Source organism: Cololabis saira, chromosome 8, assembly GCF_033807715.1.
Source record: "Cololabis saira isolate AMF1-May2022 chromosome 8, fColSai1.1, whole genome shotgun sequence".
In the NCBI taxonomy this organism is placed as follows: Eukaryota; Metazoa; Chordata; class Actinopteri; order Beloniformes; family Belonidae; genus Cololabis; species Cololabis saira.
In genome coordinates, this window is record NC_084594.1 from 6,570,810 (window position 1) to 6,642,898 (window position 72,089).

Here is a 72,089-nt window from a genome sequence, read left to right on the forward strand (position 1 = left end):
TTACTCAGCTGGCTTTTGGAGGCATTGAACTTGCAGAAAAGGTTCATCAAATGACCAGTAGGCAGACGTGGGTAGAGGAGCCAAAAATTGTACTCAAGTAAAAGTACTGTTACTTCAGAATAATATGACTCAAGTAGAAGTAAAAAGTAGTCATCCAAATAATTACTTGAGTAAAAGTAAAAAAGCACTTGGTGAAAAAACTACTCAAGTACTGAGTAACTGTTGAGTAACGTCTGATTTATTTTTTTAACACAACCATTCAAACAGATAAAAGTACAAAATAATCATCTTCAGGCAAATTAAATCAATAAAATAATAAAATAAATTAAAATGAATAAAAAATAAAAAAATAGCTTAAATTAAAATAATCTTAAAGTAAATTCAAGTACTGTAATAAATAATAAAATAAATAAAATAATAACAGAATAAAAAAATAAATTAAGCACAAGTAGCACAAAATTTCAAACCTTTGTACTTTTCTTTTTTAACCAGCAGAACTAGAACAAACATGAACTCATAGAAACTCTGTGTGTGTTTGAGTCTGTGTAAATGTGACAAAACATGCAAAAACAAACATTTTTCCCAAAGAATCACCAGTGATGTCATGAGATTGACGCGTACGTGGATAAAATGTATAATGTAGGGGAGTAAGAGAAACAGTTTCTTCTTCACAAATCTACTCAAGTAAAAGTACAAAGTATAGTGATTCAAAACTACTCCTAAAAGTACAACATTTCCCAAAACTTACTCAAGTAAATGTAACGGAGTAAATGTAAGTCGTTACTACCCAACTCTACCACTAGGGCTTCGAAAGCGAGTAAATCTTGGTGTATTACAGTGGTAGAATATCCAATATTACAGTCTACTGCACAAATTTGGTCTCTATAGTTCGACTTCACATCCATCTGATGACGACAAGAGATTCAGGTGATAATTTTTTTTCTTTTTTATATGTCCTGGTACAGACTTTGGAGGGTCTTCATGTTTGACAGCTCATGGCGCACGATGACATAATAATGAGCTCTCTAAAGTGGACATTTGGTTTAAAGTAAATAAACTCTCTCTTAATATTAAGAAAAAAAATTATATATTATTTTGTTTCAATAAAAAACGAATAAATATGGAAAATCTGGCCTTGCAGATCGTAATAAATGATGAAGAAATAAAGAGAGTAAACTCCTCATTGATGACTGTCTAAATTTTAAATGTCATATACTGTAGATCAACCTTGTGCAAAAACTATCTAAATGTGTCAGTCTGTTTTTCAAACTGAGACACCTGCTTCCACACTCTGCCCTTCTCACTCTATATAAAACCTTGTTTGAACCTCATTTAAATTACTGTAATATTATTTGGTGTAATACTTACCCCAGTCATCTAAAAAAATTAGAAGTTTTACAGAAAAAAATTATCCATGCCATCTCTTGGACTGAATTTAATTCACCTACTCGCCATCTGTTTGCCCACTATGGTATTCTTCGACTCAAAGAATATAACTACCTCCATAATGCGTGTACAATATAGCAGGTGGTCTCAGGTTTGAATCACAGATTAACTCAACTCATCCCAATCTCCGTTGGTCCCCAGCACACCCACAAAACTAGACATAAACACCTTATTATAGGGAAAAAACGTAAACTTGTGGGAACAAGTTTGAGTGTTGTGTGTCGGGGAAACACAGATTTGGAATGAGCTGAATGATGAGAATTAAAAAGTCACAGTCCATCTCCATATTCAAACGGCAGTTAATGAATCAATTGTTAAGCTCATATACCATATTTTCTGGACTATAAGCCGCTACTTTTTTCATAGGTTTTCAACCATGCGGCTTATACAAAGGTGCGGCTATTCTGTGGATTTTTCTTCCACCGCTCAGGGCGCTCTAACCAGAATTAAAATCAAAACTAAGACAAAATAAATGCAAAGAAGAATACGCTACTTCTTCTTTAGCAGATAGAAGTAGGTAGAAGCAGATTTCAGACAGATAAATAGATAAATAGAAATAAATACTGGTTATTTTCTCTTGGTTCTCTCCCATTTTAATCAGCAAAGTTGCTGCCGTGTCAAAAGACACTGTTAGGAAAGGATCTATTTAGGTACAAACATGTACATCATTTACAATTCAAAATCATGCTGTACATGTAGTAAATATCTAATCTAACAACATAAATATCTGCAGCTTGCATATCTTTTTTTTTTAAATAGAGCGGATGCGGCTTGTATGCAGGTGCGGCTTATATATATTTTTGTATTTTTTAAAAAAACAGAGTGGATGCGGCTTATATACAGGTGCAGCTTATAGTCCAGAAAATACGGTATATAAATGTACACTCCGAGAACACAAAATGTTTCATGTTAAGTGTTTGTAATGTGATATGTTGTATGTAAGTGGTAGTCTAGTATAATGTGCATGTTGTTTTGTTTTGTGTGTATTAAGTGCAAGTGTATGTATGTATTCCTGCCTACTGTATTTATGTTCATTGGCTCCGACCATAAGCTTTTGATTCTCCAGGAGACCAATTCACATGTGTGAGTGTGAATAAATCAAATCAAATCAAAAAAAAAAAAAAAACTTTGTCAGCCAATGCTCCGATCTTCCCAAGTTCACGGTCCAACCGTAAATAAGATAAGACTCACTGCACTTCTATGATTTTTATGGGTTTTTTTTACACTCTCAAACAGAACAGTATTTGAAACGCTGTAAATCAGGGTATTTGATATTATGTTTTATTTTTTGCGTGCATAAATGAACTTATTTTACCATCATGCATCAGAGCCCAGGCTGCAGGTAGTTTATGAAGCTCGGCTTTGAAAGTGTGACTGGTGAAAGATCTTTGAAATATCTTCTTTTTTTTTTAAACTGGGCTGTGGAGACAAAAAAAAATCCTTTTAACAAAGGCTTGAGAAGAGAGTGGTGGTAATGGACTCCTGCGAGAGAACAAACAACACACAGAGAACCGAAAAGCAACGCTGCGAATGAGCTGTAACGAGAAGTGAGCGGCGGCGGGTAATCTCAGGCTTTGATCCACATCACAAGGAACATTCACAGTCTTCAAACAAAGGACACTTAAATATTCAGCTAAAGTCACTTTCCCTTTTCAAAGAAACATTGAGAATAGTGTGTGTTTTACCCAAGATCTAAACATGACATCAGGGGCATCAATTGGGTATGAAGGTACGGCAGCCGCCACACATCGGCTTCAAGGGAAAATGTAAATGTTTGTTTTTTAAATACATTTATGGAATTACTTATTGTCTATTTGTATTGATTATTCTATTACTTAATACATATAGAATAACTACGAATGCAAATCAGAACAACATGATCGATTTCACTAGTTATTTTACACTGCAAAAACTCAAAATCTTAACAAGAATATTTGTCTCATTTGTAGTTAAAATGTCTAATTTTTAGTAAAAAAAAATCTCATTACATTTAAGACAAGACTCAAAAACAACCATTTTCACCTGTTTCAAGTAGATTTTCACTTAAAATAAGTGGAAAAATCTGCCAGTGGAACAAGATTTTTTTGCTTGTAATGAGAAGATAAATCTTGTTCCACTGGCAGATTTTTCTACTTATTTCAAGTGAAAATCTACTTGAAACAGGTGAAAATGGTCAAATAGCAAGTTATTTTTCTGGTGATGACTCTTGTTTTAAGTGTAATGAGATTTTTTGACTCAAAATGAGACATTTTAACTAGAAATAAGACAAATATTCCTGGTAAGATTTTGAGTTTTTGCAGTGAGCGAGACTGCATTTGAAAAAGTTCCAATTTTCTTGACCACACAGATAAGCTCCATAGCAGACTTCTGTGATGAGTATTTGCTGGACGTGTTGATTGATACTCTAGTTAAGTTCTGTGACTCGTAACCTAGCCATACCTTAGCTTCCACTGAATTGACGCCACTGCATGACATGTACACCAGAAGCATGAAACAAAGTTGAAGCAAGTTCAAACAAAATCTGTCCAGATAAAAACATCCATCCATGCATTTCAGTGCAGATCCAAACCCTTTCTGACCCCTCTGTTTCCATGTTTCACATGCGCGGTGATTCATGGGACGATGCCAACTTGGGGGAGATTCCCCCGGGGAGCAAAGTGAGCAGAAACTGCTAGTAATTACACAGAATCCAGGGAGAAGGCTGGTATTCTGACATCTCTGTGGTGCGGTTACTGCAGCTCGTTGGGGAGGAATGAAAGCAATTAAATCGGCCACCTGCTCTGTTTAGCTGCGCTCGATGCAATTAAAGCATCAAATGTCACGGACTTGGAGCACAGCAACGTTTGGCTGTGCTTTAAACCCGAGTGATTCATGCAGATAGATGTGAAAAGATCTCAGTGAAACTAAAAGTGAGTTGGCATCACGCCCTTGGAGTGTCTGTGTCTCACGCTGCCACGACGGCTGATCCACCAACCGTGATCTTCATGACAACTCGTTAGACGGTAATTACACAGCGCAGCGACCACGGCCTCTATTATGATGTTCTGAGACAATAGCTTCAGCTGTCACTTCTGATCACCGTGCCGTGGTGTTCTCCACGTCGCTGACTCCATAATTACAGAGATGTTCGCACCTTGGTTAATGCATAAATAATTTGGAAAGAAAACACTCGTGAATTAACCCTCGCAGAAGAAAAACCCTCCGAAACTTTTGTTTCCGGGGAACCAGCAAACAGCCGTCAAGCATACACGTCTGTCAGTTGCTCAAGCTGTTTGTGCACGGATATTAATCTCGTCTGCTGTTGTTTCAATAACTTAAACGTCTTCTTTGTACATATCTGCACCAAAATAACTGTTTAACTGTGGACTTGTTGGAAAAAGAAAATGAATGCACAACCGATCTAAACATCCCAACATCAATGTTCATTTGTGCTCTTTCTGAAATAAATGTGGAACCAGCAGCTGTCTTTCTGCACAGGGGAACAAAAATGAATGAAAAGATTCAAAGTCATGAAACGAATGCAAAGTTGAAGTGTCTCACGAGGACAAAAGCATCCAGCGGTTTCGTACACTGAAACCAGGGACGACAAACTCGCGTATGAAGGTAAGAAAAGAGTTTATTGATCCGGACGGCGAACAGGAATCCTCCGTATCGCTTCTCCTCACGCAGAGAGCCTGTAGAGCAGGGGTCTGAAACCCAAAATGTTGAAAGAGCCATATTGGACCAAAAACACAAAAAACAAATGTGTCTGGAGCCGCAAAAAATGAAAAGTCTTGTATAAGCATAAGAATGAAGGCAAATGGCGAAAGGTGAAATGTCGAGAAAAAAGTCGAAATGTTGAGAAAAAAGTCGACATGTCGAAAAAAACGTCAAAATTTAGAGAAAAAAGTTGAAATGTTGAGAAAAAAGTTGAAATGTTGAGAAAAAAGTCAAAATGTTAAGAAAAAAGTCGAAATGTAGAGGAAATAGTCAAAATTTTGAGATTAAAAAGGAAAGGAAAAAGGAAGAAAAAAAGGAAAAAAAGAGAAAAAAAGCAGAAAAAAAGGTCAAACATTTTTGAAAAAGCTCCAGGAGCCACTAGGGTGGCGCAAAACAGCCGCATGCGGCTCCGGAGCCGCGGGTTGCCGACCCCCGCTGTAGACTTTTACTTCAGTCCTCTTTCGCAGCCTGCAGGTCTTTATTCACAGCTCAGAAGTCACGTTCAGCACTCAGTAGCAAACCTGGTTGTTGTGAACATGAGCACTTTTTTGGAGCCAGAGCCCAGAGGCCAGAGAGGTCAACAACAAAATAATGGAACTGCCTTAGACGCTGCAACGACAACGCATCACAAATCCCCCTTACGGGCCCTTTCCAAGTTGTCACTAGTTAGTTAATAGTAGGGGGCCCCGACAGACGGCTGATATCGCTCCATATCAGCAACACAACTTTAAACCCCCATAAACGCTGCAATGACAGTCAGGAATACCCCTAATGGGGCCCTCTTACTAGCCGGCATCGACGTGCGGTAATAGTGATTAACGATTGGAAAAAATGAAGCGAACATTTCCCTATGAGCACACAAAAAGAAAAAAAACAAGAAGAGGATGAAAAGAACAAAGGTGACAGTGGTGGGAATGTGTGAGCTATGTTTGTTACATTATAAAAAGTTGTGCTGCTAGCCAGCCTGCAAGTTTACTGCACATTAAATTAGTGTAAAGGGAATTCAGCCATTTTCTTCTAGACCACGGGTCAGCAACCTGCGGCTCTAGAGCTGTTCTTTAGCGCCGCCCTAGTTGCTCCCTGGAAGTTTTTCAAAAAGGTTTGACCTTTTTTTTTTCCTTTTTTTCTTTTTTCCTTTTGTTCTTCTTTTTTCCCTTTTTTCTCTTTTTTTCTTCTTTTTTTCATTTTTTTCTCTTTTTTCTTCCTTTTTCCTTTCCTTTTTAATCTCAACATTTTGACTTTTTTCTCGAAATTTTGACTATTTCCTCGACATTTCGACTTTTGTCTCAAGATTGTACTTCAACATTAATCTTGACATTTTGACTTTTTTCTCGAAGTGCATAATGAAAAGAAAAATCTTCTCCCAGTTATAACTAATATAGATACAAGCAGCATGTGTTGTCTTCATTCTAAGGCTGATACAAGACTTTTCATTTTTTGCGGCTCCAGACATATTTGTTTTTTGCGTTTTTGGACGGTTTTTGGTTTTTGGCTCTTTCAACATTTTGGGTTAAGGACCCTGTTCTAGACACATTCACAGCCACATAATAAGTTGGTGTGAATGTAAAGTTTGCATTAAGATAGATATATTATTTATTATTTATTTTATACGTTAATTGTCTAATAAAGATTTAAATACTGATCTGTGGTCCTGGACTTCATTCACCAAGATTCTGGGGGGCCTCATGGTCTCTGCTGCCCAGGGCCCCCAGGGGTCTAGAAACACACCTGTCTGAAACTAAGAGTCGTTGTCCTGGACTGGCCACTAAGGGCTGGCTGCAAAAAACCAGTCCATCTCCCCTGACTCCCGTGTCAAAATGTCCAACTTCATAGCAGAAATAAACATATTTACAGCTTGGTACGTTTTGGTCTCAATCCTTTGATTTCACACCCATGGCAACTCTGAGGGACGTGAATGTTTTTGTACCACACCAGGAGTGTTCATATGAAGCAATAAATGTATTTCTAATAAGACTGATTGACAGTTGGCTCTAGCCGTGTTACCACCGGACTAGCCGTTCGTGTTAACCCAGCGACGGTGATCTGATCAACAAGTTTAAACTTTCTATTCTGCTGCAGATGTCTGACAGCAGCTCTGCAGATATTTCAGCAGGATTCGTGTGAAGCTGGGAGCCAAAGGAACTTTGATTGACACACTGTGGGCGTATTCCCGTCGGCCTCTCGACCAACATGGCGAAGAAAAACACGTTTCAAGTCCGCTCTTCAGAAATCAATGGGTCACGTCACCCATAGTGCATAATGTTGCCGCTAAATAATACTGAACAACTGTTGTTTTATTGACTTTAGAGCAATCTGTCGATCAAACTTGGAAATAATGAGTAGAACAGTTTATTTCAAACATTTGTTATTTATTGTGGCAACCAGTACTGGAGTTGAGGGGGGATGAGGGGGGATGGCATTTCCTCCTGAAATAAAAACGGTCCAAATCATCCCCCCTGTAAAACTGCCATCCCTCCTTTCCATCCCTTATGTCATTTCATCAATGAATGTGGTTTTACTGCTATTTCAACATTTAGAGTCATCACCAGAAAAATAACACCAGAAAAATAAATTATGACAATTTTCACCTGTTTCAAGTAAATTTTCACTTGAAATAAGTAGGAAAATCTGCCAGTGGAACAAGATTTATCTTCTTATTACAAGCAAAAAAATCTTGTTCCACTGACAGATTTTTCTACTTATTTCAAGTGAAAATCTACTTGAAACAGATGAAAATTGTTGTTTTTTCCAGTGATGAGTCTTGTTTTAAGTGTAATAAGATTTTTTTTTACTAAAATGAGACATTTTAACTAGAAATAAGACAAATATTCTTGTTAAGATTGTGAGTTTTTGCATTGATCCATTTAACTTATCCTGTGAAGGACAGAGTCATATTGATAAGTCCAGAAAAGTGTTTTTTATTGTTGTGTTTTGATGTATTTGATGTAAGCCCAGTGGATATTTAAAGCTTACAGAAGGCTGCATTTAACTGCTGCTATGTCATTCCTGCAGTATTTCTGCAGGTGTTTTGGTCAGTGCTACTATTTGTAATATATTATATTATTTGTAATCAGCACAAATTATCTGTCCCCATATGATAAAATCAACCATCCCCCCTGAATATTTTTTTTTACAACTCGAGTACTGGTGGCAACAGTAAGTTGGGTTTTAATACATTGTTGGAGCATAAAAGCTTTGATGTGAGGCCGTAGTGTTGTAGCTCCCCGATGAGAAGGCTTAAGCAGGGATGACAGGGGAGGACAGAGGCAGCTGTGGATGAATAGTTTATCACCTACCTGCTATTAACTTCCATCTGCAGGTCTCTCCCCGCCATCTGAAACGTTCAGGTTGAAATTCTGATGTTGGTGGACGCGATTAGTTCCATTAACACCCACCACTGTTTGCTTCACGCATAATCCTAACCAGAGGTGGGTAGTAACGAGTTACATTTACTCTGTTACATTTACTTGAGTAAGTTTTGGGAAATGTTGTACTTTTAGGAGTAGTTTTGAATCACTATACTTTTTACTTTTACTTGAGTAGATTTGTGAAGAAGAAACTGTTCCTCTTACTCCGCTACATTAGGCTACGTTGAGCTGTTACTTTTCTTTTATCCCTTTTATCCACGTACGCGTCAATCTCATGACATCACTGGGTGATTCTTTGGGAAAAATGTTTGTTTTTGCATGTTTTGTCACATTTACACAGACTCAAACACACACAGAGTTTCTATGAGTTCAGGGACTTGTTCTAGTTCTGCCTGGATAAAAAAGAAAAGTACAAAGGCTTGAAATTTTGTGCTACTTGTGCTTAATTTATTTTTTTATTCTGTTATTATTTTATTTATTTTATTATTTATTAAAGTACTTGAATTTACTTTAAGATTATTTTAATTTAAGCTATTTTTTACGTTTCATTAATTTTAATTTATTGTATTATTTTATTGATTTAATTTACCTGAAGATGATTATTTTGTACTTTTGTCTGTTTGAATGGTTGTATTAAAAAAATAAATCAGACGTTACTCAACAGTTACTCAGTACTTGAGTAGTTTTTTCACCAAGTACTTTTTTACTTTTACTCAAGTAATTATTTGGATGACTACTTTTTACTTCTACTTGAGTCATATTATTCTGAAGTAACAGTACTTTTACTTGAGTACAATTTTTGGCTACTCTACACAGCTCTGATCCTAACATCCCAGCTTTGGAGGGACGCTGCATGTGATAAATGGTTGAATTTATCAACCCTATGTGCTTGTCCTGCATCTTTTTATATTCATTTGAAATGTGAGCATCTCTTGTAAGCTTCATAACTAAAGATAATACATATAATGTGAATAATAAAACAGCAAAAGTAATTTTTCCTGTGTTTTGTGTTGGTTTGTTTGAACTTCTCAAAGTGAAGTCCAGCGTCCCATCAGTCTTGTCTTTGGATCTTGTTTTAGTTTTTTGAAACTCTGCTGCCCCCTGCTGCATGAAGCAGGTACTGTAAGAGCTCAGTGTAGGTTTGATTTCTGCACCAAGAAAGCTCATGTAATCCTATCCTGCATGCAAGGACTCCCGAATTAAAGATAGTTTTGAAGTCTTCCCTAAAATGCATATTCAACTGTAACAGCCTGTCGTGTTCATACTGTTCTGATTTCAGACATCAGTGCTAAACTGCTTTCATTTCATGACATTGGGACACAAAGCTTTGTGTTTTGACCTCTCAGCACATAATCAGTACAATGCAGTTTTCCTGCTCTTAAGTAAGAAATTATATCTTTTTTTTTAAAAAGGGTTTTGAAATACCTGCTCTCAACTGAAACATTAAAATATATGAAGGGGTGTCAGATGTAACAAAACTGCATCCCACAACATCTTTGTCATCTACAGTAGGTCAAACGCTATGAAGATTCAAGAAGCAACCTAAATTGACAAACCTCTTAAAAATCAATCTTTTCATTTTATATTTTTAATCAGTATCGGAACGGGGTCAAATTGTAGACATTTTACAATTGACTTCAGCGGTTATGTCACCTATAGACAAAATATATAAGTAAAAACAAGTAGAAAAAAAAAAAGGTTGTATAAAATTCCTTGTGTAAGAATCGCGTGAAGTTAACAAGAAGCAGCCGTGGTTTCTACTTCCGTGGACTTTCAAAATAAAGGTAGACGACTTTTCGGTGCGCCCACCGTCAATGCACATGAAAAATATATCTATTTTATTTACTGTGAGTTAAGACGAGATATGACAACAGAGAGGGAGCATTCAGGAGTTCAGTCAGACAAAATACACTATGATGAACATGTGGTTGAAAGTAAAAACAAGATTGAGTAATTAAGATATATTTAAATTGGACTTAATTTGGAGATGAAACCTGAATTTTAAATATTAAAGATACAATAATCAACTTGAAATTACATTATTTACCATTATAGTAATCAGATTACACTGTATATCAGCATCACTGAAATGGACCTGATGCTTAAACAATCACAACGTCGATATGCAAATATTATTTATATTTATTCAAACAAGGCCGTTATAAACACAAAACTGTAATTAAATACAGACACATGCAGATGCACCAAAACATTAAATCAAATGCAAAATACAAATAGTTTACAAAACTGTATGTTAACAACAAGAGGAAGAACAGCTGATCACCAGATTATGTCACCTTGGTGTGCAACGGCATCTCAGTTATCAGAGTCCAAGACCTGTAGAGACAGATGAATGAATGTTACCATGTCCGAAAAGGAGTAGAAAGAAGCATGTGCTTATTTAATCCTACCCTTTCTCCCTTCTCAGTAATAAACAATCATCAGTTAATTTCAATATCCTGTCTTAACACATATTCACAAACTACTGCATATATTGTGTACCTCATGAATATACATAGTTACACATTATAGTACATATTTACATTACACATGTACATATTTGATTGATTTAAATCTTTATTTCGAGCATACATTAAAAAAACAATTACACAAAACAACAAAAAAAGAATATAAATAAACAGTCATTAAACAAAATCAAAGGGAAATAAACCTTCATGCCCAAAAAGGAGTAGGAGGAAATAAAAAACTTATGAGGTCCTACCCCTTGTTTCTATTTCAATTTTGCTTGAAAATAAAAATAAGAAAAAAATATAACAGCAAGCTTTACTTTATCAAAAAAGATTATACCTGTTATTACCTTATGAAAATAGTACAGCACTTCATTGCAATATTATGCCTCAGCATTATAAATATAAATATACTTGAGCATTATAAATATTATACCTGAGCTTTATAAATAAATGATATACCAGAGCAATTATAAATAATATACATATATAATAATATACATATATACATATATATATATATATATATATATATATATATATATATATATATATATATATATATATATATATATATATATATATGTACATATATATATATATATATATATATATATATATATATATATATATATATATATATATATATGTACATATATATATATATATATATATATATATATATATATATATATATATATATATATATATATATATATATATATATATATATATATATATATAATAAGTAATCAAGTGACTAAAGACATCGGAGACAAGACCAAGACCAAGACCACAAAAAAGTGGTCTTGAGAAACTACAAGTCGTGTAATAATAATAATAATACATCTTTATTACAGACTCAGAATGTCCACACACAGCCAAAATACACAAACACACAACCATTACATACTTATATGCAACTCTAAGCTTCTGCAAACTTTTCACTCTGTAAGAAGACCAGAGATGAGCTGTATATAACGGGTGATATAAGCCCCAAACAGAGCACATTTAACATTTGTAGAACACATAAAAAATGTCCTCAACAAAGTATTGGCCTTTGCATATATTTTACAGTATTGACGGCGGATGTCACTGTCATCCATAAGATCATCTGAGAAGACATGTCCAAGATATTTCAATTCCTTAGTCATATCTAAAGAACCATCTGAGAGGTGGAAGGCAAGAAAAACAACTTCTTGTCCTCTCTAGATCTCACGACCATGACCTTACTTTTTTTTGGCGTTATAGTTAATATCAAATTTCCTTCCATACTGTGTGCATATTCTTAACAGTTGTTGTAACCAGTACTGGAGTTGAGGGGGGAATTAGGGGGGACGGCATCCCCGCTTGAAATAAAAACGGTCCAAATCATCCCCCCCTGTAAAACTGCCATCCCCCCTTTCCATCCCTTATGTCATTTCATCAATGAATGTGGTTTTACTGCTATTTCAACATTTAGAGACATCACCAGAAAAATAACTTATTTGACAATTTTCACCGATTTCAAGTAAATTTCCACTTGAAATAAGTAGAAACATTTATCTTCTTATTACAAGCAAAAAATCTTGTTCCACTGGCAGATTTTTCTACTTATTTCAAGTGAAAATCTACTTGAAACAGGTGAAAATTGTTGTTTTTTCCAGTGATGAGTCTTGTTTTAAGTGTAATGAGATTTTTTTACTAAAATGAGACATTTTAACTAGAAATAAGACAAATATTCTTGTTAAGATTTTAAGTTTTTGCAGTGATCCATTTTACTTATCCTGTGAAGGACAGAATCATATTGATAAGTTCAGAAAAGTGTTTTTTATTGTTGTGTTTTGATGTATTTGATGTAAGCCCAGTGGATATTTAAAGCTTACAGAAGGCTGCATTTAACTGCTGCTATGTCATTCCTGCAGTATTTCTGCAGGTGTTTTGGTCACTGCTATTATTTGTAATATATTATATTATTTGTAATCAGCCCAAATTATCAGTCCCCATATGATAAAATCCACCATCCCCCTGATTTTTTTTTTTTACAACTCGAGTACTGCTTGTAACTGAGCAGTATATAATGGACAGAGTACAACAAGGTCATCATCGTACAGTAGACGCTCAGTGGGTTTTATTTTGAAATCAAACGTGGCACAGGCGTGTTTTATTGTGAAGGGGCGTCCCGGAAGCGGCTGGTCTCCTTCACAGAAACAGCAAGATGGCGGCGCTCCGCGTTACGGTGCTCTCGGGCAGCGGCAAAGTCCTGCTCAGCCTGCCCAAAGCCCTCACCGCGCCCAAGGTAAGACTCCCCGGACTACCGTGGACCTCCTCCCGCCGCGGGGGGTGGTGTTTGTCCCGGTACTGGAGCAGAAAAGACGCTGCTCTTGCGTGTCCTGCCCGGGCTAACGTTAGCCTAGCGTGCTAGCGGAGGAGACAAGGTCACTAATGTTCACACCGAAACCACCGACTCCACGGAGCCGCTGATGACCTCATCCCGCTCTCCTGTTCACTCTTAACCAGTATAGGTCGGTTTCTGTCGGGAAACCCGGTCTGACCCGGTTTATTTCAGGTTAGCCGGTGGAGCTAACGCGCTAACATCAACCTAACGACACGTGTTTTTATGTTTAAATGTTTATTTAGTGATGAGTGGGGACACCTGTCTGTTTTTGAGAGTGTTTCGGGTCCTGTACTGGTCTGGTTGGTCTTAGGTAAGGAGCGGCGGTTGTCCTGGCAACGAGGTTATTCAACCAGCGACCTCCAGAGAGGAGACACTTCCGGTCCAGATTTAACAATAGACATTAAATCAGTTAATTTACCTTAAACCTAGTTTACTGTGAGTGTAGTTGAGAAGAAGAGGTCAGGCCTGTAGTGATGATGATAATTGTAAGTAATGTATAATGTGATTTTTGTATAAAAGGAATATCCATCTGTACAGACTAAAAGTTTGGACACCCTTCTCATTCAAACAAATGGGGAAGGGTGTCCAAACTTTTAGTCTGTACCCTGTGTGTGTGTGTGTGTGTGTGTGTGTGTGTATATATATATATATATATATATATATATATATATATACACACACACACACACACATATCAACTGTTAAGAATATGCACACAGTATGGCAGGAAATTTGATATTAACTATAATGCCAATAAAAGTAAGGTCATGGTCGTGAGATCTAGAGAGGACAAGAAGTCGTTTTTTCTTGCCTTCCACCTTTCAGATGGTTCTTTAGATATGACTAAGGAATTGAAATATCTTGGACATGTCTTCTCAGATGATCTTATGGATGACAGTGACATTCGCCGTCAATACTGTAAAATATATGCACAGGCCAATACTTTTTTGAGGAAATTTTTTGTGTTCTACAAATGTTAAATGTGCTCTGTTTGGGGCTTATATCACCCTGTTATATACAGCTCATCTCTGTATGTAGAAGCTTAGAGTGGCATATAAGTATGTAATGGTTGGGTGTTTGTGTATGTTGGAGGTGGATGAGTGTGTGTGTGTGTGTGTGTGTGTGTATATATATATATATATATATATATATATATATATATATATATATATATATATATATATATATATATATATATGGGTCAAGGACATGACATGCATATTTTTGTGTCCGGGTGCATTATTTCTATAAAATATTCATTTAAACCAATAAATTATAGGTTAAAGTGAACAAATGGACGATAACTATGATGTGAATAGCTATTGTATTAAATGCATTTATTTGTATAATTATTTTTCTGTCTTTAAATGTAAAATTGGACGCTAAAGATACTAAATAGCTGGCCACTGGAATGCAATAATCTTAAAATATTGTAGATACAAAACACAACCACAAAATAATAATGTGTTGGGCATCGTAGACACTCTAAGGGATGCTTGCCAAAGATTTCACTTAGAATAAATGGTAGGAAAGTACATATATTTTTACAAATATTTGGTTGCGCCAAGTATTTTATAGTACGCATGAAAAGAAGCGATGCAACAAAAAATTATCCTTCCCTTTTGTTTTTTTATTTCACTTTGAGGTGAATGAAATGTGGTACAGAATACAACACCAGAATAAACTGTCTTTCTTGCAAAATATAATTCTTTGATTATTTTAAGTTGCAACGAGTAACAAGATGGCAAATGTCAAAGTAACTAAGTAAAAGTATATTTTTTAACTTTTAAAGCAGCACAACGTAACTTTCAGCTTTTGTTGAGTTTGGCGGCTCCTTTGGACAAAAGCGGTAGTGCTTTACCAGTAGTGTGGCAGGGTTCCTACCATCCACCTCGAAGTTACATAGTGCCAGTGAAGGTGATACAGACCCCTCAGACCATGACAGAGGTTCATTAAACCTGTTGGAAGTTGATGTACCATCACAATGATTCTGGAAATATTAGATTAAGGTGGAAAAGTTACGTGGTGTCGTTTTAAATGTAGTAAAAGTCCTGATTAAAAAAAACGCAAGTAAAGTACAAATCCTCAAAAAAACTATTTAAGGGTGCGTCCCAATACTCCCCCTCGCCCTCCTTTTCTTCCCTAACCCTAACTTTTGCGCGTTCCCGTGAAGGTAGTGGTGTCCCAATTCCTCTTTTCACCTAGGGGGAGGGGGCATAACGAGGGCTAGGGGCTGAGAATAGCCCCTTCAAATCGAGGGATTTCAGATGCTGACTTGGCGAGCGAGGGGGTATGAAAAAAAGAGGCTCTGCGTCGATTTGACTCGCCGACCGAAGGCAAACAGGCAGACTGGTCTCAGAGAAATAGAGAGAAATAATCCTGTGACTCGTCAGATTTGTTTTGGATGTTTCTGATATAATAGTCTTCAGAAACCACAAAGTAATCCAGCTGTTATCTGGGTAATTTACACACTTTCAGATAAAGTTGCGGAAGATCACGCCAGAATAAAGGGATTTATGGTCCCGCGTTACACCAACGCAGATCCTACGGCGGAGGTTACGCAACCTCCGCCGTAGGCTCTGCGTCGATTTAACGCGGACCCAAGCTCCGGACCCGGCAGACAGAAATCTCTAAATTTCGGAGCAAATTTCTTAACAGGCGTAGCTACAACTGTTAGATTTAATCTATTAAACCAACATATTCCTAAATGATTTATTTCAGCCGGCGTGATTCTCAACAGAGCTGCGTCCCGGGAGAGAGTGTCTCTCCCGGGGCTGACGGAGCAGCCTGACCCGGCGATCACGTCTGTTCTCGGGCTGTGAGCTGAGGCTGCTCCCCGGGGGCGGCGGCTCTTCTCATCTCCGAAAACATCGGGTCAAATTTCTTAACAGGCGTTATTTGGATAAACTGAGCCCCGGTTGGGGATCTTAAGGTTACCATTATACCTGAAAAAATATTAAAACTTAATAAAGTGCCATATTAACAGCGCTACAGCTGAAATTAAAACAGCTTTTGGCTCTCAGCTTCCTGATCAGGTTAGGGATGAAAACGAGGGGTAGGGGGAGAATTGGGACAGGCACCTGGGCCAAGTGCCCTAGATCTCAAGTGCCCTAAAATCTCCCCCTTCTTTTTTAGGGCTTAGGGAAGAAAAGAAGTGCGAGTGGAGAAAAGAAGGGCGAGTGAAGGAGAATTGGGATTGGGCCTAAGTAGTGTAACGACGAAGTATTTGTAGATCTAACATTTTGCTATTACAAGTGCATGTTTTAAACTGAAGTTTTTGATCCGCTGCTGATGAAAGATACTAACATTTGTGAAAATAGATTCTGAGTCTATTTTCAGTCCTTTTTACTGGCGTGACCAGTTTTTGAGATTCATCTGCTCCCAATAGCTTTTGTAGGGATTGGATCTAAGGATTGAAGTTTGTAAAGGACATCTCTCCTGAGTGCTGTGTGATAGGTAGAGATAGCGGAGGCTTTAAGATACCGTTGAAGTGAAGGGATGTGGTCATGTGATGCCCCTGCCTGGTTATAAGAGCACCAGCGAAGGGCAGTTTCATAAGCTAGACCAGATCACACACCATACACAATCCTACTGGAATGAAGTAAACCTTGCTGTGTGTATTCTGAAGGGGAAATTGAGATTAGCCTGAATTTTGAATTGTGATTGTTGATCTTTCATCAGCAACGGATCAAAAACTTCAAAGTAAGTCATTCATTTTAACATTTTAGACTCGTGATTAATCAATCTCGTCAACATGCACAGAAATATGTAGGAAATTATTCTGATAACTTTTAATCTTACAGATATTTTCCAAGTGAAGTATTATTTATGGATAGATAGATTGATTTATTAATTGATCCTCCTAAACAGCAGTGACATTAGAGGTTGTTGTCAAGCTTACTGTTGCTGCAGTGTAATTAAACATCCTTTGGCATAAATAACTGAACAGCAAGTTTAAATAAAGTGATGTTTTCAACGGCTTCCTTGAGTTATTTTACATATTTCTCTTTTCAAATGTATTCATCGACTTGGCGCTTTATGCAAGAGTCTTTAACTTTATTGAAGCTGGATTGTTGTTCACTTTAGAGGCTGAAATGCGGAAGCTCAGGGGTCTCAAAAATGCACTTTGAAAGACACTAATACCGAGTCGGTATCTGTAAAACATAATACAGTTATATACAGGACTGTCTCAGAAAATTAGAATATTGTGATAAAGTTCTTTATTTTCTGTAATGCAATTTAAAAAAAAAAAAAAAAAGTCATACATTCTGGATTCATTACAAATCAACTGAAATATTGCAAGCCTTTTATTTTAATATTGCTGATTATGGCTTACAGTTTAAGATTAAGATTCCCAGAATATTCGAATTTTTTGAGATAGGATATTTGAGTTTTCTTAAGCTGTAAGCCATGATCAGCAATATTAAAATAATAAAAGGCTTGCAATATTTCAGTTGATTTGTAATGAATCTAGAATGTATGACATTTTTTTGTCAGCAGTTCATCAGACCGGTTTACCCACACCGGGACGTGGTGACCTTTGAGGGTGGATAGGAATTATACCGAGACATAATCTGTATACTTTACAACATGATGGAATGACGATACCAAGAATGTACCCTTTCTTTTATTGAATATTTAATACACATATAGACCACTTAAGAGACACTTTAGAGCTGCCCGACACTTATGCAAACATTGTGTTTGGGTCGCAGTTATTTTATTTATTTATTTATTTGCAGAGTTTGTCTTGTGCACAGTTGACATCAAGAAAACAAGGTTGGTATTCAATGAATAACGTTTATTAAGAGTCATGTAAAGCCTTAAAATGTAGCCGGAAAGACTCCACTTAGTCCTGCAGTGGCCAGTCGGCTTCAGAACGAAGAAGAGGTTAGATGTTCTTCAGCGTCTCATTTAGCACAAACCAACTCTGCTCATCTTTCTTCCCCTTTATAGGCCCATATGTCGTTTGCCAGTCTACCGAGTAAGAGGAGGGTTGCCCTGACAACACTAGGCGTGGTCGCCGCTGGTGGAGCCGGTCTCGCCTTGATGCTGCATCAGTCTGTGAAGGCCTCGGACCTGGAGCTGCACCCCCCCAACTACCCCTGGAGCCATGCTGGGCCCCTGTCCTCCCTGGACCATGGAAGGTGTGTTGGCTGGCCAAACATCGCACCGTCGTCGTTAGGGCTGGGGATCGATTCAAATGTCAAGAATCGATTCGATTCCTATTCTTAAGATTCAGAATCGATTATTTGATTCGATCCGATTCGATTCCGATATTGATTTGGGTTAGTGTTATTAAAACTGTTTTTTGAGCTGTTGCATGAATTATATGACTGTAGTTCTGCAACATATTAATACTGGTATTATATTGAGATTAAACAGCAAGTATTGCAGCTAATGATGCTGTAAGGACCAATCAGCTCCCAGAATGCTGATAGAACTGCTTTCAGAAACATCATGTGGGTCACAATTACCAAACAGATCCAGGGAGGAAACAGAGACGGATGAAATCGGTTTTATTTTTCCCACATTGCGTTTTTATTTTTTCCATTTTCGGTCTATTTCGGTTTTTAATTTTTGAGAATCTGGTTTTTATCATTTTTTGCAAATGTAACCCCAAGACAGTATATAAAGTAATGAAATATAGACAATTTATACCATTATAACCTAACACTTTAATGTTTTCATACCTTTAAACATATTTAAAGGCAAAAACATGACACCAGTTATTCTCGTGTCCAACAAAACATTACTTTTTTGGGGACAAACAAAAAAATACCCAAAAGTTGTAATGTAATGATGAAAAAAAAAAAATACATAAATAAATAAAATAAAATAAAATAAAAAAAATTGATCTTTAGACATATGAATCGATTTTTAGGAATTAATATGAGAATCGATTTAGAATTGGGAAATCAATTTTTTTCAACAGGCCTAGTCGTTATTTTTACCACCTCGTGGGGAGCTTTTTAGTGGCGCGGCAGGACAAAGATGGCCACATTTACCTGTTTACGTTGTCTTTCTTTGTCCACCCCTGCAGCATTCGCCGTGGTTACCAAGTGTACAAGCAGGTGTGTTCAGCCTGCCACAGTATGGAGTACCTGGCCTTCAGAAACCTGGTTGGAGTGTCCCACACAGAGGAGGAGGTGAAGACCATAGCGGAGGAGGTGAGCTGGTTTTAGGACTGCATGTGTAGTACCAGGTTCTGCCAGCAGAGGGCGACGTCTGCTCGTGTTTCCTGGTGCGTTTTGAAGCTTTTTGACCAGTTATCTTGTGTGATGTGTTGAGGTCGAGGTGGTGGACGGTCCTGATGAGAGTGGGGAGATGTTCACCCGGCCAGGAAAGCTGTCTGACTACTTCCCCAAGCCCTACCCGAACCCGGAGGCAGCACGCGTCGCCAACAACGGAGCCCTCCCTCCAGACCTCAGTTACATCATCAACGCCAGGTAATTTCTGTGAGATTTCAAACGTCCCAAAATCATTTCAAATGTTGATATTAGGGATGGGCGGTGTGGACTAAAAAATGTATCAAGATAATTTCTGGCATTTATCCCGATAACGATAAAAATGACAATTAAAAAAATACCAATTCAACTCCATCTTTTTAACTATAAATCTATCACCACATTCAGTCTTTGGAGCCCCAAGAACACTGCTCTAAAAGAATACTAAATGCTACTAAACTACACCAATTAAATTGAATTAATAAAAACCAATTAAATTAGTACACCTGTACTGCAAAACTGTAATGACTCAAATGAAACAAGTTTGAAATGTAAGAACAGATTCAACATTTATTCAAACTGTATGGCTTAAACAGTGGGATAACAGTGCAAACAGCAAAAGTCCCATTGTCCTTCAAGTTTTCCTAGCTTATAAAATCACAAAGTAGAGGAAAAAAAATACAACCTGATAAATAAACAGGACAAATAAATAAAAGTTGACTGAAAATAAATCCAATCAGTGATGACTTCTTCTAATATAAATAAAATGTGCAAATTAACCTGTGGTTGGAACATGCCACAAATTAGGTACTATTGCAATTTTTTTTCGTAATAGTCAAACGTTATATCAAAATGTAACAACCATTTCCCTCTGTTGAGTAACAAAATAGTGCAAAAGACAACATGATGAAGAACAAAAATATATAGCCATACTTTGCACTCACTGTTTTTTTGCAGACTCTGCATATAATATATGATGTTTGCTCCTCGTCACTCTTTTTAAATCCAAACCATCAGGCTTTACACAAAAACGTCAACGGGAATTTATCGTTTTTACCGCGAGATGACAAATTCTTACCGTGGGGAATTTCTTTGACGGTATATCGTGAACGGTAAAATATCGCCCATTCCTAGTTGATATAACTGGTTTTCCATCCCTCTTCCCCCTGCAGACATGGTGGAGAGGACTACGTGTTCAGCCTGCTGACGGGCTACTGCGAGCCGCCTGCAGGAGTGGCGGTTAGAGAAGGGCTCTACTACAACCCCTACTTCCCCGGCCAGGCCATCGGCATGGCGCCGCCCATCTACAACGAGGTGCTGGAGTTCGACGATGGTGAGGAAACTTTGTGTAACCTACAAAACCCTCAAGTTACACACGAGCACGGCACTGAAAGGTTTTCTCCTGTCGCTATAGGAACTCCTGCCACCATGAGTCAGGTTGCTAAGGATGTGTGCACCTTCCTGAGATGGGCCTCCGAGCCGGAGCACGATCAACGCAAACGCATGGGCCTGAAGGTACGGTGCACGTTGCTTTCATCAACGAAAATTATGAGTAAATATCGGCGTCAACGAACCTTTATCACCTGAGGAAAACGAGACGATACGCAGCGAAAAAATGCTGGTCATGTGACGATAGCGATAATTAAATGTCCTACGTTGACGTACGTCGACACGTACATCATCACGTTGTCAGCGTGTCGTCAAGTTGTATTTTTTTTTCCCGCCACTTCCTGCGAAAAGGGAGGTGACGTCATTCCCCCGGGAAACTAGTTGGTGTGAATTTGCGCTAATGTTCGTTCTTTTTATCAGAGATTTTCACTAAAGATTACACACACACATATTATGTTAACAGTTTACTGTGAGGGAAGCTGATTTCAGCGCCGGATGAAGACGCAATATCTAAACACGATTAAATAAAATGACACATCTCTAAGTATGAATTCATTCCAGATACATTTCATGTGGTCTGAAAGGCTTCTGTTACTTTTTTCCATTGACAGTTTTAAGGGATCTAGCTGTGGGATTTCTGTATTTAGAAAAATATGTGTAAAATTAAAAAAACGATTTACATTTTTTTGTTGGTAGATATTTTCACTTCTTAGCCATTTATTTAGTTAGTCTGGACTTGTAACATCCATATTATTAAAGATTGGCTTATATGGGTTGTTTTGATGCGTAGCAAATAAAAATATTCTAAAAATGGCAGTATAGCAGGCAGAAATGTAAAAACATGCTCAGGTGAACTTGTTCTATTGTAGGTCATAAAGGGTTATGGATTTTTTAAATATTTGATATATTATGATTTTTATTAATCGAACAGAAAAATAATCGGCCAATTACTCGTTAGATTAGTCAACTAATCAATAAAATAATCGTCAGATTACTTGTTTTAGAAATAATGGTTCAGCCCTATTTCAAGGGTGATATACAGGACTGACTCAGACCATTAGAATATTGTGATAAAGTTCTTTATTTTCTGTAATGCAATTTAAAAAAAAAAAAAAAAAATAATGTCATACATTCTGGATTCATTACAAATCAACTGAAATATTGCAAGCCTTTTATTATTTTAATATTGCTGATCATGGCTTACATCTTAAGATTCCCAGAATATTCACATTTTTTGAGATAGGATATTTGAGTTTTTTTAAGCTGTAAGCCACAATCAGCAATATTAAAATAATAAAAGGCTTGCAATATTTCAGTTGTTTTGTAATGAATCCAGAATGTATGACGTTGTTGTTTTTGTAATTGCATTACAGAAAATCACAATATTCTAATTTTCTGAGACAGTCCTGTAAATGAGGGGGGTGCACATTAGAGCGGTTTGTTATTCAGTAAAGGGCTGAACAGTTGCAGCCGACACCGTTGCTCTTTCGTGCTAAGGTATTAAGGACGTCCACCGTCTGCTTTGTTTGTCCTGCAGCTGCTGATGGGCGCCGGCATCATCATCCCGCTGCTCTACTACATGAAGAGACACCGGTGGTCTGTGCTGAAGAGCAGGAAGATCGCCTACAGGCCTCCCAAGTAAAGGGACAACCTTCCCCCCCGACCTGGGCCCAGAACCGGGAGGGCCGTGTTCAAGGACCCCACAACGCTCGCCTCCACCCATAAACACGACTCACAAACACACACATGCCTTTGAAGAGGGGTGCAGATATACAACTACACACTGTGCTGGTTTCAATTCAAAATGCCTTTTTTTTCTTTTAGTTATCGGCATGTAGAACTGCGTGTGGCGGGTTTCCCCGCCTCTGAAACGTTGTGGTGCAGGTCCGTCAGAGGTTTGTGGCGTTCTTGAACACACTCCTCTGGAAGAAGTCATCGGTGGTAGTTCACGGCTTAAGTCTCATTTCAAGTTTATTGGCTCGCTATCTTTGTAAGATACTCTAAAAACCCTGAATAAATGCTGGGAAATGGTCGGCCGTGAAGTCCGTAACATCTCGGGTGTCTGTACATTCATCCTTTTGTGTCCCCCTCAAGCATGGCCTGGACCCCTGTTTTACTGTACAAAATAAATTATCTTAACGGAAAGCTTTGGCCCGGAGGTCTTTGTTCTCGGTACAGCGGCTACGCGATGGCGTGATTTATCTACATCTCACATCCACACAGGCCCGGAGGAGAAGACGGGTTCAGATGTTTCCAGGTCCGCGACCTGATCAACCCATATAAAGCCAAAGTAGGGAAACATTTAACATCAGAAGGTTTATAAGAGATAAAGAGCCAGAAACCAGTCCATTTCCCAGGTTAAAGACGAGAATCCGGCCAGGTCTTCTCCCTTTTTTCGTTTTTTATTTAATCTTAAAGGGTGTGAATAAAAGAAAGCTACAAACATAAGAAGACGCCGGCTGCTTTGCTGGTTAAACTTGCTGGTGAACTAGAGTCGATCAATGAGCTGATCAGGTTCCCCCCCCAGGATCCATCAGCTTGTAAAAGTAGAGCCCTGTGGAATGGATAGATGGATAGATAGATAGATAGATAGATAGATAGATAGATAGATAGATAGATAGATAGATGGACATTATTTATTCCAAGCTGGGAAATTGTAGTGTATTACACACGTTGACGGTGGACAACATATAGGATAAGAATAAGTAACTATTAGAACAAAATGTACAAAATGAAATATCAAGATATAATAAAATGATAAAATGAGTGAAATGATTCCACGATCACAGAATCGTGGAATTGGAGATTAAAAACAGAATTCACTTTAAACGCGCAATATAACAGAACTGAATATGAATATGTGTGAAATCTTTTAGTTTTTTTTTCCTGGATTAAATGAACTTTTCTTTTGAGAACTTCTCCAAAAGGGGTCACTAAAAGCTGGGGCCACTGCGCTTCTCTGCCCCCTCCATGAATGCTAAATGTATTTCAAATAGATCAGATTTCTTTCTTTTTTTTTTTTTTTTTTTTTTAAGTTTGTTAAACATTTTTCTACATATTCAGCTTTTTTTCTTTGTCCGCGCTTGACTGGACATGAAAGGATACATGCGAAGATCATTTAGAGTGAAAAGAACACAGAGGCTGATCATGTACTTTAACAGCGACGTCTGTAATAGGTGGAACACCTAAAAGACAGACACACAACCGAGCACAACCAGTGCTCAGTGCTTTGGATATTTCAGCTTAAATTTGAAAATGTTATATTAGTTCAATAAAGTTCATATTATCTATATTTAATACAGCTTGTTCGGTTTCTTCTGTATCAGTTTGTCATGAAACCTGAAAAACGTCTGTTACGTCATGACAAACTATGTTTGATGACAGAAGAAATTAAACTTTTTTTTTTTATGTCCAAATAAGGAATGTTTTGATGCACATGAGAATAACTAGTGCCACGTTTTTGCCTTTAAATATGTTTAAAAGTATGAAAACATGAAAGTTGTCATTTATAATTGAACAAATTGTCTAAATGTCATTACTTAATTTGCATTAAAATGCTAAAAACCAAATTTAAAAAAATTAAAAACCGAAAACGGGAGCAACAGCAGATGTGTTCTGTGCGACATCATCAGCCTCTTGTGTTGTATTGCATCCTTTTTAATATGTTTTTGTTTATGAAGATCATTTATTGATCCAGAAGAAGCAACAAAAACTATATGGGCACTAAATATAAATAAGAAGTACGATATAAACATTGATGTAACGAAGAGGGTTTAGGAGCCTTTATCCTCCCAGGACATCAGCAGTGTTTCAGTCTGCTGCAGATCTGATGCTGTGATTGATCCTCGTCATTTTCCCTGATCAATGACGACGAGGAGGTCAGGTGCTGTGGCTGCAGCGTGAACCCAGACCATCACTCCTCCACCGCCGTGCACGACAGCTGCTGGAGCTTCTGCAGACGTCGTAGCGTCTCTAACCGCAGGAGACGATGTCCTCCAGACCGACTGGACCTCCGTTCATAACAATCGCTCTCATTGTTCAAGCAGAACGAGGAAAAGCTCTCGGCTCTCCGGCCAGACATGTTAGTTGGTCATGTTCAGGTCAAAATAAGATAGGATAGTCCTTTATTGATCCACAGAGGAGAAATCTGGGTGTTACAGCAGCTCAAAGTCGGATACATGTTCAGGACAACATGAACTCAGACTAAATAAACGATAAAGATAAGTTATAAGTATGAAAAATAAAAAAAATACAGTAAAAAGAAAAAAAATACAGTTTTTAGTCAATAACTCATTTCATTTCAATTCAATTCAATTCCTTTATTGTCAGTATAAGCAGTGCGAACAACGAAATTAGATTGCAACTCTGTGGTGTTACAACATAAAAAATAGGCCTGTATTGAAAAAATCGATTTCCCAATTCTAAATCGATTCATATGTCTAAAGATCAGTTTTTTTTTATAGTTATTTATTTATTTTTTTCTTTTATGTATTTATGTATTTTTTTTCATCATTACATTACAACTTTTGGTTATTTTTTTGTTTATCCCCAAAAAAGGAATGTTTTGTTGGACACGAGAATAACTGGTGCCATTTTTTTGCCTTTAAATATGTTTAAAGGTATGAAAACATTAAAGTGTTAAAGGTTATAATTGCATAAAATCTCTATATTTCATTACTTTATTTACTGTCTTGGGGTTACATTTGCAAAAAATGCTAAAACCCAAATGCTCAAAAATTAAAAACCAAAATAGACCGAAAATTGAACAAATAAAAACGGAATGTGGGAAAAACTAAAACCGATTTCATCCGTCTCTGTTTGATAATTCTGACCCACGATGTTTCTGTTTCAGTTCTATCAGCATTCTGGGAGCTGATTGGTCCTTACAGCATCATTAGCTGCAATACTTGCTGTTGAATCTCAATATAATACTAGTATTAATATGTTGCAGAACTACAGTCATATAATTCATGCAACAGCTCAAAAAACAGTTTTAATAACACTAACCCAAATCAATATCGGAATTGAATCGAATTGGGTCGAATCAAATCTTGATAATCGATTCTGAATCTTAAGAATCGGAATCGAATTGATTCTTGACATTTGAATCGATCCCCAGCCCTAATAAAAAACATAGCACAATGAAATAATAAAAATCATGTATCAACTAAGATCTGCTACTAAGCATGTAAAATAATAAATAATAAACAGTAAAACAGCTGTCTTGTACCAGGTTAAAGTGCAAGAGTAGCAACATAACATTTGGTTCAATATAACACCTCCACCGTTTTGTTTTACGTTTTTATTAAAATTTTTTGGGTGTTTAATTTCATTTTCTCAGTTTTGTGTCTCTTCTGATTATTTTTACACTCCATGTTTTATTTGATTTCAATTGTGAAGCAGTTTGTTTGACCCTGGTTAGTCAGAAGTGCAACAAATGTGAAGATTGATTGATTGATTGATTGATTTTGTACATCAGTAGGGTCAGATCAGTCTGGACTGATAGTTTTTCCTTGTCTGGTCACGTTTAAACCCGTTAATTCCAACAAACGCGTGCCTGACGTCTCCTCTGCGTCGGGCCGACCGAGGCCCGGCAGGATGCTCGGCGCCGTTCCAGCAGCTTTTCTCCTCTCATTGTGTCCAGGTTCAGCTGCACCTCCTCGCCGTCGTCTCATCCCTCCCCACCTCTCATTCAGGGATAAATAAACAAGCGTGCTGTTGGTTTAAAGCCGGCGTGGGCCTTTATTGGGAGCTAATCTGCCTCTGAAAGGGTTTCCCTTCCTGCTGCTCGGCGCTGCATTCAGGCATCGCGGGCCTCATCTGCATCACAACGCACTCAGATTAGGCTAATGGCATTACCGGATCTCCCCGGATCATTAGTATTATTGCCATCATTATCATTATTATTAGTTCAAACAATGTCAGCGACGAGTTGCAGGAGGTCGGGGGGGGGACGGACACTTTCAGGGGAGAGTGAGGAGTAAACTGATTTTCTACTTTGGTAAATCGGAAGAAAAGGAGCCGCTGTTGCTTTGTGTTTCTGTCACGGTGGCAGATCTTTCTTTCTCTCTCATCTAAATGTCACAAACACTCGTGCAGGATGTCACCTGGGGTAAAAAAAAGCACGTTCATGCAGGAATACACTCAAACTAGCAAGGAAGAGCTGCTGGAGAGAAGGTGCAGCGTGGAACCTCGGGGAGCCTCATTCACATGCAGAAAGAAACTTCTTCCTCCTAATTGGTGGCCGGCGTTGATCCTCCTCTCCCCCTCGAAGCCGCTGCTCGTCCTGCCAACTCAACCTTTCACCTCTGCAGCCGTGAGGCTCCAGGGAGCAGAAGTGGAGGACTTTTCCCCCCTGAATAACTCCTGTTCGGTGGCCACCAGCACTGGAGTGACGGCTGCCGGCACCGCTGTTCATCCATCGGTCGCTCAGATCATTGATTATGGATTCCACCGGAGCTCCTGCAGAGGGGATGAGGTTCTCTGTCAACTGGATTCTGGGGCTGGAGCTGGAAAAACCCAGAAACTTCCACCGACCCTGGGCAGGTGAGCAGGGAACGTTTTGGGATTTGGAGTCATCATTTCTGAAGGACGACTCTGACTGAAGCTCCAGTGGTTCATCAATACCTCCTGCAAATATCTGAAAGATAACTTGGCACATTACACTTTACCACATCACAATGGGGCAGGGGCGTCAATTGGGTATGAAGGTACGGCAGCCGCCACACCTCGGCTTCAAGGGAAAATGTAAATGTTTGTTTTTTAAATACATTTATGGAATTACTTATTGTCTATTTGTATTGATTATTCTATTACTTAATACATATAGAATAACTACAAATGCAAATCAGAACAACGATCGATTGCACTAGTTATTTTACACTGCAAAAACTCAAAATCTTAGTCTTATTTCTAGTTAAAATGTCTAATTTTTAGTAAAAAAAAAATCTCATTACATTTAAGACAAGACTCAAAAACAACCATTTTCACCTGTTTCAAGTAAATTTTCACTTAAAATAAGTAGAAAAATCTGCCAGTGGAACAAGATTTTTTTGCTTGTAATAAGAAGATAAATCTTGTCCCACTGGCAGATTTTTCTACTTATTTCAAGTGAAAATTTACTTGAAACAGGTGAAAAATGGTCAAATAACAAGTTATTTTTCTGGTGATGACTCTTGTTTTAAGTGTAATGAGATTTTTTGACTAAAAAATAGACATTTTAACTAGAAATAAGACAAATATTCCTGGTAAGATTTTGAGTTTTTGCAGTGAGCGAGACTGCATTTGAAAAAGTTCCAATTTTCTTGACCACACAGATAAGCTACATAGCAGACTTGTGTGATGAGTATTTGCTGGACGTGTTGATTGATACTCTAGTTAAGTTCTGTGACTCGTAACCTTGCCATACCTTAGCTTCCACTGAATTGACGCCACTGCAATGGGGGTTCATTTAAGAGTTGTGGCTCTAAAAGGGCAAATGTTAGAAAGCACAAGGAGGTTCAGCAGCAGGAGACTGAACAGATATATTTCAACAGAGGGATCATTTTGATCTCGAAAAAGCTAAACATAGAAAAATCTCTTTATTTTTCTATAGAATATCTTTATGGATGCAGTAAACAGTGTAATAAAAGGCTAAAGTCTTTGTAAAATCAGAGAAATACTTGAGGAGGACATTTCTGGGCAGATCCGTGACCCAGCGTGCTCCTTTACTGCGTCTATTTTATCTTATCCAATCCAATCCAATCCACTTTATTTATATAGCACATTTTTAAAAAACAACAAGATTACCAAAGTGCTGCACAATGAGTAAAGCAAGACATATTAAAATAGTAAAAACAAAAAACAGAGTACAGAGTAAAATAAGAGCACATAAAAGCACGAAAAAAACACACCACACAGACAACAACCATCTTAAACAAAGCTTTTAAAAATGCTGCATTATCAAATATAACCAGACTTAGGAGAAAGAACAGAAGTGGAGATTGCTGCCATGAGACAAAGAAACTATAGGAATTTTATGTTATTGACAGGAATAATAGAGCAAAAGAGTAACCTATGGCATCACAACTAAGTTGTATCATCGTATCATTTCTGCCTGCTATACTGCTATCCTCCTCTTTTATCTAGATCTCAGAGTGGAGAAGGAGAACCACCTCTGTTCTCGGCAGCCATGTTCTCATGGGCAGGTCCAGCCTCCGCCTGAGGGCTCGTCCAGGCCCACGTCCAGCTGGTACCTGGGCCGGAGACCCCGCACGGCCTTCACCAGCAGCCAGGTAATCACTAGATCCATCCGTGAACCCTGCAGGTTCCTGTATCGCCCAGCAGCTCAACGGTTCTGTGTGTGTGTGTCCTGCAGGTGAATGCCCTGGAGACGGTGTTTCAGGTGAACTGTTACCCAGGTATCCAGCTCAGGGAGCATCTGGCAGAGAGACTGGACCTGGACGAAGACCGCATTCAGGTTACAAAGTTCATACTTTGAAGCCGCTCTGTTCAGCATTACCAAACCCGACCACTGGGGGGCAGCGGTTCCAGTGTCACCTGTAAAAACACAATGGACGAAGCATTAGGTCCCGTGACCCAATGGTTCCTGGAAGCTGATGGGAAAAAAAACACTGTATCGCTGCAGAGCTGCTGCCAGACATTTACAGCACAATATACTATTTAATTTGCTCTCTTAAAGGGGACCTATTATGGCATTTAATGTCTATTTTAAACAGGCCTTGAATGTCTTAAAAACAAGATTTTGATTGTTTTTGCTAAATAAATTAGAAATTCAGCCTCTGGGCCATGTCTTTATCTTCCCATTCTCTAACCTCATTATCTATGCAGGATTCTGAGTGGGCGGGGCTATGATAATGAGGCTCTGTGCTGATTGGCTGCCTGAATGACACGATACACCGCTACGAAAAAATGGCGGAAGCTCCGGCCGGCAGGGTTAGTTGTGGGCGTGGTTTCACGCATCGGAGGCCAACCGATGTAAACTGCATTTTCGTTACGTAACGACGGGAGCAGAATCTTATTGGCTCGTAGATCCACATGACACTGGACGGATCATCTGGGCGGCTGTACAGACACTGCAGAATTTGGTTCTTTCCTCCTTCTCTGAGTTGGCAGGCTGAGGGGAGACCACTTTAGATATGTTAAAGGGATTGTGACATGAAAAACACATTTTTCTTGATTCTTTGTGTTTTGTTGGGTGTCTTGACATCAATTACACCCAAAAAACAACGAACTTTTAACATTCAGTGTATTGTGTGCTTTCTGGGATTTTCCGCATAACTATGCAAAAACGGCGCATCTGGTTTGGTGGCGGATCGTTACGTAACGGCCCGCTAAATCACCGCCCCCTCCACCCAGCTCCCTGCCTCCTCTCCTCTCCAGCGCACCATAAAGGCTGATTTATGGTTCCGCGTTACACCGACGCAGACCCTACGGCGTAGGGTTACGCGGCGACGCGCACCATACACTGAACCCTACAGCGTAGGCTCTGCGTCGATTTAACGCGGAACCATAAATGAGGCTTAACACGGAGCTGTTTAGAGCCTCTTTTGTTCTAATCACCGGAGGAAAACTGCTAAGAAGACCCGCAGCCACTGACTGGACTTAAGATAAGGGGACAGTGCTGCTTGCATGCTTTTATTTTTATGATTGTTTGTTGTGGTTCGCCCTCCTGCTTTTCCGTGCATGCTTCGCCTGTCGCTCTCGGCTTAACTCTCCGACGCCGCTGTGAGCGTATGGCTGGAGGAGGAGGAGGTTTGGAGGAGGAGCGGAGCAATGATTGACAGGAAAGGGGGGAAAGGAAGCGTTTTTCACGGGGCAAAAAAACACTGTAATAAAAAGCCAGGAAAAGAGTACTAGAGTGAAGTTTTTCTTGTTACACTCTTTTAGACACATTTGAGGGATGTTGGCCAAGACTTTTAATAGTGTTAAAAGCATGTTAAAAATGATGTCACAATACCTTTAAAGCAAGAGAAAATGTGTTTTTCATAATAGGTCCCCTTTAAGACCTTCTGAGTAGCAATAACACTTCTGACCACAAGGGGGCACAAAAGGTGCGCCGGCATGTCTTGTGATACTAATTTATCCCACTTGGCGTGCACCAACCATCTAACTTCCAGCTTTAAAGCATTACATTTATTTCTAATTAATATAATTGATTAAGCCACTATTACAACCGGCCGTTTGTACGAACCCAGCATTGGCTAAACGTGACAATTTGATTTAAACTAAACTTTACATGGATAATTGTGTTCTTTCATGCATGTTATCCTGTTTTATTCAGATATTGTACAAAACATAAATCTAAGGTTCTAATAAATGTCCAAAAGTTGAATGAGTCTTTTTCTGTGTCTCTCAGATCTGGTTTCAGAACCGGCGGGCCAAACTGAGACGTTCCCTGAGAGAGACTCAGCTGCAGGAGCTTCAGACGGCAGCAGCTGATTTCAGGGTCCAGCAGGACCTCATAAGTCACATGAAGAGAGACTCAGGTGGGCCAGGCAAGCCGGGCCACAAGCAGCCACTCCATGCTCCTCTCAGGCCTGAAGGCCAGGAAGAAGAGGACTGACAAAGACGAAGAAGGACTCATTCAAAACAACTCGCTCGGTCTCTGATCTGCTGCGGGGTTTGCACAATGTTTAAACAGCTTCATTTTACGAATAAAAGTTGCAGTTAAATTCCCAACTCTGGTGTCACTAGAGCGTTTCCAGCGGTTTTAGGGGCGCGTTGTATGCGTTACTTTGGCGCCCCCTAGTGGCCATATGGATTCTCTACATCTCAAAATGTTTTCAGACATTTTTAGTCTTAAAACATTTTCACATTTCTTCCGTTTAAATATTAGATGTTTTCTGTGTTCTATTGCGAATAAAAATATAATTTTATTAGATTTGTAAATACATGAATTCTGTTTTTATTTACAATTTTTACAATGTTGATCTATCTATTTGGGAAGTTGGGTTATAGTAAAAGATGAGTCCACCCCTGTTTGTGTAACTCCGTCTTATGAATTTCACCTTAAACTTTAACAGATGAAATACTCTTCCCATAGTTTTTTCCTGTAATTTATTCTTTTTTTTTCCAAATTTCTCAATTGTTTTACCTATTGTTGCCTGCTTTACTCATATTCTCCAAATCTTCAGAAATCCAGTGTTCAAATTTGTCCTGAAGGCTCTGATTCTAAGGACCCAGTAAACCACCGCTGTGGTAACCTTTTTCCTTTTATTTCCACATCTTTCTGTATCAATATCAATATAAAATCATATTTTCTTTTGATGTAGCTCTGTGTACCTTTTTTCCACTCCGAAACTTTATTTACAAAAAGGATATACAATAACATTTGCATTGTTTCTGCTGCACCAAGGTAAAATAACAAAGAATAAAAGCTAAAAATAAGCTTAAACAAGAAGGTAAAGGTAAACTCATCCAAAACGTAAAAAATACGGTTCAAGTTAAATTAATTAATATATAAATAATTGCATATTCATATTTTTGAAAATTAGTGCAGTAATTGAAGGTGTTCACATGGTTTTTAAAACACCAACTTTGCAATTTTACAGCGTTGCTGTGAATATGAAATTTAGCTAGTTTGTACTTTTAAAGGTTTGCATTAAAGGTTTTTGATTTGAGAATTGACCAAATAAAATAAAAAATAGGCAAGGCAAGTTTATTTATATAGCACAATTCAACACAAGGTGATTCAAGGTGCTTTACATCGACATTAAAAGCAGCAAGACATAATTGTACAATAAATAAAATTATGAGAAAAGGAGGTAAAATAATAAATAAAATGATAAGAAAATAAGTAAAATAGCACAAGCTGTTAAAAATAAAAATAAGGGACATTAGATTTCTAATTTTCTGCTTAAAACACATTTCATTGGGGCATCGAAATTAATAATAATAATAATAATAATAATAATAATAATAATAATAATAATAATAATAATAATAATAAAAAGAGATGGATATATAAATAAGTAAGTTATAAAATAATAAACAAGTTGGGGCTGCAGGCTGGTGACAAAAAGAAAAACGAACAAAGTTCAAGGAAACCTGCAGATTTGAGAAAAAATAAAGTAAAATAAAATAAAATAATGATGATAATAATAAAAGATAGGTAAAAACAATGCTTTCATCTAGTCTATGTCAGTGTATCAGCATCTTATTCTTGAGAAAGACACATAACATCATCCCTCTAAGTCTAAATCACTACTCTTGCACACATTTTTTTTCGTTTTTGTGCTTAACAAAAGGTTCAGAATTGATCAATACCGACTCGACTGCAGACCTGATCAAATGTATCAGAGAAATTCATTTTAAATGATCGTTATAATGAATTTAATAATGAACTACTCGCACATCTGGAGTGACGGACCGGCAAATGACGCGGCCGGTTGTTATTGGTCCGTTGGGGAGCCACGTGACCCGGAAGTGGCCGCGGGGCACTGGCGTGTTTCTGCAGTGGAGGAATCCGTCGGTGACATTTCTGTGGCTCCGCTGGGATTTAAGCTGAGAAAATGGACACGCTGAATAAATTGAAGCACTTTGACGCCTATCCCAAAACTCTGGAGGATTTTCGCGTGAAGACGTGGGGAGGAGCGACCGGTGAGAGGTTTTATTTCAGTCCATTCAGGCGCAGCCGCCGTTAGCCGCCGCGGCTAACAACAAGACTGATTCATTTCTTTTATTAGACTTTAAACCTCCAGATGTTGGGAAAAACTAAACTGAACAAACGTTTATGTGCTGGCATTAAATGACCCCAGAAAAGTCGACCACGACACAGCAGGTTTATAAATCAGGTTTACAGTTGCAGCCAGGACTTGTATTTCACTAACATTAACATTTCACTCACTTTTCTCATCTGTTTTTATCATATCACCTCATTTTAACGCGTTTTTACATCAAATCAAAATGTTTATGGCAAATTACAATGATGGAAGTCATTGGCTCAGTTATTGCACTTGATTATAAACTTGAAATGCTCAAATTTTAAAGAAATGTTTTCACACAAAACTTAAGCAGATTGGGTTTTAACAATATTACATTACTTTCCCTTCAGGGATTAATAACAAATAGGTTTAGTTTATACAGCTGCAGTGGGAAACTACCTAAAATAGTTAATGGATCAAATGCAAATGTCATAAGTAGTTCTGTTTAGATGATTCTTTTAAATAGTTTGTACTATTTCCAACATCTTTACAAACCACTTAGATTATTTTAAAATTAGGTATTTTACTTGTAACAATATTTTATTGCTGTCAGACGTAAATTCTGTTAATTCATCAGTTTTCAACACAGTAAAAGAGTGAAAAACACTCTTCTTTGAAATTTGAGCTGAATAATGGCTCATGTTATTTCATTAGAGTAATGTTTTCACACAAAACTTAAGCAGATTGGGTTTAAAAAATATTACATTACTTTCCCTTCAGAGATTAATAAAATATAAGTTTAGTTTATACATCTGCAGTGGGAAACCTCCCAAAAGTTAAGTAATAGATCAAATGCAAACATCATAAGTAGTTCTCTTCAGACCATAGTTTAGATGATTATTTTAAATAGTTTGTACTATTTCCAACATCTTTACAAACCACTTAGATTATTTTAAATGTAGGTCTTTTACTTGTAACAATATTTTATTGCTGTCGGACATAAATCCTGTTAATTCATCAGTTTTCAACACAGTAAAAGAGTGAAAAACACTCTACTCTAGTGAAATAACATGAGCCATTATTCAGCTCAAATTTTAAAGAAATGTTTTCACACAAAACTTAAGCAGATTGGGTTTTAAAAATATTACTTTACTTTCCCTTCAGAGATTAATAAAATATAAGTTTAGTTTATACAGCTGCAGTGGGAAACCTCCCAAAATAGTTAATGGATCAAATGCAAATGTCAAGTAGTAAGTACTGTTTAGATGATTATTTTAAATAGTTTGTACTATTTCCAACATCTTTACAAACCACTTAGATTATTTTAAATGTAGGTCTTTTACTTGTAACAATATTTTATTACTTTCAATTCAATTCAATTTTATTTATATAGCGTCTAATACAACAGATGTTGTCTCTAGACACTTTCCAGAGATCCAGAACATGAACATAAACATAAACCCCCGAGCAATTATTACATAAAGGCATAGATGCATAGAGGCAGAATCTATGCCTTTCAGGCATAGAATCTGTTAAATCATCAGTTTTCAATACAGTAAAAGAGGGAAAAACACTCCAGTCCAATGAAATAACACGAGCCATTATTCAGATTAACTTAAGGGGCGGCTGGACGTGGCGTACAAATCTGGAGGTCGTAGGAACAAACCCAGACGGCAGTAAAGGAGCAAGCTGGGTCACGGATCTGCCCAGAAATGTCCTCCTCAAGTATTTCCCTGACTTTACAAAGATTTTAGCCTTTTATTAAACTGTATACTGCATTCATAGAAGATATTCTATTGAAAAATAAAGAGACTTTTCTCTATATTCAGCTTTTTCAAGATCAAAATGATCCCTCCGTTGAAATATATCTGTTCAGTCTCCTGCTGCTGAACCTCTCATTTGCACGTCCCGTGTGTCTCTGCAGTGACGATCATCAGCGGCGTCATCATGTTAATCCTGTTTGTGTCGGAGCTGCAGTACTATCTCACCAAAGAGGTGAGTTTGCACACATCATCTGATCGGCTTACATCCACATCAGATTAACACGTAAGGCCGAGGTTTTGCCCTGAAAACTGTTGTTGACACCAGACACGAGGAAGCTGCCGGCTCTACAAGGTCAGGAAAAACAACTCTATCATTGAGTGAACGGATTCTGCTTGTGGTTTAATTTGAGTGTTTAGCTGCGAAAAAAACCTTTCTGAATCGATGGATCCGTCATTGTGGTTTCAAACAAAGATTTGATTGTTCAAGCTGCTCACTAATTAACATTTGGTTGATGTTTTCATGTTTGATGGCAAATTAAACCTTTTTTTTTTAGACTTTCTTTCTAGATTGAGCCCTCAAAAACACTCTTGAGCTCCTAAACAAATATAAAGATGCAAGATCAAAGAGTCAATCAAGGATTTTTTCGTTCTCCACTTTTTTTCTTTTTAAAAGTAAAGATCTGCCGTGTTTCACCTGCCCCAGGTGAGACCAGTCAAACTGGTCTGATGAGCTGGATCACACAAACCAGGGGCCTCATTTATCAACCGTTCGTAGAAAAGGTTCTGAATTCTGTCGTAGGAATGAGATTTAGAATGTGTGTAAGTACAAAAAAATCTGGATTTATCAAACGTGCGGACACCGGTCGTACGCACATCAGTGATGATAAATCCCACCTTAACTGCCGTGCTCGTAAATGGTTGCCGTCATTTGCATACAGAAACGCCTCCAATTGACCATACATGGAGCAACAACAGCTTGGAGGTTTTCAAACTTTATTGAATAAAATTCTGCAGGGTTTACAACAAAAGGAATGAAACGAAACAATCAAATATCTACAGATATTCAACATTGGGGGGGGGGGGGGTAAAAATTAAGAAACAAAGACATCGTTTCATATAAACTTGGCAATATCGTTTTTTTCACACATCAGTTTAAGAGACGCTAAGTACAGCTTACATTCATTTTTCAGATGTACAATGGAGGGTTTGCTGTTATTCTATTTGCATTTATGATATTTACCAAGTAAAATAATTATGCTGACCATGTTTGATATATTTCTTGGAAGATTATCCATATAAATTAATATTTGGTTGGAGTCAACAGCTCCTGCTTGGAGGTTTCACACTCAGAGCTGTTCTGCAGAATAAATGAGTGTTGCGTTCCTCAGCAACGTTTGACAGATACATAGGCTAGTTGCATCGCAGATTATTTGTGCATGGATTGAATGAAATCCTTTCATGTTCACGTTAGGGGTGGGTATTGGGAAGGACCTCACGATACGATACGCATCACGATACTTGAGCCACGATACGATACACATTGCGATATCCCGATTATGCGATATCCCGATTATTATATTCTATATAGTTCACCGAAAAATTTAAAAATGCATTACACATCTTAAAATCCAAGTTGTATATGTGTACATCAGATGATAGTGATGGATCTTAAAATCCGAGTTGCACGTTCATCAGATTATAGTGACAATTCATGGGACAAACTGAGTCAAAACAATGTTTTATTATAACTATATAAGCTAAAGTTACAACATATTTGTATATGTTTTTCATATTATTTACATCATATGAAATTAACATTAAATTTAGAATGAGGTTGCTTTAATTATGTGGCAAATGATAATAAACACAAGAAAGATGGGTACTAAAACCAAGGACAGGCACAGTGATCAGTCAGTATAGATATAAATCCATAAATAAATAAACCTCTGTCCATTATTTTTCATTTTTTAAGGACAGGCAATTGTGTTATATAAAAAATAAATTATAAAATGAAATAAAACGTGAAATAAAACCTGAGCTCAGTGCAGGGCCCTCGACTGTCACTTAGGTAGGAGCACTAGGTGATATAATGGGAAAAAGATCGATATTCAAATTTTGAATATCGATATTGAATCGGCTGGAAAAGTATCGCAATATATTGCCATATCGATATTTTTGCCCACCCCTAGTTCACGTAACTGAATTCATTGTGTGATGGTGATTTTATGGCGATGTGGGTGCAATCTATAGCTCCAATTATGTTTGGGAATCCGGCGATGGCTTGAAATCCTCGTTTAACTGGGATGGCGGTGGTGCGTTTTGTCTCTCGCTCCAACATACAGTAGGTTGTAAATCACGGCATAGATCCATCAGAATGTTTTGGGGGAAGCGGTTCCTGCTGAGAAGCCGCTCCGGGCTCTCACTGAACAGATCAACGCGCTCTTTGAAAACGCGCTCTCTGCGGAGCGCGTTTTTGCGGAGCGCACGGTCTCTAAATCCTCCAACAGTGCAAGATAAGCCATGGTACTTGTATTTTCTTTTCAGGTCATCCTGCCAAAGCTGTCTTTTATAGCTTGTCACACCAATTATTCAAAATGTCTAAATTACTAATGGAGAATTTTTATTAATTGGAGGAAACGGGGAACATGTGTGAAGTCTGAGATCGCTGAACACTGTGACTCTTTAATGGGTTCTATTTGTAGTTTCACTGTTCTACCAACTAGGTTTTGTGTGTACACATGGTCGGAGTTGTGCTTACATTTACACGCGTTTCTGCGCACAGTTACATGTTGATAAATACCATACTTTGCCTTGGAATGCTCGTACGCACGCTTTACGCACAGATCTGTGCGTACAAACGGTTGATAAATGAGGCCCCAAGAGAAAGCCAAAAGTACAGAAATCTTTACTATGAAACCAATTCCGGTAAGTTAAACAAGATTCCATATAAAAGAAAGTTTCCCAGACAAATGCATATTAAAGCTGTCCATGTTTTCTTGTTGGATTGTTTTGTCTCACTGCTGAGGACGTAAATGTTCTCACGTCTTACGTTTGAGGCACGTTTGTCACGCAGCGGCCGGCTAGCTCACTGCAGGCCGACCTGTAATCCTTTTTCACGATTGTCGCTAATTCGCTTCAAACCTCCTCCTGTGTGATCGCCACTTAATTTAGCTCCTCGTTTATTTAACCTTTTTGTAATTACATTTAGGAATTAAGGGTCTTTGGGGGGGTTTCTGTGACAAATGGAAATTAAGGCACTTTTTCACAGAACTATGACACTATTTTTCCTCTCATATGATGAGATACAACGGTGTCAAACTGGCGCTGATATATTTGAAAAGCTGCTGCAGATTTACGCATTTTAAGAATTTAATTTGGAATTTGAGTTTTTTTGACACCTTTAGGGGAGTTTGGTTGGACGAACATGGAAATGATTCTGTTATTTACAGTGTTTGTGTTCATACTGATGCCTTAAAACTTTTAGGGTTATGGTTCAGAGTTAGGAGCTGGGTTTAGAGGTCGGGGTTAGGGATATGGGGATTTGGGGTTGAAGGTGAAGTACTGCTTTGAAATATGAAAATATTTGGTAAGCAAGTAACCGACTTTTAACAAGGAATGAGGAATATTTTTAGTAACGTTAAAGCTCCGGTTTTAATCGGATCATGATCTGGAGGTCATTACAGCCTCGACACTTTTACTAGCTCAAATAAAGTTTATCCTGTACAACATTTCATAAATGATGTTGTTACGTGAAGATGCATTGCCTTGTCGCCCCGCAGGTCCACCCTGAGCTGTACGTCGACACGTCGCGAGGAGACAAACTAAAAATTAACATTGACGTCATTTTCCCTCACATGCCCTGCGCCTGTAAGTCCTCTTCTTGCTCCGTCTCCACGGCGACGCTAACGGGGCCGTAACCCTGACGACTCCCGTCTGCTTCTCCCCAGATCTCAGCATCGACGCAATGGATGTGGCGGGCGAGCAGCAGCTGGACGTCGAGCACAACCTGTTCAAGCGGCGGCTGGATAAGGACCTGAACGCCGTCACGCTCGAGGCCGAGAAACACGGTGAGTTTCAGGTTATCTTTAAAATATAAACATCTGTTTCTGTTTTAGGTTGGTAAGGACTGAAGGTCCTGAGTGGACTCCCTCCATCCCAGTTGTGGTCCAGTTGTAGTTCTTTAGGTCCAGTTGTAGTTCTTTAGGTCCAGTTGTAGTTCTTTAGGTCCAGTTGTAGTTCTTTAGGTCCAGTTGTAGTTCTTTAGGTCCAGTTGTAGTACTTTAGGTTCAGTTATACTATTTTTTATGTCCAGTTGTAGTACTTTAGGTCCAGTTGTAGTACGTTAGGTCCAGTTGTAGTACTTTAGGTCCAGTTGTAGTACTTTAGGTCCAGTTGTAGTACTTTAGGTTCAGTTATACTATTTTTTATGTCCAGTTGTAGTACTTTAGGTCCAGTTGTAGTACTTTAGGTTCAGTTGTAGTACTTTAGGTTCAGTTGTAGTATTTTTTTATGTCCAGTTGTAGTACGTTAGGTTCAGTTGTAGTTCTTTAGGTCCAGTTGTAGTACTTTAGGTGCAGTTGTAGTACGTTAGGTCCAGTTGTAGTACTTTAGGTCCAGTTGTAGTACTTTAGGTCCAGTTGTAGTACTTTAGGTTCAGTTATAGTATTTTTTTTATGTCCAGTTGTAGTACTTTAGGTCCAGTTGTAGTACTTTAGGTTCAGTTATAGTATTTTTTTTATGTCCAGTTGTAGTACTTTAGGTCCAGTTGAAGTACGTTGGGTCCCGTTGTAGTGTTTTTTTTATGTCCAGTTGTAGTACTTTAGGTCCAGTTGTAGTACTTTAGGTCCAGTTGTAGTACTTTAAGTTCAGTTGTAGTACGTTAGGTGCAGTTGTAGTACTTTAGGTTCACTTATGGTATTTTTTTAGGTCCAGTTGTAGTACTTTAGGTCCAGTTGAAGTACACTTTGGGTCCAGTTGTAGTACTTTAGGTCCAGTTGAAGTACACTTTGGCTCCAGTTCTAGTACTTTAGGTTCAGTTATAGTATTTTTTTTTATGTCCAGTTGTAGTACTTTAGGTTCAGTTGTAGTACTTTTTGGAGTACTACATTTGGAGGTGGTCTGGGCCGCATGAGGCCACACTGTGGTGGCGGTGTAAACGCAGTGCATCATGGGTAAACCCGACTCATCCGTCTGCGTTTTGTCTCTCAGAACTGGGGAAGGCGGACGACGGCGAAGCGTTCGACCCGAGTTCTCTGGACCCCAACAGATGTGAGAGCTGCTACGGAGCCGAGACCGAGGAGCTCAAGTAAAGCACCCGCACACACACGTGCATGTACACGCACCCGCACACACACGTGCATGCACATGCACACGCACCCGCGCACACACGTGCATGCACATGCACACGCACCCGCGCACACACGTGCATGCACACGCACCCGCGCACACACGTGCATGCACATGCATGTACACGCTCACGCTCACGCCCCCGTCCTCACGGAGACGCCGTTTCCTCCGGCAGGTGCTGCAACACCTGCGACGACGTGCGCGAGGCGTACCGGCGGCGCGGCTGGGCCTTCAAGAGTGCTGACACCATCGAGCAGTGCAAGAGGGAGGGATTCACGCAGAAGATGCAGGAGCAGAAGAACGAGGGATGCCAGGTGTACGGCTTCCTGGAGGTCAACAAGGTAGTCCGCCCCGTCTCTGGTTACTGGTCTCCAGGTTACTGGTCTCCAGGTCTCCAGGTCTCTGGGTCCGGGTTCTGTCATGCATCCCAACCGCCGTCATGCTCTTTTTCTTTCTTTCTTTCTTGTTTTCTTTTTCTCTTATTCTTTCTTGTTTTCTTTTTCTCTTATTCTTTCTTTCTTTCTTTCTTTCTTTCTTTCTTTCTTTCTTTCTTTCTTTCTTTCTTTCTTTCTTTCTTTCTTTCTTTCTTTCTTTCTTTCTTTCTTTCTTTCTTTCTTTCTTTCTTTCTTTCTTTCTTTCTTTCTTTCTTTCTTTCTTTCTTTCTTTCTTTCTTTCTTTCTTTCTTTCTTTCTTTCTTTCTCTTTTTGTTGTTTCTCTTTTTGTTGTTTCTCTGTTTCTTTCGTTTCTTTTTTTAAATTAATATGACCAAATGTCAAACTCCTTAAATTAGTCATATTAAACATAATCCCCAGTTTTTCGGAACTGATGTGTTGTTTTGTTCTGATTTTCTTCCCGTATGAAATGTTTTGTTCTTCTCAGTTCAGCCCTAAATAAAGAACAAACCCTCCCAACACCTGGAGACCATCCAGATGTGTTTGGGGTCATCAGTAAATCCTCGTTACACGAGGACTTTAAAATGTTTAGTTTTTTATTTATTCAGAATAAACTGTTCCTTTTTGCTGATTATCAATAATGAATTCATCTTTCAATCGTCTTTGTTGTTTAGGTGGCAGGAAATTTCCACTTCGCTCCAGGAAAAAGTTTTCAGCAGTCTCACGTGCACGGTAAAAATCCAGCTGCTCGTGAACTCTTCTCACACCGACACCCAAATAAAGGTTTTTAACACCCTTTATGTTTTAGGAGTTAATATAATCATTTTAAACTCAAAGGGGCGGGGCTTTATCTGTTTTTAAAAAGAAACAAAAGCAATCAGCAGATTGGCAAAACGGCAGAAGTGGTGCACTACCACCAGCAGCTGGTAGGGGGCGCTGTTTCACTGAATCAGTGGATCCTGCCGGTCCGTCACTGGAAATGGAGACGCAACGGCTTGTTTGTTTGGTCCTCTCTCCCAAATTCTTAGTTTGCTGGTTTTTATGACTTCAGACTTCAGAATATCAGAATAAAGGGTGCTTGGAAACCTTTTATTGGTTGGCATGTTTAAAAGTGTATGTTCATTCACGAATTCATTCATTCACTCCATCATCTGACCAGGGAGCATGAACTGTTTATAAAAGATGGACGAAGCCAGTTCAGAACTTTTTTCAGTCATCGTGTCTTCGTCCATTTTTTTTATCGACGGTCTGGGATCTGGGCATCCGAGAGGCTCCTCTGAATAAATGTTGAGACTCTTCCTTTTGCTCCGGAGCTGATGAGGAGGTTAAATCGCTGCGGTCCGTCTGTCCGCTGGTCTCTTTAACTGACCAGTTACAAAAATTAGGACTCAACAGTCATAGTTGTCTATCCATGAAACACCAAATAGGACTTAAACACTTGAAAAAAAGAAGGATTGAGGTTCATGTGATTTTTTTATTTATTTATTTTTTTAATAAAAGAGTTGAAACGACCTTTTTTATGTAAATAAGAATAAAACGTGTGTCACCTCGTTTACATCAGAGTGATTTTAAACCCATCGGTGTTTCATGACTAGAACAATATTCTGTTTAAAATGATTCAGTCTTTAACTTTAAAGGTCTTTAATGTCACGATTGGGTCTGTTAACTGAGAATTAACATTTGTGCTTTTTAAGGAGTTAAAGAAATGAAATGGTAAGATTTGCTCCGCCGAGAGCGTATTTTTATTCAGGAGGACAAAGACAACCCTATTCCCCGTCGTGTATTTGTCTAACCCCACAAATGCACCACTTCCTCTTGTTTTTAATTCTTCCACATTTGTATTGATTTTTTCCATTTGTTGCTTTTGCCGTCTTTTTACTCTCTTAGTCGCCTTTGTGTTTAATGTTTTCCACAACTCGTAATATTTAATCAGAGCAGGAAATTAAAAATAGCTGCTCACCAAACATGGCGCTGCCCACGCCGCGTGGACGGCGACCTCCTGGTCCTGGTTCTGTTCCCGGACCTCCTGGTTCTGGTCCCGGACCTCCTGGTCCCGGTCCCGGACCTCCATGTGTTCCAGCTCTTCATGTCGGGGGCTGCACAATCACTGGCTTCAGAAACATTTGGATCAAACTAGTGATGCACCGAAATGAAAATTTGTGGCCAAAACCGAAAATAATAATAAACACTTGGGCCAATACCGAACAATGATTCTTCGCAGTTTTTTGCATAAATCAAATAAATGTGATTTAGGCATGCTTTTCAAAGAAAAAAATACTTTACAAAATTACAAGGTAGAAATGTTTTTTGAACATGAACAACTGAACATTTTTTAATTTCCAAGCATTTTTTTAAATATTCCAGCAGACATTATACCAACAAGGCACAATAACCTAAAATAAATAAATTAGCAAAATACATTTTTTGGCCATCTTTGAGCTTACATTAGGTCTATAGCTGACTGCTGAAAAATTGTAACAAATTGAAACCAAAAAAAGTGCAAAAGAAGTGGATAAAACAAAATAAAGAAAGAAAATCAATCCCTTTCCCATACAAGTAGTCTACCTAATTATATTATTGTATCATATCTCCATTTCTCTTAAGCACTCTACAGTGCTTTTATTTGTTTTATTGCTTTTATGTTAAATACAGCTTATTATTATTACCTGCGTGCCATCTGTGCCAAGTCAGGAAAGTGGTTTTGATTGGTCCTCCAATATACGAGAGGGTTCTCGCTCCTTGGAATGGGGATTTCTGACAGATAACCATCTAACTGTTGAGCGCTTGTCGTCTGCCTGGCATTTGGGTTATTTTCTGGGAGGATTTCTTCAAACTTATCAGACAGGGAGGGTTCTCCACCGCATCGGTAGTACGGGCCCTTTTTCTCTGCTGTGCGTCCCGTGACCGTCTCCATCACCCAGTGGTTTCCCAAATCCAACTCAGAATGGATAATTTCTCGTGTCTTCTGCTTTTTCCCCTCATCCAATAAATAAATCAATCAATCAATCAATCAAATGTTATTTATATAGCACCTTTCATCCAGGTACATGAAATACAAAGTGCTTTGACATTTGGACTGAAAAATAAGTGTAAAAAACAAAAAATGAAAACTGGGAGACCAATGCACCCTGACATACAATATAGTTAATTAAAATGAAAAAATGATAAAAGTTCAAGGATTAAGGCTAAAAAATAATCAGTCCACAACAATAAAATATAATAAAAACATTACAAGAAATAGATAAATAAATAAAAGAAATACCTTTTAAAAAATGTTAAACAGAATAAAACTATAAAATGTGATGCTACATAAAAGCCAGACCAAAGAGATGAGTTTTTAGTCTATGTTTAAAAATGTCCACATTTCCAGCTCCTCTCAGATCCTCCGGCAGGCTGTTCCACAGTTTTGGAGCATATTAGTGGCTAAAAGCAGCATCACCAAATGTTTTCGTTCTACTCTGTGGAAGTAATGATCTGACATGCTGACATGTTTGCTGCATTTAACACCGCACGCCGCTCACTCCACGCTGTTCCCTGTTTGATTGCGTCCTTACACGCCGTTATTAATTGTTCGTTTTTTTCCCCACTTATTCCACCGAACACCGAAAGTGTTTTTTTTGCTATTTTCGGCCGAACAATTTCCCTTACCGAACATTCGTTGCATCACTAGATCAAATCACCTTTAGTCTCCAACATGCAGATGGACCTCATGCATCGTTAATATCTCTGAATCTGGTGTAAGACATTGATCATGTATTTGTTTTTCAAACGTCTCCGCCGGGTTGTGCAGCCCCTACCTGCACACGTGCACAGCCCACGTGCACACGTCAGCGTTGCATGCTTTGCTGTCTACTGCACCATTCTTGTGACTCTTCTCTCTTCTTTCTGCAGTGCACGCTGTGGAAAGTAAGTCCATCTTTCTTTGCAGATTTTCATTTGTTTTTGTTTCTTTCTTTTCCCCCCCCGAGAGCAGCCAGATTCCAGTGTGTAAAACTCTGAGAATATTAAATATGAGACACAAACACACACACCAGTGAGGTCGGTTTACACCGACGGGGAAACATCTTCAGCTTTAGGAAGGCGTTGAGGGTTTATTTGAAGTTGAAAGTTGAGCATCAAAGCCGGGAAGAGCTTCTCTGAGTTTCAGCAGACGATAAACAACAATGTTGTAAAGTGATGCTTACGTTTGGGAAAAGAAAATATCTGGGCTTGACAAAACGGCTAATCTTGTCAAACCACAGTTTCCTCTCCTGCATTTGGGCTCCAAGAGCTCCAGACCACAGCCGGAACAGCTGGAGCAGCCCGGTTCAGAGATGTGGTTTTGTTGGGTTGAATTTATCTGTATATGGGTCAATGACGTGACGCCTATATTTTCTGAATAACAGATTTTTTTTCAATTCAAAAAAGGTTTAAATGAATAAAAAAATACCATATATATGACCTACCTGTCCCACATATGGACTCAGTTGAATTTTACAAAAAATACTAGTTATTTGGGATTTTATTGTTGTTTTAAGCGTCAAAATGTCATGTGGTGCGACCGTCCGACCACGACTCTTGTTTTGAAAAGTTTTTGAAATCACTCTAAATGTATTTAAATCAATCTCCTGCCCTATCTGGCATGATTTCCGAAGTATCTTGTAGTCCTGTGTAAGATTGCAACTCGTATTAACTTGTATTTATATTTCCATCATAATATACAAACAAAGTTTGACTGTCAATTTTATGAAATATCGTGTGGCGCGACCATTAAAAAAACAACAATTTTTGTATAATACTGAAAACTTGTAAAAAAAAAGATGTCAAGATGTTAAGGAAATTAATTTATTTTAATATGAATCATGGTTGCACCACAAGTTTTTTTAAGGCTAGTGCCAATTCATCTTGACAAAAAACTCAAAAAATTGACCTGTTGAAAATCCTTATTCGTCATTGACACATATATATCGAGAAAGTAAACGAGTGTAAATAAACCCAGAATACATTGATCCGGGGACGACTGTTAAATGTGCTGACGTGGTTAAGTTAATCCACCTCCACTAATGTTGCATATTTCTACAATGTTTTTTCTAAATTGTCCCCGAGAACAAGAAAGTTTGACAGCTTTTTTATTGTTTTTGCTGTAATGTTTAACGGACTGCTGGTTGTTAATGTTTAACCAACATGTAAAACTGAAGAGGTTTCAGTCTCACCTGCTCCAGCCTTCATGTTTCACGTTTTAAAGTCAAATGTTTTCCTCTTTGTAGGATGTTTTTGTTGTAGTTTAGCCAGAATATATTTGGTACTATAATGTGTAAACGTGTGTGTCACCGTGCTCTTCGGCTCTACTGTATTTGCTGCTCTTCATTTTCTCATTAAAGCTCATTTGCCTTTCTTTTTTTTTTCCTTTTGTTTTTATTTGTCGTTACTCCAGGAAACAAATTAAAACAGTTTTGCTTTTTTTGCAGTTCACGACCTGCAGAGCTTCGGTTTGGACAATGTAAGTTAACATTTTCATTAGTTTGTTTTAACCTACAAGTTCCAGAAGCGTCTTTTTAACTTCTTGTTTGATTGGTAATTTGCTAGTTTTTAATAACTGAAGAAGTGAAAGTTGACAATTTGCTTTGCTTATCCTTATATACGTTTAAATAAGTGAGAAGCAGAGTCTTGAGTTGTGCTTCCAGACAAAGAAACATTTACAAAAATGTTGGTGTTTTTCTGTGCAGACGTTGACCTGAAATCCTCCTTCTGTTCCTCAGATAAACATGACTCACTGGATAAAACACCTGTCGTTTGGTAAAGATTACCCCGGCATCGTTAACCCTCTGGACGGGACTGACGTCACTGCGCCACAAGGTTAGTGATGTCACAGCGGCAACATCTGCCGACATCTAAGCATTAAAACTAGGGATGTTTTTCTGGCTCCGATCCGATTCCGAGTCATTTGATTTTGAGTATCCGCCGATACCGAGTCCCGATCCGATACTTTCGTAACAAATTATGCTATTATGCAAAACAAACAGATCCAGGTTGTCCCTCTTTTTTATTTTATTCTTATTTTATCATGCTGCTCTATTTCTTCTTACTGTCCTTTTTATGGCTTAAAGAATAAAAGGTTTGTGTTTGAGGTGACCTACAATCTTCCTTGTGGTAGCAGGGTGTCCATCACGCAACGTCGGCTAGAATTAATTATTTCTGAACGCTCAGCTGAGGAAGACGACAGACGCTTCGTTCGGTTCAGTCACCATTGTAACTTAACTTTTATTTATTTACCTCCACTTTAACACGGCTTTGCGCAGATCACCACAAACACCTTTATTGAACTCACTTTACGTGACACTCCCCACCCCACCCGTAACTTTCTGCATATTAGCAGCATTGTCAGGCAAAATTACGTGAAGCCGTTGCTTGTTGTTACGCCAGTTTAACAGTTTTTCCATCATGTTTGATTCGCTGATCAAAATAATGAGAAAAAAATATATATCCGATCCCTGTTGGGATGCAACGTCCGATTTCCATCAAGTCTGAAACAACGTGATCGGATCGGGACATCCCTAATTAAGACCATGCTGCTATAAAAACATCCCAGATGTTGAATCCAAACCATCTCAAAACCAGCTGTGATGACGGTAATATAACCTCTACACTAGGCATGTGTTGAAAAAAATCGATTTTCTGATTCTAAATCGATTCTCATAAATTCCTAAAAATCGATTTGTATGTCTAAAGATCGATTTTAAAAAAAAATTCTCTCCTCCCATCATTACATTTTTGCCTGGTGAACTTTAATCCCAGTAGTCTTGAAAACTCTTGAACTAAATGAAATTTTCTTTAGAGAAAATGCTGGACATTTCAGCTTAAATTTCTAAATGTTATATTAGTTCAAATTATCTATATTTACTATAGCTTGTTTGGTCTCTTTTATCGGACACGGTTTGTCATGAAATACCTGAAAAATGCCGGGTGCTTCATGTCCAGCTGTGTCTGGTGACAGAATAAATCAGACAAGCTAAAATAAATTGTTTACTGCTTGAGCTGTTGCAATTTCTTTCTTTTTTTGCACTTTAAATGGATATTGAAATGCCTATTTAAGTTATTTCACAGTAATTATTGTTAAATTATTTCAATAGTTATTTTACAGTCATATAATCCAGGCAACACTAACCCAAATCAATATCGAATCGGATTGAATCAAATGGTGATAATCGATTCTGAATCTTGACATTTGAATCGATACCCAGCTCTACACCACAGATTTGCCATCTCGGGAGACGTTACTGAAGCGCTTAAGTAGACTAAAACTATTTTACTGAACTCTGAAAGTTTGATCTACATGGAACAGCTTTTATGAAAAAAATCTGGTGGAAGCTGCATCTTTCGACTACACTTATTTCCTACATTTGAATTCATTTTTACCTTCGACCCCTTTTAGAAAGTGGAATAATACTGGAATTAAATCCTGCAAGACTTAAGAATCAGGATTTTGGTTTGGGAAAGACACTTGAAACTGACTCGCTTGCTTCTTCAGGCAAATATCTGAGTTTAACAGCATGTCAGTTTTGGGTAATGGTTGAGTCATTCATGCAGGACGAGGCAGCCTCAGAACAGAACACGTCCACTCCGGAAACCGTTTAAGAAAACTGAACTTTTATTGAGAAAACTAGTCTGCAGGTTGAGAGGATGACAGCGTAGAGCAGAGACAGAGCAGGAATCCCCAAAGTCCCATTGCTGTACATTTGTTTGAGGGTTCCCGGCTCTGATCAGCAGCGGATGCCCATACCGATGGACATGAAGGTGCCGAAGGTCCCGCCGCTCTGCATCATGGTCTTGCCGACTCCTCCCATTAGCTCCCGGCCACGCATCCCGATCCTGGAGGCAGAAAGAGAGGCAGTTTGTTGATGACACGCTTGGCCTGCTGGTCTTCTGATTTCAAAGCCTCTCAAGCAACGATGCAACACCTCATTTCTTTCATAAAAATAATTTCACAGTTCATAAGCACAAGTCAGCGGATCAGTCCTACTGGAGGACTGTTTCAGTTAAACATCTCCACAGATGTGGCTGAGCAATCATGTGCACCAATCTATTACAATCATATATTTCCTGATTAAATGACATGAAATGCATCTATTAAAAAACAAGAACAGAAGCCCGGCTCTGGATCTTTGTCATACGTGAAGTTACTGTTGAAACAAAGATGGCTTGGTGGTTACCTGAGACAGGAGAAGGTGCCGAACATTGCCCCAGCAGCCATTCCTACAGCGAACCCCATCATGAAGCCCATCTTGACCCGATCGAAGCAGCTTGGCTGGGTCTGGCCGTACGGACCTACAGCTACCGGCATCTGGGAACGGGAAGGGGACGGTCAGACCAGGATCAGTTTATGGTTCCTGTTTCGGGTTGAATCTATTCCTCATTAATTCATCTCTCATGCTATCAGTTAAAAGTCTGTGGCTCACTGGGTGGGGGAAAAAAAGGTTTGTGGTCAGGCTGCAACTGCCACTCTCTTATATTAGATTATTTTGTTCATTAAATCCTTACATTTTAATGATATAAATATATGTGAAAACATACATTTTCCATTTACTAGTAATAAAATTAAAGAGGCTAATTTTAAATTTATTCCCAAACTGTATTTAACTCAAATTAAAATGCACAAAATGTCAAAGGATATCTCTTCAAAATGTCCAAGATGCAAAAGAATCGATGGAACATTTGTGCATATGTTTTGGGAATGTGATCTTTTAATAAGTTTCTGGAAATCAATTCATTACTTCACACAATCAGTTTTAGAAATGAATTTTGAGTTAAGCTCCAATTTGTATTTATTAAATGATACACTGGATCTTCAGTTAGACCGGAAAAAAAGCAGGATATTAATTATGATCACATACTTCGCTAAGAAATGCATACTTTTACTTTAGAAAGATGATTCCCCTCCAACTTTCAAGTTTTTTTTTTAATCAAAGTTCAGTTTTTTTTACCATGGGAAAAATACAACCGTGGTCATATTTTTCAAGAATTTTGGTTTCTGTTATTTTCAAAACTGGAGAATTTTTCCAAAGGGGACCAATGAGTATCTCGTGTGCGTGTGCACCAGAGTTGTACAAAAAAAAAAAAATCAGGGGGGATGGTGGATTTTATCATATGGGGACAGATAATTTATGCTGATTACAAATAATATAATATATTACAAATAATAGCACTGACCAAAACACCTGCAGGAATAACATAGCAGCAGTTAAATGCAGCCTTCTGTAAGCTTTAAATATCCACTGGGCTTACATCAAATACATCAAAACACAATAAAAAACTGTTTTCTGAACTTATCAATATGACTCTGTCCTTCACAGGATAAGTAAAATGGATCACTGCAAAAACTCAAAATCTTAACAAGAATATTTGTCTTATTTCTAGTTAAAATATCTCAATTTAGTAAAAAAAATCTCATTACACTTAAAACAAGACTCATCACAATTTTCACCTGTTTCAAGTAAATTTTCACTTGGAAGTGGAACAAGATTTTTTTGCTTATAATAAGATGATAAATCCCACTGGCAGATTTTCCTACTTATTTCAAGTGAAAATTTACTTGAAACAGGTGAAAATTGTCAAATAAGTTATTTTTCTGGTGTTATTTTTCTGGTGATGACTCTAAATGTTGAAATATCAGTAAAACCACATTCATTGATGAAATGACATAAGGGATGGAAACGGGGGATGGCAGTTTTACAGGGGGATGATTTTGACTGTATTTATTTCAGGGGGGGATGCCATCCCCCCTCAAGTCCAGTACTGTATATAGTTTGATATCGCTGTTGCTGCCATTATTATTATTATTATTTTTTTAATATTTATTTAATTTTGTTTTCCCTTAATGTATGATTATTTTTTTAAATAAAAAATGTTAATGAGAAACTACAAAAAAAAAAAACCTTTATTTAAGGAAGACTTGGGTTTATTTTTCCACTGAGCTAATACTAAAGTGGTTACATTTTAATAGTCCATATATATATATATATATATATATATATATATATATATATATATAATTTCCATCCTATATCCTGCACAGTAAACATAAGCTCATGATGACAGTTTCCCTCAGATCCACTCATGTGTGACACCTGTAATTTACAGCTTCGGTGCTGCGGTAACATTGCATCATTTTAGATTTCATTTTAAAGTTTTTGCACCAACTGTTGAGTTTTTATTTCAGACTCATTAGACGAATTATATTCTTGAATTCTTAGCTTTTCTTGTTGATTACTTAAAAACTAAACCAGCAGGAGCATTTAAGTTCCTGGTCAGGGGTTTCCAGGGCATGCCTACTTCACAGTCTTATTATTGTATGAAATATTGTATTTTATCATTGTTACAACGTCAAACCTGAGATTAGTCAAACGTGTAACATTTTTCAATAGTGGAGCGTTTGTTGTCTTAGCTTAGCATTCCTCACCTGTGGCCTTGACACCTCCACCAACGAAATGTTTTGGGTTTTTTTCCTCCATAATTTCGACGTGAGTAGCGTGGGGGGATCTTACCTTGAATTATGCGTCGGTATTTTTCTCCTCTCGACTGGAAAAGTCGTATTTTGTAGCGCAGCTGCGATTAAATGTCTTTCAGTCAGACCTCCATAACCGGAAACAGGAAGTGGGGAGGGCGGAGTCAGGGTTACGCAATACATCCATGGGGTGACGGTGACATAAGCAGCGCCGCCCGCTGGCCGAGGTCGGTACTGCACCTCCACAGGCTAACCCTTGTGCTGTCTTTGGGTCAAGGGAGGGTGAATGAAGGAAGGAAGGAGAGGAGAAAGGGAGGGAAGAAGGAAGGAAAAGCAAAGAAGGTAATAAAGGAACGAATGACGAAAGGGAGGTAGAAAGAGAAAAAGGAGGAAAGGAAGAAGGAAGGAGAGAGCATGGCAGGAGGAAAGAAGGATAGAAGAATTGGGTAATTTTGACCCAAAGACAGCACAAGGGTTAAATCATTAATCCCCAAAAGTGACTGTTCGTTTTCAGCGGAAGACTATTGTATTCACTAATTTTTTTTTTTTTCCTGAATTAACTACATTTATTGATTACAAAAAAATGTATTTTCTCTTTTTTTGAATTAACAAGATGAGTTTTGGTGAGGGTTAGAAAAAAAAAAACCTTCTTGCTCCCAGGAACTGATATGAAGTTAGATATTAAAATAAATCATGATGTTATAGTTAAAATAGAGCTTTTATTCTTTAGTATATTTTCTACAAAAAAAGTAGAAACTAGATTAAACTAAACAAGGGAGATGTGTGTGCTGCCGTTCAGTCCAATACTGGAGAGGAAACAAAATCCTGTATTATTGCTTTTTTTTTTAAGAAGCAGAGTATTTTTAACAAATAAAAAATATGTTGACAATTCACAAACACACAGTGAAAGATATTTAAAACAGAAATTAGTCTTGTCAAGTTAGAAAAACAACTTTTTTCTACTTTTCATGGAAATGCAATACACTCCCATAGTTATCATTATTTGTTATTATTATTATTATTATTATTATTATTATTATTATTATTATTAAAGATATATTTTCAGATTGTTAAATTATATTCAACAATCATATTGTCGAAATATGAATGTAATATGAGTGCAACTATTCATGTCTTTCTCCACAGCGTCGATGATGTACCAGTACTTTGTGAAAATTGTACCAACGATATACGTGAAAACTGACGGAGAGGTGAGTCCCAGGTGGTGTTGTCTGTTCCACAGATTCACCTGGATTTTAGCAGGATTTTGCAGCATTTTCACATGCATGTCCGTGCATGTCATGCGTTAGAGCGACTGTCTTCTCCAGAGGTTCAGTTTCTTCACCGTGTTGTTTCCAGGTGGTAAAAACAAACCAGTTCTCCGTCACCAGACATGAGAAAGTGGCCAACGGGTTGATAGGAGACCAGGGTCTGCCGGGCGTCTTCGTTTTGTACGAGCTGTCGCCGATGATGGTGAAGTTCACAGAAAAACACAGGTAACTGGGATGTTTAGGTTTCCAGGGTTGCGACATGATGTTTCTTTATGTATCTTCTTCTGTACATTTATATTTTTATCCTAATGCATCTCGTCAAATGTTTTAAATCTAAATAAAAATCACTGGAAAACCCCAACAGTCTTTACAGGATTTTCGAGGCTGGAAAGGAGTTTTTAATCATTCTTATCTTGATTTTTATTTAATTCAGTAATTTTAAAACATCTGACAGAACAAAGTTGAACCTGAGTTGATAACTGCGTCACGGTAGCTGTGAACACCATCGCAGTTGGCAGGATTGGTTAGGGTTAGGGTTAAGGTTCCAGGTTCAGGTTAGGGGTTAGGGTTTGGAGTTATGGATTGGGGTCAGGATTAGGGTTTGGGTTCAAGGTTAGGGTTCAGGGTTGGAGTTCAATGATAGGGTTCCAGGTTAGGGTTCGGGGTTGGGGATTAGGGATAAGGTTTGGGGTTAGGGTTCAAGGTTAGAGTTAGGGTTCGGGGTTAGGGTTCAAGGTTAGAGTTAGGGTTCGGGGTTAGGGTTCACGGTTAGGGTTGGGGGTTAGGGTTCAAGGTTAGGGTTAGGGTTCAAGGTTAGGGTTGGGGGTTAGGGATAAGGTTTGGGGTTAGGGTTCAATGTTAGGGTTGGGGGTTAGGGGTTGGAGGTTAGGGTTGGGGTTGGGGTTAGTGTTCCAGGTTAGGGTTGGGGGTTAGGGTTAGGGTTCCAGGTTGGGGTTGGGGTTAGGGATAGGGTTTGGGGTTAGGGTTCAATGTTAGGGTTGGGGGTTAGGGATAGGGTTTGGGGTTAGGGTTTAATGTTAGGGTTGGGGGTTAGGGATAGGGTTTGGGGTTAGGGTTCAATGCTAGGGTTGGGGGTTTGGGGTTAGGGTTCAATGTTAGGGTTGGGGGTTAGGGATAGGGTTTGGGGTTAGGGTTCAATGTTAGGGTTGGGGGTTGGGGGTTGGGGTTAGTGTTCCAGGTTAGGGTTGGGGGTTAGGGATAGGGTTGGGGTTAGTGTTCCAGGTTAGGGTTGGGGATAGGGTTTGGGGTTAGGGTTCAATGTTAGGGTTGGGGGTTAGGGAAAGGGTTTGGGGTTAGGGTTCAATGTTAGGGTTGGGGGATAGGGAAAGGGTTTGGGGTTAGGGTTCAATGTTAGGGTTGGGGGTTAGGGATAGGGTTTGGGGTTAGGGTTCAATGTTAGGGTTGGGGGTTAGGGATAGGGAAAGGGTTTGGGGTTAGGGTTCAATGTTAGGGTTGGGGGTTAGGGATAGGGTTCCAGGTTAGGGTTGGGGGTTAGGGATAGGGTTTGGGGTTAGGGTTCAATGTTAGGGTTGGGGTTAGGGTTAGGGTTCCAGGTTAGGGTTGGGGTTAGGGTTCAATGTTAGGGTTGGGGGTTAGGGATAGGGTTCCAGGTTAGGGTTGGGGGTTAGGGATAGGGTTTGGGGTTAGGGTTCAATGTTAGGGTTGGGGTTAGGGTTCAATGTTAGGGTTTGGGGTTAGGGTTCAATGTTAGGGTTGGGGTTAGGGTTCAATGTTAGGGTTGGGGTTAGGGTTCAATGTTAGGGTTGGGGTTAGGGTTCAATGTTAGGGTTGGGGTTAGGGTTCAATGTTAGGGTTTGGGGTTAGGGTTCAATGTTAGGGTTGGGGGTTGGGGTTCAATGTTAGGGTTTGGGGTTAGGGTTCAATGTTAGGGTTGGGGGTTAGGGATAGGGATAGGGTTTGGGGTTAGGGTTCCAGGTTGGGGTTGGGGGTTAGGGATAGGGTTTGGGGTTGGGGTTAGGGTTCAATGTTAGGGTTGGGGTTAGGGTTCAATGTTAGGGTTTGGGGTTAGGGTTCAAGGTTAGGGTTCAGGGTAGATTTGTGAATTGAGAATTTCTGTGACCGAGTTGAAGTAAATCTGGAACCAGGAGTTTGCTGTAGATGGAAGATTTCTTCATCTGAAACCAGATGACGTCTGTCTCTGCAGGTCGTTCACGCATTTCCTCACAGGAGTCTGCGCCATCATCGGAGGCGTGTTCACAGGTCAGTGCAGCTTTGTTTTGATTCAACCTGCATGTGAGATTTAAAGCGCCAGCTGACTTTTCCTCTGACCCGCACAGTTGCCGGGCTGATCGACTCGCTCATCTACCACTCGGCTCGCGTCATCCAGAAGAAGATAGAGCTGGGCAAGGCGTCCTAACGACGCCCAACCCCAACCCTCCACAGTGCAACACAGACCCTGACAGAGACGGGAGGACGGGGGGGTGGGGGGTGGCGCGGACGCAGGAGTTGGACATCGTCCTTCGTTGCGTGATGGAGGACACAGACGCAGCCGAACGGGGCGGGATGTCTCGTCGGTTCTGACGCCGTCTCCCGGAGCTCTGAGCGGGAACTTAAGAGACAAGCTGGATTTCCTGCATCCCGTCTGAACGCCAGTCGAATCACAACCTCGAACGTTTGTGAAAGATCTGTGGTCGAGTCCAGGAGAGCGAGGAACGCCGGAGCTCCGATTACCGTCAATCATTCACTTCATTTCACCTCATTTCACCCATTCATCTTTATTTTTAATTTTTTTATCACAATCACAGCGTGACCACTAGCAAACTGACATCACTTATAAAATGCTTATTTGTGCTGTAGGTTTTAAGGATGTAGTTAAATTTGTTTTTTTCTTGCCAAAAAATCCCACGAAAAGTAGCAGAGAAACCATGATTTAACTGCACCTCTGCCGGAGTTTTAAACCGTGTAATCTTACTGATCTGCGCTGCAGCTCGGGTGTTTTTGTAAAGGTTTATTGAAACACGTTATAGCCACGTCACGTCACTGCGATGAACGCCGTATCAGTCCGCCACAGGAAGTAGTCCACAAGTTCAATGTCTTTTTCTTTTCTTTTTTTTTTTAAGTTGACAGATTTTCTTGATAAAAGCTCAGTGAAGCAAAATGAGCCTCTTCACCCACGTCTTTATTGCTCGGCCGGCGCTTCGCTCCGTCCTCGGAGCCTCGTCCGCCGCTGGTTTCACAGCTCGGCCACTTCAGAGGTGCAGAAGAAGCAACTCGGTGTGAAGCTGGAGGGAGATCTACACGACTACACTACAGGAAAAAAAGCCCTTGTTTGAATTACCGTATTGTCCCGAATATAAGACGACCCCGATCATAAGACGACCCCCTCTTTTTCAAGACTCAAGTTTGAAGAAAGACTTTTTGAACACCAAATTCAATTTTTATACAGAAAATAATTACAGTGCATCTGAAACAAATGATTATAACAATATATTCGAGAGAAAAAGCATGTTATTTTGACTATTTAAAATCATTATCTTGAAGTTTGCATCATAACTTCTCCTCAGCTGCCGGTTCATCTGCCCAACTTCCACCCTCTTTTCTCCAGATTGTCGCTACGTTTCTCCACTTTCTGTTCTCTCCTCTTATTTTCTTCTCTTTTCTTTCTTATACTATTTTTTATTTTTCTTCTTCGTGACAGGGGTTCGCTTTGGCCTGGGGAGTTAAGTTCAGCATTTGCTTTAAAGATATCTGGCGCCATGTAGCGGTGTAAATGGGTATAACGTCTAGGCCCCGAATGTAAGACGACCCCTACTTTTTCAGTCTTATTTCAATGAAAAAAACCCCGTCTTATATTCAGGCCAATACGGTAAATAGTCTTACTTTTCCTGTGGTGGTTAGACTATTTAGTTAATCTCAAGGATTCGAGTCGGGAAAGCTTTTCTTGCCCCAATGGCAGGTGTTTCTGCTGGATATTATTGGACCATCTGACTAGATTTGGGAATATTAGGTTTATTTGTGGGGAGAAAAGTCCCAGAGACGCTGGAGACTCGGATCCTGGACGTGACCTCACTGCTCTGTAACAACTCAACCGTTAATGAGTCTAATGTTTCATCAGACTGTTCTGTCCGGCCCACGAACACCAGCGTGGGCATTAATCCGCAGCACAGTCCACTTTTCCTGCATTTCATGTCGATGACTGACCAAATCAACGCTCAACAAGCAACAAGCGATATTTTTTAGAAATATTGTTTTGGACAAACACCCGTTTTTTGTTGTTTTTTTTTTTGCCATCTCATCCACCTGTAAACATTAATATAAGACAAACATGCAGTTGCAGCACAAGAACTACAGAAGCAAATAAATGAGTTCACAGATGCCAGAATAGTGACTTTAAAAGCTGCTTAAAGGCTCCTCAGCTCGCCGTCCGTCCGTCTTTAACTTAAATCTTCGGTTTCACAAACACAAGAAAGTTTTCTGCTTTAATGTCCAGAAACAAACCGCCTCCGAGGAAACAATGTTTGATAAACTTTTGCTTTTTAAAATGATGGGGAAGGGTCACTTATTGAGATTTTTTTTAAATGGTATATGTATATATATATATATTTTTTTTTTTATATATATATATACATACACACACATATGCGATATATAATTAATTATGAGGAATAAAAACACAATCTGTCTTATTGAGTTTGATTTGATCCCCTGGAAGATCCGTTTTTAGTAAATTGTCATATTTAAAGTCAGAAATCCAAGCTTCAGAGCCTCGCAGCTGTCTGTCCGTCAAAACTGGGCTATTTATCTGAACCACGACCCTCGTCACGCGTGATGGGTTCGAGCGTCTCCTCATCGCCTCTTCTGAATAATCCTGGGTTTATTTTTGCAGCATCTGGATGATGAAGTTTGTTCTGCATCTGCAACAGATGTTCAGTACTTTGGCTGTCAAGAGACACTTGATGGAACAATATTCCACGACTGCGCTCAAGTCCTCTGACGTCTGGCCGATGCGGATCGATCACGGCGGATCGAAGGGAGTCACGTGATGGCTTGTTGTTGCACCTTTTACCATCTCAATCAGGACAGGAGTTTCTCCCTCCCTCCCTCTCTCTCTCTGTGTGTGCGTGTGTGTGTGTGTGTGTGTGTGTGTGTGTGTGTGTGTGTGTGTGTGTGTGTGTGTGTGTGTGTGTGTGTGTGTGTGTGTGTGTGTGTGTGTGTGTGTGTGTGTGTGTGTGTGTGTGTGTGTGTGTGTGTGTGTGTGTGTGTGTGTGTGTGTGTGTGTGTGTGTGTGTGTGTGTGTGTGTGTGTGGACTGACGTTTCTGACGGTTGGAGTGAAAGGGAGATGTATTTATATTTTGATTGTCCTCAGACTGTTTTTAAAATGACAGAAAATAAATGTTTAATAAACCAGCCTCAGTGATTGTACCCCGTTATTTGAAAGTTTGTCAGACTGTGCAATTATTGTATTTGATTGTTATTTATTCCGTGAATGAAACAGACAGATTTCTCTATAATTTCCTTGTGGTCGTTGGAGCTACTGCACATTCTCAAACTAGGAGGTGGCGTCAGGCTGCTTCTTTGCGACTTTTATATGTTACAATTCAATCCACAAGCGAAATAAATAATAAGATAACAAGAAAGAAAGGCGGAAAAAAACGTTGTCAGACAACGAACTCAGCAGCCGGTGTTCTGCCAATTTCTGCTCCCTGCCGAGAAATGCTACTTTGTGGCTCTGCGCATGCGCACAGTCGATTTTCAAAGTTTGGTTGCCACGCCAATTATTTCTTGCACGATGTAAAATTGATAATATGGGATATTGAGTAAATACACTACCCATTCAAAATACACCACCCATGACATGAATTGCATTACACTTTGTGAACATTATACGATAAAGAGGAGAAAAAAACAATTATATTGCTTTATTTGATATTCATTTAGTCATTCACCTTTATTTAACCAGGCAGGTCATTAAGAACATTCTTATTTACAATGATGGCCTGGCAAGCGACAAGGACCACTTGGGGGCAAATAATTTGGCTAGGGAGTAAAACACAGTAAAATTGTAGCTCTACAAAGGTAGAAAACCATTAGGGAGCATTTTTTGGCAAAGCAGCAAAAAATGGCAGAACACCGGATCAGGTTCAACCACGACTTTCTAGAACATGTTCCACTTTTCAACAGTTTATCAACTAATTTCAATTTTTCTGTTTATTCATTCTCAAACTCCACTGAAGACATATTGTATTCTTTTGTGGAGAAATGCAGTTTTATTTGATAAAACTAAAAGGAAAACTAACTTTTTCAATGACAGGCGCTCCAGAATGTTGTTTTAAACTATTAGCTCCTGATTGGTTGGTTTAGTCACATGGGGTCAGAAATAAGGAAGTTGTTGTGATTTCTTTTTTTTTTTTTTTTTATTGAACACAATTTATAAACAAGAAAAACACATTTTCTACAAGCTGCTAGTAGAGGGAATACAATATAAGAAAATAGAACATTTTGGGAGGTATCATGAACAAGAGACATACACAAAAAATAAGGTAGACAAGTAAAATTAATAACAAAAAAAACAGTAAGGCATTTTAAAGCAAATAGCATCGACATTCCGAAAGAGACTGCAAAAAAATTATTAACCGATATATCAAAGTATCTTTTATTTTAAAGGGATTGTGACATGAAAAACACATTTTTCTTGATTTTTTGTGTTTTGTTGGGTGTCTTGACATCAATTACACCCAAAAAACAACGAACTTTTAACATTCAGTGTATTGTGTGCTTTCTGGGATTTTCCGCATAACTATGCAAAAACGGCGCATCTGGTTTGGTGGCGGATCGTTACGTAACGATCCGCTAAATCACCGCCCCCTCCACCCAGCTCCCTGTCTCCTCTCCTCTCCAGCGCGCCATAAAGGCTGATTTATGGTTCCGCGTTACACCGACGCAGAACCTACGGCGTAGGGTTACGCGGCGACGCGCCCGTACGCTGAACCCTACGGCGTAGGTTCTGCGTCGATTTAACGCGGAACCATAAATGAGGCTTAACAAGGAGCTGTTTAGAGCCTCTTTTGTTTTAATCACCGGAGGAAAACTGCTAAGAAGACCCGCGGCCACTGACTGGACTTAAGATAAGGGTACACTGCTGCTTGCATGCCTTTATTTTTATGATTGTTTGCTGTGGTTCGCCCTCCTGCTTTTCCGTGCATGCTTCGCCTGTCGCTCCCGGCTCTCTCCGACGCCGCTGTGAGCGTATGGCTGGAGGAGGAGGTTTGGAGGAGGAGCGGAGCAATGATTGACAGGAAAGGGGGGAAAGGAAGCGTTTTTCACGGGGCAAAAAAACACTGTAATAAAAAGCCAGGAAAAGAGTACTAGAGTGAAGTTTTTCTTGTTACACTCTTTTAGACACATTTGAGGGATGTTGGCCAAGACTTTTAATAGTGTTAAAAGCATGTTAAAAATGATGTCACAATACCTTTAAGAGTTATTTGACTTAATATTTTTTATAGAGACAAAAGAACTTTTGAAATCATTTAAAAAACATTGGAAATAGGGCTTCATTTTTCTATATAATATTTAGCCAGTAAGAGAATTACATTAACCAAGAGGGACACTGATTTGTCAATTGTATCTATGTAAAAAATAATATTAGCGATTTCTAATTTTGGAATGTCATTAATTTTTAAAGATAGCCAATTTCTAATTTCAGGCCAAAAAGTTTGTGAGACAGGACACAATAGAAACATGTGATCAAGTGATTCTTCAGATTCATTACAAAAAGCACAGGGGTCAACTTCAAATTTAAATCTTTGTCTCAAAAATTCAGCGGTTGGACAAATGTTATTGATCAATTTAAAATGAGTTTCCTTGACTTTGGGGAGAATGGGCCATTTGGTTTGAGTGGGCTTTTTCTAGTGCAGACACTTAAAGACTGAAGTGTCAGAATATAACCCTCTGTGATAGTCGTTAAATGATCTCGACTTAAAGACAGCACTTATCAACGTGTTATTACATTTCTTGTCCAATAACCCATAATCCTCAATAACTAACACAGGAAGTGCTGTCTCAATATCTCCACACATTAGAGCACTTTTAATCAAATGAATAAGTGGCAGGGGAATGGCTTTATAAACCTTTATAAATTCTGCATGACAATATAAACAATATTTGTTCAAGAAGGATGTAAAATCAAATACAGTCAGAAATGGTGAAATTTCTTGATGATATGGACAAACGAGAGGGAAAGAAAGCCGAGTATGAGGATGAATTGGACTATTTTCAGGACCTGCATTCTGATGATGATGATGATGATGATGATGATCTTGACTTGGATCAAATAATATCTTTCACAAAGAAAAACACGGTAAAGAGCTCCAGAGATCTCAAATACAAGGACTTCTTTGATCCAGTGGACAGAGACTTTCTGCGGTTCTTGTGGTGGCCTGATGGTGACGTATCCCAAGAACCAGCAGGATATAGGATGAATGTGCATCTGTTTGGGGCAGTGTCGTCTCCCAGCTGTGCTTGCTATGCCCTCCGAAAGACAGCAGAAGACAACCACATTTACCCTGCAAATGTAATCGACACAGTTGGGTGGTTGTCATAGAAACCTATATTACCTGCCTGGTGGAAATTTGCACTCAGGTGCGACCAGAGGTGTCAAGTAACGAAGGACAAATACTATGTTACCTTACTTAAGTAGAAATTTTGGTTATCTATACTTCACTGGAGTAATTATTTTTCAGACGACTTTTTACTTTTACTCCTTACATTTTTACGCAATTATCTGTACTTTTTACTCTTTACATTTTAAAAACAGCCTCGTTACTCTATTTCATTTCGGCCTTTAAAAAAAACTATCCAGTTAAATTGCTCCATCCGGATAGAGTGAATTTGGTTGTGGTTGTTTCAGATGTTCTTGTCCAGTTTTGTTCTTACATCCGTTCCCTCAGATTCCTGCAACTAAACTTGGATGTACATTCCAATAAAGGTTAGGATAAATGATAACATGCCTCTGAAGTTTGACTTTTTGCACCATTACAATACTTATAGGCAACTAGTCATCATATCTCCTGCTCTCTGAAACACATGTTAATGCTCAATAGTACACGTATATGGTTCTTTAATATATTTGCATTATACTAACATGCATTCATTTTCAATGGCTTTTGTCCTTAATGGCTTTTTTCCCCCTTACATTACTTTTACTTTTATACTTTAAGTAGTTTTGAAACCAGTACTTTTATACTTTTACTTAAGTAAAAAACTTTTTAAACTCTAGTATCTATACTTCTACCTGAGTTATGAATGTGAATACTTTTGACACCTCTGGGTGCGACAGGGGGAAGACAGACAGTTTTCGACAGTGCAAGACAGACAGTGGCGTTCAGTCACAGGTTTATGTTTATAAGTTTAAACAGTGGATTTATGTTCGTTTTGAGTGCTGCTGCATATCAAATAAATGGATTGGCATATCCTACCTGGATCCTATGTCTGTCTGAGCTTTTTTGAATTTGTTTAAAGCACGCGCCCTAACTAAAACCGGCTATCATCCGGATGCTGGATGAAAAGGAGGAGGAGAGGGAAAAGAAGAGGGATGACCAGTTATCTAAGTTAATTGACATTTTTGGGAAGATGATCGAAAAAAAGTAGTTTTCTTTATAATTTTTTTATTCATAATTTGAGGTTCAATTTCTTTTGTTTTCATTTTATATTAGACAAATCCTCAGTTGACCTGGTGTTTGGGGTATGGGTAGATTGAAAGAAAGACAATGTTAACAAGGAAATACATATTGTACTGTGCGCATGTTTAGATTGTGTTCTTTGTTGAATTCTATGCTCCTTTATATAGGCTACCACTTTGTTTTCAAACATCTGTAGGATGATCATTCCCAAACTTATAATAATATGTAACTGTAGCACTGCGAGTTGCTACGGGGGTCACACAAGACAGCAGATACCGGGATTTCGTTAGAAATATATTTATTTCTTTTTAGTTTCTCTCTCTGAGTTTTGTGCTTCTGCACCGTCCGCAGAGCTGCACCTCTGCTCCGCTCTGCGTCCGTCCTCTCCCGTCTCCAGGGCCCGCACACCTACTGAAATACACAGAGAGTCATTAGACACACCTGTGTACCGTCAGCTGTTCCAGCCGCGTCACCTGTGGGCCACTCCCCCGCACTCCCTCTCTCCCCTGCAGACCACGCCCCAATCCTGCACCCTGCCACATACCCCCATCGCCCGACTCAGGCCGGGGACCGTCCGGCCTAGCCAACTCCCCCCCCCCCTCCCTCGGAGCGGGAGAGGAAGTCAGGGACCGCCATCTGAGCCCCCGGCCTGTGAACCACTCTGAAATTAAAGGGCTGTAAAGCCAGATACCAACGTGTGATCCGCCCATTGGTATCTTTCATGCGATGGAGCCACTGGAGGGGAGCATGATCCGACCAGAGGGTGAATGGGCGTCCCAGGAGGTAGTAGCGCAGGGACCCGACCGCCCACCGAATGGCGAGGCACTCCTTCTCCACCGTGCTATACCGCCCCTCCCTCTCCGACAGCTTGCGGCTGATGTATAGCACGGGGCGGTCCATCCCCTCCACCTGCTGGGACAAAACGGCCCCCAGCCCTCTGTTCGAGGCATCAGTCTGCAGAACAAAAGGGAGAGAAAAGTCAGGAGTATAAAGGAGCGGCTCCCCACAGAGGGCCTGTTTCACCCTCTCAAACACCTGCTGGCACTGCTCCGTCCACTGGACCGGATCTGAGGCACCCTTTCGGGTCAGGTCAGTCAGGGGGCTGGACAGGTCAGCAAAGTCCGGAATGAACCGCCGGTAATACCCCGCCAGCCCCAAGAACTGCCTAACCTCCTTTTTGGTCTTGGGTCTTGGGCAGGCCGCAATCGCAGCTGTCTTATCTACCTGGGGACGCACCTGCCGGCCTCCCAAGTGGTACCCCAGATACCGTACCTCCCTCCGTCCAACCACACACTTCTTCGGGTTGGCCGTGAGCCCCGCCTGTCTCAGTGAACTGAGCACCGCACCCACCTGCCGCACATGCTCCGCCCAGCTGTCGCTGTAGATGATGACATCATCTAGATAGGCGGCAGCATACGCAGCATGCGGGCGCAGCACTCTGTCCATGAGACGCTGGAACGTGGCAGGGGCCCCGAACAAGCCGAACGGAAGTGTGCGAAATTGGTACAAACCGTACGGAGTGGAGAAAGCCGTAATCTCCTTAGACTCTGGAGACATGGGAATCTGCCAGTAGCCCTTGGTCAAATCCAGTGTCGTGAAAAAGCGAGCCGTGCCCAGCCGATCCAGGAGCTCGTCGACCCGAGGCATCGGGTACGCGTCAAAACGTGACACCTCATTCACCTTGCGGTAGTCCACACAGAAGCGTATAGACCCATCCTTCTTCCGCACCAGAACGATGGGACTAGACCAGCCACTGTGGGACTCTTCTATTACCCCCATTGCCAGCATGGCGTCCAATTCGGCCTTCACCACTTTGCGTTTGTGTTCAGGCAGACGATAGGGACGTGAGCGCACCGTCACCCCTGGGCGTGTCACAATCTTGTGCTCTATGAGGTTCGTGCGTCCTGGTAAGGGAGAGAACACATCAGCAAACTGCTGCTGCAACGAGGCCAGGTCGGCCCTCTGAGACGCGGAGAGCTGGTCCCCACAAGCGAGCGAGGCTGGATTCGCCGATTTTGGCACCTCAGGCCCCAACTCATCTCTCTCTCTTACCTGCGTCACCAGAGCGACCGGCACCGCCTCCCTCCAGGCTTTAAGGAGATTGACGTGATATAACTGTGTCGCCCCACCCCTGTCAGGACGCACCACCTCATAGTCCACGTCCCCCACTCGCCGTGTGACCACGAAGGGCCCTTGCCACTTGGCGAGTAATTTGGAGCTAGAAGTGGGCAGCAATACAAGCACTTTATCTCCCGGAGTGAAATTTCTCAGCCTGGCTCCTCTGTTGTACAGCCGTTGTTGCCGCTCCTGGGCTGAGAGCAAATTCTCCCGTGACAGCCTCCCCAGTGTATGGAGTTTGGCTCTCAGCTCCAAGACGTGCTGAACCTCATTTTTACTGGGGCTTGGACCATCCTCCCAGTTTTCTTTAACCAGGTCCAAAACCCCACGCGGTGTTCTGCCAAACAGCAGCTCAAAGGGGGAAAACCCTGTCGAGGCCTGGGGAACCTCACGCACTGCAAACAGCAGAGGATCAAGCCACCTATCCCAATTCCGAGCGTCCTCGTGAATGAACTTACGGATCATGGCCTTCAGCGTCCGGTTAAAACGCTCACATAAACCATCCGTCTGGGGATGATAAACGGAGGTCCTAACCGACGTAATGCCCAGTAATCCGTAAAGTTCCCTCAGTGTTCGTGACATAAACTGAGTGCCCTGGTCCGTCAGAATCTCTTTCGGGATCCCGACGCGGGAGATGACCTGAAGCAGCGCCCGCGCCACACTCGTTGCCGAGATGGTGCGCAACGGCACTGCCTCTGGATAACGTGTTGCATAATCCGTCAGGACTAGTACAAAACGATATCCCCGTGCGCTCCGCTGAAATGGACCGATGAGGTCCATGGCGACACGCTCAAATGGAACCTCCATTAATGGCAACGGCTGCAAAGGTGCTTTTGGCACAGCCGGGGAGTTAACTAGCTGGCATTCGGGACAGGAGGCGCACCAGCGGCGCACCTCCCCCCAAATGCCCGGCCAATAAAATCGGTCCATTATGCGGGCCAGTGTTTTGTCGCACCCCATGTGACCAGCCATCGGGTTATAATGAGCCGCCTGGAAAACCATTTCCCGGCGGTTCTTTGGTACCAACAACTGGGTAATAATCCGGCCAGATTTAGTGTCACGGCTCACTCGATATAACCTGTCCCTATTCAATGCAAAGTGCGGATATGTGAGCGCTGCATCAGGGCGCACCTTGTGACCATCAATCTGTATCACTTGGTCGAAGGCTGAGCGTAGAGTATCGTCACGAGACTGCTCGAGTGGAAAATCTTCCATAGAGTGCAGCGGGTCCCGCCGAGCCTCCGCCGGAGCCTCCGCGGGTCCCTCTCCCTCTCCGTCTGCAGCGTCGGACAACCTCGCGTCACCACTGAGTACAGCGCACATACCGCATGTCCCTGTCTGCCGTGATTGCATCCCCACACACTGACTCACCAAATTTCCAAACCCCGGCCAATCGAGTCCTAGAATCAGAGGATGCAAAAGGCGGGAGCTAACCGCGGCCTTTATTCTATGATTTTTCCCCTTGTGTCGAATTTCCACTGGTACCACGGGGTACTTATGCACATCACCGTGAACACACACCACCTCCACCCAGGACGACACATTCATCAAAGCCTCGGGTCGCACCAGGCTTTGGTGAATTACCGACTGCATGCAGCCAGAATCCACCAAGGCCGAGTGTATACCCCCACGGATCCTTACCGGAACCCGGTATGTCCCTCCTGAGTCCGGGGAGGATGCTGGCGGACCGGCCACCCGGATCACCTGGCCCACCTCCATCAGCGGGCAGTCCCGCCTGATGTGTCCGGGCTGGCCGCACCGCCAGCAGCCCTGCCCAGGCGTTTGAGGGGCCCCCGCAGGGTCAGTTGGCGCGGGCGGAACCGTGTGCGAGCTCTGGGGAGGGGAAAAAGGAAACGCGTTAGTTGGTGGACCCCCTGCAGCGGCGAACCTCCGGCGCGGCGCAGGAATGGGACGCGCTGCGGGTCCCGCCGCTGCTGCGGGCGCCGGATGGACCGCCAGATGGTCCTCGGCCAGGGTGATGGCCTCCTGCAGGGTCCCCGGGCGATGGCAGCGGACCCACGCCGCCGTCCGGGTGGGGAGCCCCTGCACAAATTGCTCCAGGACGATCTGCTGCACGAGCCTCTTCTCCCCCCCTGTGTCGTCGGGTCGCAGCCACCGCACCGCCGCGTCGTGGAGCTGGTGAGCGAAGGTGTAGGGGCGGTCCGTCGGCCCCAGCTTGAGCTCCCTGAACCGGCGGCGGTAGTCCTCCGGGGATCGCCCCAGCCGGTCCATCACCGCCCGCCGCACCTGGGCGTAGGTGGCGCGTGCTGCCGCTGGGAGGGCGAGAGCCGCCATCTGCACCTCCCCTGACAGGAGCGGCAGGAGGCGCACCGCCCATTCAGCCCCTGGCCAATCACAGGCCTCCGCCACCGCCTCAAAGGTGTCCAAGAATGCGAGGGGGTCGTCCGCCTCCGTCATCTTTTGTAGGGACACCCCCGCAAAAGGAGCGGGCGGGCGACCCCCCCTGCCTGCCTGCTGCTGCGCCGCCAGCGCATCCAGGGTGGCCGTCTGCCGCTCGCCCTGGCTCCGGAGCGCGGCCGACATCTCGGTCATCGCCTGGGCGAGGGCCGCCACCGTCTGCTCCATCTCTCCTCCGCGTTCTGCTGTCATTGGTGCCTCACGTTGGGCGCCACTGTAGCACTGCGAGTTGCTACGGGGGTCACACAAGACAGCAGATACCGGGATTTCGTTAGAAATATATTTATTTCTTTTTAGTTTCTCTCTCTGAGTTTTGTGCTTCTGCACCGTCCGCAGAGCTGCACCTCTGCTCCGCTCTGCGTCCGTCCTCTCCCGTCTCCAGGGCCCGCACACCTACTGAAATACACAGAGAGTCATTAGACACACCTGTGTACCGTCAGCTGTTCCAGCCGCGTCACCTGTGGGCCACTCCCCCGCACTCCCTCTCTCCCCTGCAGACCACGCCCCAATCCTGCACCCTGCCACAGTAACATTTTGATCTGACGTGTTTCCGGTTTCTGCTAAGTGCTGTCCCATTCCTATTTCTACCATTTGGAGCCCTCACACCCTCTCACACTTGATCACTTCCAGCTGACGTCACTAAAGTCTGTGAGTGTTCAGGGCTTGAGGGTTTAGGGTGGAGATTGGAGTTCAGGGTTGGAGTCTGTTACCGACTCTGTGAAGAAAACCTGCTCAAAAGTAGCATTTGTTCAACATACCCCAAGTTTCTTTCTGTCTCCTCTCCCTAATGAAGCTGAACACCAGTTTACATTGAATACTTAACCGGTGTTAAAGAGAACATTGTTAACAAGAGCAAATCCTGACTGTTGCAGGAAGCAGAATTAAGAATTAAATTTGTGTTTGCAGAAAAATTGTTAATAATCTATACACATGTTTACTGTGGGTTGATTGTTTTCTTCTGTTGTAAATTACTTTGGATCAAAGTGTCTGCTAAATGTAATGTGATCAGAGCACTGGGAGCAACTGAGCTTTGTGAAAATGAAATGCTGATTTAAGCCTCTAACAAAACAAAACACTGCTTTTGCATCTAATACTTGCATATTTTTCAATACATGTTTAAGTACTGATCCAATAGAAGTGGAAGTTAATGAATGGATGAGTGGATTGTGGCTTGACATGACCGTAGTCGGTACTGGAGTTGAGGGGGGATGAGGGGGGATGGCATCCCCCCTGAAATAAAAACGGTCCAAATCATCCCCCCTGTAAAACGAAAGTTACGCCTGTAACTACGGTTCTATGAGTCCCGGATGACCGCCAGGCGGTGCTGTAAGCACTGGATATCTCCCCTCGCGCATGCGCATGTCGAGTACAATACCAACAATGTCACGTCACCCGTGACCCCTGCATGACCCCCGGAAGGGTATATCTTCCGGCGTCAGCATGGGATCGACTCCTAGAATCTTCTCGCGAGAGCACGAGGATTCGGAGTGACCGGCACTTCGTTCTATTTCGTCCCTACTGTTTCGTCCCTACTGACCGCCAGGCGGTGCTGTAAGCACTGGATGACGAATACCAACAATGTCACGTAGGATCCCGGTCACATACCTCACTGACCAGGGGCAGAAGGACCCGGGAGTAGAACCACGCCCAATGGTTGGGGAGTGGCGACATTGATCCGGTAAAACCTGGAGAACGTGTCTGGCAACGTCCACGAAGTCGCTGTGCAGATGTCCTCCAGAGGCACCCCCTGCAGGGCAGCCAAGAAGCTGCGACGCTTCTGGTCGAGTGGCACCTCACCCCCACTGGTAAGGGGCGGCCACTGGCCCTGTAGGCGTGCTCGACGGTGTCCACCACCCAGTGGGATGGCGCTGTCCAGAAAACAGCACGCCCCCTGTTGGGGCCACCATAGCAGAGAACAAGCTGCTCCGACCGTCGCACAGGCGCGGTAACATAAGCAGCGAGGGCCCGTACGGGGCACAAAGGGCTCGGCCCACTCTCTGCAGGACCTAGGGCAGGAACGCCACGTTCGGCCACAACGTAGCCCCTGAGCTGACTGACAGGGCATGTAACTCATCGACTCGCCGATGTTATAGCGAGGAGAAAAGCTATCTCCATAGAGAGCCACTTCAGGCCCACCCGGGCCAAGGGCCCAAAGGGTGGGGAAGAGAGGGCACCTAGCACCATGGGCAGGTCCCACACTGCTCGGGGGTTTCTATTTATGTTCATGTTCTGGTTCTCTGGAAAGCGTCTAGAGACAACATCTGTTGTATTAGACGCTATATAAATAAATTCGAATGGAATCGAAAACTGGGGCCTTTGGGCTCCTCGGGGGGGGGGGGGGGGGGCGCAGCCTCCCCTGAGAGAGAGAAACCAGCCGGTGGCACCCCACGGTGGCATTCTCAACCAGGGCATGTTGCGACGAAATGACCGCCACATACACCCTTAAAGTGGACTGAGCACGGCCACCATCCAGGAGGGACCGAAAGGAACCCCAGGATCGTGGCCACGGGGCAAAGAACAGGGTCCTCTGCCCCGTCTGCACACCAGGCAGAGAATCTCCCCCACTCGCACTCATACCAGAGGCGGGTGGGAGGCACATGGGCATTCGAGATGCCAGCCCTGACGTGTTCAGGACAGCTTGACAACAATGGGTTGGGCGCCGCAGCGGCCAGACTCAGAGCCAAAAACGACGGGGTCGGGGTGCAAAACCTGAATCCCCGGCTGGAAAAGACGGTCCCTCTGGGGGGAGCCATGTTGTGTCGCAGCAGAGCCTCCGCAGCAGTGGAAACTGTGTTTCCCCGGTCGGAAGGGGGCCACCAAGAGGAGCCCGTGAGCCCTCTGGAGGACCCTCTGCAAAGGCGGCTTGCGCCGGGAGAGGAAGTCCGTCACCCGGTTCCTGTCTCCAGGCAGGAACATCGCCCGAAGGCCGGGCAGGCGAGGAGCTGTCCACACTAGGAGGCCCCGGGACACCTGCAGCAGCTGTGCAGAGTCGGGGCCCCCTCTGGTGGCCGATCAAGGAACAGTGGACACACTGTCCGACCGAACCGGCACGTGCCTCCCCCACAGGAGTTGCAAAAAATGTTAGTGTGAAGTGCAGAGCCCAGAGCTCCAGCACATTGATGTGGCGCGTGCGGACCCGGGAGGACTACTGATGACAGCCTCCCGGCAGGGAGGGGACAGCGCCTAAGGGCACACCCCTCAGCCGGAATGTCTCGCCTTTCCAGGGTGCAAGGGTATGGACACACCCGCGAAACCCTGACCAGCCTGCGCCCGTGCCTCTTGGCATCCAGGCGAGGCTGTCCAGCCACATTGCAGGGGGCGTAGCGACAGCAGGCCCAAATGTATAAGAGGGGCAAGGGTTGCCACCATGCACCTGGTGAAAGAAATCCTCGGTGACAGGGAGAGCCCGCACAGGAGCACCCTGAACCGACAACGGTGGCCCCGGTAGGCGAGCCCCCGGAACTACCGGTGACGTGCCACGACCGGCACGTGAAACAAGCGCCCTGTAGGTCCACAGTTGCAAACCACTTCCTCCTGACCAACGCAGAGCATCTGCTGTGGTCAAGCTTCCGAAAGGGCAGGACCTTCATGTATTCGTTGAGGTCCCTCAGGTCCAAGATGGGACGACGTCCGTCGTCTCTCTTGCTGACGAGAAAGTAGCTCAAGTAGAACCCCCAGGCCGCGGCGGGGGGTCCACCGGCATGATGGCGCTCTTGGCCAGTAGGGCGGGCAACACCTGAGCCCGAGCCGGAATGTTTGCCGGGTCTCTGACGATGGTCATCTCAACCCGGCCGGAGGTAGGAGGCCGGTGTCGGAACTGCAATACGTACCCCTGGGCTAGGGTGGAAACCATCTGGGCCCCAATGAGCAGGCAGCCCAGTAACCGAGCTGCTGCCGGAAAAGTAGCTGACGACCGGCTCCGTGGCCTTAGCGCCGTCTCCCCCGGGCTCTGGACGTCCCGGGGGGGCGACAGTCGGGATCAACGCCCCGACGCTGGTGGGACGGTCCGCGCACAGGGGGGCGAAAGTCACCAGCAGGCTGACTCACAGACCGCTGAAAGCCGCGCCGGCCGCCGTGGGCAGGCGGCCGGGGGCGAAGCCCGGGGGCCGGTGAAGGGCCTCCCGGTGTACAGGAAGCGGCCGCACCACTGTGAAGGTACACCAGCCGCTGCCTGGTCTCATCGGCCAGGGCGGTGCGGTTCAGAGCTTCCAGGGCAGTTGCCCCAAACAGCTCCCCCGGTTCTGCCGGTGCCTGACGAAGAACCCTACGAGCAGTCTCCGTCAGGGGCGACTGCGCCAGTCAGACATGACGGCGTGTGCGCACCAGGGTGGACATCAGCCGCCCCAGTTCCCTCGTTTGGGAGGCAAAAGCCTGTAGGGACACATCACACAAGTCCCGTGTGGAATCATCCACCTGTGCATCCTGCAGGGAGGTGGAGAGAGCCAGTAGCAGATGAGAAAGGGTGTTCCCCAGCCGGCCGATGCGTGCCGCTGTTTCATAAGCCTTACAAATATGCCCATCAGTAACCCTACTCTGGGTAGAGGGGCACTTGGGATCTGGCTTCAGAGCCTCATCAGGAGCCACTATCAGTGCTTGCAATGGAGGGCTTGATGGGGGGGGCATGTGGTGGAGACCAGCCACAGCAGCGTCCTCCATCGCCGTCAGAGCACGGTCATCAGCCGGCTGTGACATCTCTCCAGCATGAGTGCAGCTCCCTCAAAAAATCCGACGAAGACGGAATGGTGAATTCCACCGGAGAAGGATTGCGCCTGTGGAAGGCGCTAGAGGCCACCTCCGCACGCGGTGCATCCAGCTGCAAGTGTGCCAGGGCAGTGCGGATAATGCTCTGCACGGAGGAACAAACCGTCCCCTCCCGAGAGCTCTGGGCAGATGAGTGCGAGGAGAACCCCGAGCGCTGTGAGGCCGGGTCCCCTGATGACACGTTGAAGTGGCTCGCCGAGGCTGCAATGGAGATGGCGTCCTCCGGCAGCGGCGGTGGCGACCCCAGAGCAAACTCTGGCAT

At 41.3% G+C, this 72,089-nt stretch overlaps 3 protein-coding genes across 3 annotated transcripts; 2 read left to right on the forward strand and 1 right to left on the reverse strand.

Moving 5' to 3' along the window:
- The first annotated feature begins 13,124 nt into the window (after positions 1 to 13,124).
- Positions 13,125 to 23,119, forward strand: LOC133448262 (cytochrome c1, heme protein, mitochondrial). The gene is made up of 7 exons (XM_061726631.1): positions 13,125 to 13,259; positions 18,315 to 18,505; positions 19,402 to 19,528; positions 19,650 to 19,807; positions 20,758 to 20,918; positions 21,000 to 21,100; positions 22,512 to 23,119. Exons 1-7 carry the CDS (start codon positions 13,179 to 13,181, stop codon positions 22,614 to 22,616), a joined length of 924 nt encoding a protein of 307 aa, XP_061582615.1. The 5' UTR covers positions 13,125 to 13,178; the 3' UTR covers positions 22,617 to 23,119.
- A 10,294-nt stretch (positions 23,120 to 33,413) lies between these two features.
- Positions 33,414 to 58,261, forward strand: ergic3 (ERGIC and golgi 3). Its single transcript, XM_061726632.1, has 13 exons — positions 33,414 to 33,574; positions 35,543 to 35,613; positions 39,161 to 39,248; positions 39,329 to 39,448; positions 40,590 to 40,686; positions 40,903 to 41,068; positions 41,794 to 41,851; positions 46,567 to 46,598; positions 46,858 to 46,954; positions 52,746 to 52,810; positions 52,959 to 53,095; positions 55,056 to 55,111; positions 55,189 to 58,261. Exons 1-13 carry the CDS (start codon positions 33,487 to 33,489, stop codon positions 55,266 to 55,268), a joined length of 1,155 nt encoding a protein of 384 aa, XP_061582616.1. The 5' UTR covers positions 33,414 to 33,486; the 3' UTR covers positions 55,269 to 58,261.
- Positions 48,724 to 51,771, reverse strand: romo1 (reactive oxygen species modulator 1). The gene is made up of 3 exons (XM_061728378.1): positions 51,640 to 51,771; positions 49,309 to 49,439; positions 48,724 to 48,967 (listed from the first exon to the last, which is right to left on the reverse strand). Exons 2-3 carry the CDS (start codon positions 49,437 to 49,439, stop codon positions 48,859 to 48,861), a joined length of 240 nt encoding a protein of 79 aa, XP_061584362.1. The 5' UTR covers positions 51,640 to 51,771; the 3' UTR covers positions 48,724 to 48,858.
- Positions 58,262 to 72,089: the final 13,828 nt, after the last annotated feature.

Bases quoted from the DNA above. Each gene is read 5' to 3' on its own strand.
- LOC133448262 (XM_061726631.1), top strand. From the start codon at position 13,179: ATGGCGGCGCTCCGCGTTACGGTGCTCTCGGGCAGCGGCAAAGTCCTG. The intron at 19,529-19,649 runs GTGAGCTGGTTT...TGATGTGTTGAG, and splicing joins TGAAGACCATAGCGGAGGAG to GTCGAGGTGGTGGACGGTCC. The intron at 21,101-22,511 runs GTACGGTGCACG...TTTGTCCTGCAG, and splicing joins GCAAACGCATGGGCCTGAAG to CTGCTGATGGGCGCCGGCAT.
- ergic3 (XM_061726632.1), top strand. From the start codon at position 33,487: ATGGACACGCTGAATAAATTGAAGCACTTTGACGCCTATCCCAAAACT. The intron at 40,687-40,902 runs GTAAAGCACCCG...TTCCTCCGGCAG, and splicing joins GCCGAGACCGAGGAGCTCAA to GTGCTGCAACACCTGCGACG. The intron at 52,811-52,958 runs GTGAGTCCCAGG...TGTTGTTTCCAG, and splicing joins ACGTGAAAACTGACGGAGAG to GTGGTAAAAACAAACCAGTT.
- romo1 (XM_061728378.1), bottom strand. From the start codon at position 49,439: ATGCCGGTAGCTGTAGGTCCGTACGGCCAGACCCAGCCAAGCTGCTTC. The intron at 48,968-49,308 runs GTAACCACCAAG...TTCTGCCTCCAG, and splicing joins GGCACCTTCTCCTGTCTCAG to GATCGGGATGCGTGGCCGGG.